Raw genomic sequence first — 72,089 nt, forward strand, 5'->3', positions numbered from 1 at the left:
GATGCAATCGATAATTTATAAAGAATTCCTTAGCCTCATTCCGGAAGACTTGAGGCAATTTTGCGAAGCGTGAAAAGAGGGATCATAAGGACTCGATCGGCGTACGAGGGTTCGATTCCCTCCCTAGGCTTATGTATGGAGAATGCTGGATTGCAAAGTGGGCAAAATGTCTAGTGGCTCCGTGCCAACTGTTGTTTCGTATCGTCCCTCTTTTCTGTACCCGAAAGCTGTAAGAAAATTTTGAAAGCCCTTGTTACGATAGACACTGACATACAATATGGAATTACAAATTGCACATGAGGAAATATATATGGCAAACAACATAGTTTAACAGATTATTAAAAGTAAATACTCATGTTTATATAATGGTTGATAAAAAAATATTTTAATCAGTAATCATTTTGATTGGCTAATACGAGGGTGTTAATATTTACTCTATTACCCTTCATGGAGACGCTTGATCAAGTGTGCGCTTTATTAAATACGGATGGTTGTTATGTACAAGACGTCATAGTTTATTACTTTGAATTTGAAATTAAATCGACAGTAATAACAGATGATTCAGTATAATAAATTAAGTAACACATATCTGAGAGGGTGATAGAGCAGATTGTTACCCTCGAAAAGACATTGTCAACCTTGGCTTCGCCTCAGTTGACAATGTTTTCTCGGGGTAACAATCTGTTCTATCACCCTTTCAGCTATGTGTTATTTATATAATGTTACCCTTTATCGCAAGAAAAGTTACTTTTGCTATTGTAACAAACTCATCAGTAATGTCACTGATCATAACATTTTGATGAAAACGTAGATAATTGTACAAAGGGACACAACTCAACAATCACTTTCTATAAATAATCTTTGCTTTTTGTCTCGCCTTGACGGAGTAAAAAAAGCGAGACATAGGTATGCTGTTTATGGCGGCGGCGGCGTCAACAATGTATTAGTTTGTGATTAGGTCTAGTTCATGGTGAACCACTAGTGGTAGGTCAATGATATTTGGTATGCAGTTGTATTAGCATTGGCACATCTCATTACCATGGAGATTATTTGGCCCCGCCCCCTTAATCAAGGTCTATTGACTTTGAAACTTTGCTTAGTTTACATGTATTAGTTTGTGATTAGGTCAGTTTATGGGAAACCACTAGTGGTAGGTCAGTGATATTTGGTATGCAGTTGTATAAGCATTGGCATATCTCATTTCCATGTATATAATTGGCCCCGCCCCCTCATTCATGGTCTATTGACTTTGAAACTTTTGCTTAGTTTTCATGTATTAGTTTGTGATTAGGTCAGTTTAATGGGAACCGTTAGTGGTAGGTCAATGATAATTGGTATGCAGGTGTATAAGCATTAGCACATCTCATTTCCGTGGAGAATATTTGGTCCTTACCCCTCAGTCATGGTCTATTGACTTTGAAATTTTTGCTTAGTTTACATGTATTAGTTTGTGATTAGGTCAGTTTAAGATGAACCACTAATGTTAAGTCAATGATATTCGGTATGCAAATGTATTGACATTTGCAAGTTTCATTTCCATGGAGATTATATAACCCCACCCCCTAATTATGGTTCATTGACTTTGAAACTTTTACATAGTTTACAAGTTACTGTGTGTGTTTAAAGGGAACGACTTATGAAAAGTCAATGGTATTTGGTTTGCAGTTGTATTAGAATTGGCACATCTTTTTTCCATGGAGATTGTTTAGCCCTGTACCTTCAGTCATGGTTCATTGACTTTGAATATTTGCATAACTTACATGTTAAATTATTGCTATTTTAAATTCAACATTTGCATTATCAAAATAAAAATAGGCGAGAGATATCTCTGTGTTAACAGTTTATTTTAAATTTTCATGATATTCAAAGGATGAAATAAACAGAAAATATTGACAATTCAATCGCATCGACAAGTTGCTTTTTGTCGAGCCTAAATTTCGCGAAAGCGTGACATAGCGATCCTAGATTCCGTCGTCGGCGTCGGCGTCGACGGCGTCAACATTTAGGTTCAGTCTGTGGTTTTTTTTTAATCAATAACTTTGTCAAACCTACATTGAATCAATTAGATAAAATTTGGACAAAAGCTTGTTTATGACCAAAATACATACAGTTTTTTTACAGTTAACATTCATATTCAGTCTAAGGTTAAAGTTGTTCAGTCATCAATAACTTTGTCAAACCTTCATGGAATTTGATGAAATTTGGACAGAAGCTTGTTTATGACCAAAAATACAGTATCCAGAGCAAAATTTTGAAAATAATTTGATTTTTCCGTATTTTACTGATAAATGGAATTAGTTTTTTTATACGACCGCAAAAATTAAAAATTTTTTGGTCGTATATTGGTATGACGTTGGCGTCGTCGTCGTCGTCGTCTGGCGTCGTCCGGCGTCGTCCGAAGACACATTGGTTTTCGCACTCTAACTTTAGTTTAAGTGAATGGATCTCCATGAAAATTTACCATAAGGTTCAATACCACGAAAGGAAGGTTGGGATTGATTTTGGGGGTTATGGTACCAACAGTTAAGGAATTCGGGGCCAAAAAGGGGCCAAAAATAAGCATTTTTGTAACTTTCAGACAATAACTTGTGTGTAAGTGTATGGATCTCTCTGACATTGTACCACAAGGTTCCATATCACAAAGGGAAGGCTGTAATTGATTTTGGGGGTCATTGCCTCAAAATTTTAGGAATTAGGGGCCAAAAAAGGGGCAAAAAACAAGCATTTTTCTAGTTTCATGACAATAACTTGTGTGTAATTGTTTGGATATTTCTGAAATTGTACTACAAGGTTTCATATCACAAAGGGAAAGCTGGAATTGAGTTCGGGGGTAATTGCCTGAAACGTTTAGGAATTAGGGGCCAAAAAGGGGCCAAAAATAAGCATTTTTCTAGTTTCAAGACAATAACATGTGTTCAAGTGTATGGATCTCTCTGAAATTGTACTGCAAGGTACCATACCACAAAGGGAAGGCTGGGATTGAGTTTGGGGGTGATGAATCATAAGGGGGTTCAAAAAATTTGGGGGGGGGGGATTTTTTTTTTTTTTCTTTTTTTTTCTTTTTTTCCTTTTTTTCTTCTTTTAAAATTTTCCATTTTAAGTTGGTTATTTCTGATTTATATTTAAAAGCAAATAATAATGATATGGTAGGAGATACACACCAAACAGGATGTGTAAATTTTTATATAACAAGTATTGTGCAATAGCAAGAAATTTTCAATTGCACAGTATTGCACAATAGCAAGAAATCTTCAATTGCACAGTATTGCGCAATAGCAAGAAATCTTCAATTGCACAGTATTGCGCAATAGCAAGAAATATCCAATAGCACAATATTGCGCAATAGCGAGAAATGGTCAATTGTACAGTATTGCGCAATAGCAAGAAATATTCAATTGCACAGTATTGTGCAAAAGAAGATACTTCTTATAAATTGCTTATTTCTTGATCAATTTCAATGGGGTTTTATTCTTGAATTCTTGGGGTTCTTTAATATGCTGAATATAACCGTGTATTCAGTTTTTGGATTTTGGGCCCCGTTTTTAAATTGGTCCACATTGAGGTCCAAAGGGTCCAAAATTTAACTTTGTTTGATTTCATCAAACATTGAATTATTGGGGTTCTTTGATATGCCAAATCTAACCGTGTATTTAGATTCTTAATTTTTGGTTCCGTTTTGAAATTGGTCTACATTAAGGTCCAAAGGGTCCAAAATTAAACTTAGTTTGATTTTAACAAAAATTGAATTTTTAGTGTTCTTTGATATGCTGAATCTAAACATGTATTTAGATTTTTGATTATGGGCCCAGTTTTCAAGTTGGTCCAAATCGGGGTCCAAAATTAAACTTTGTTTGATTTCAACAAAAATTGAATATATGGGGTTCTTTGATATGCTGAATCTAACCATGTATTTAGATTTTTGGGCCCCGTTATCAACTTTGTCCACATTGAGGTCAAAAGGGTCCAAAATTAAACTTTGTTTGATTTCATCAAAAATTGAATTCTTGGGGTTCTTTGATATGCTGAATCTAACCATGTATTTAGATTTTGGATATTGGACCATAATAGGTGAATGTCCAATTTAAAATTTTTTAGTTCTTAGACCACATTCATTCTGTGTCAGAAACCTATGCTGTGTCAAATATTTAATCACAATCCAAATTCAGAGCTGTATCAAGCTTGAATGTTGTGTCCATACTTGCCCCAACTGTTCAGGGTTCGACCTCTGCGGTCGTATCAAGCTGCGCCCTGCGGAGCATTTTATTCACACTTAACATTCAGATTCAGTCTGAGGTTAAAGTTTTTCAGTCATCAATAACTTTGTCAAACCTTCACAGAATTTTATGAAACTTTTTTTATGATTAAGAGATAATGACTGAAGCAAACTTTTGAAAATACATTTTCTTTTTCAGTATTTTTTTCATCAATAACTTTGTCAAACCTTCATTGAATTTAATGAAATTTGGACAGAAGCTTGTTTATGACCAAAATACAATCTCCAGAGCAAAATTTTGAAAATATTTATTCTCATTTTTCCGAATTTTACTGATAAATGGACTTAGTTTTTTTTTACATTTAACAAATAGATAGTCTGTGGTTAAAGTTTGTTACACATCAATTACTTTGTCAAACCTTCATAGAATTTTATGAAACTTTTTTATGATTAAGAGATAATGACTGAAGCAAACTTTTGAAAATACATTTTCTTTTTCAGTATTTTTCTGATAGATGGACTTTTTTTTACAGTAAACATTTACTAACAGTCTGGGATTAAATTTTTTTGACATGATAAGTTTGTTAACATTCATGGATTGTTATGAAACTTGGACAGAAGCTAATCTTCAAGACCAAGAAATAGCATCTAAAGAGAAAATTTGAATTTTTTTTTTAAATTCTGTATTTTACTGATAAATGGACTCATTTTTTTAGTCAACATTACACATTTACACTGACGACATCAATCGTAGGCGAGACACAGGTTTCTGCGGAACCCCTTACATTTTTTTTTTTTCAATTTTTGTATCGATATATTAGTAAATTATATATGTGTTAATCATTTTCACTTTTAAATGGATTTTATAATTTTATTATGATAAAGCTCAAGTTTTGTCTAAACTATACACATTCCAGACACTGTGTGCTTCATAACACACGTTATGGTTATTTCATATTTTTTTTATAGTTTTTGCGGTGTTTCGTTAACTATGCCATAGCTTTTGTTGAAAACCCCCGGCAATATCCTCACGAGACGAAGTCGAATTAAAAGGGTTTTCAAAACACGGTAGATAGTCCTTAGAAATTTAGCTTCGTTTAGAGTAACTAGACGCGATCTTATTTTAACGGTCCAACATTATTTTTATTACTTGTGCAACCTCGTTAAAATCGAGAAAATTACAAATTATTTTTTAAACCTATAGGTGAAGAATGGAGCCTAAGGGAATACAATGCAAAAATACATCGCAATAACCGAAAATAAAGGCTATCAAACTACCACAAGTACATGTATGATATAACCCTGAACGCATTTATAGTTTTTGGCTCAATGAAAAAAGATGTTTCATTTAATATGTATTTTTTATGTTATTTCACTTTTGTGTTCTGGAACGTACTTTTGTGCATTTTTAAATATAGGACAACTGAGTTGGCGTATGTGGGTTCGATTCCCACCCTAGGCATTCATTTATATTGGCTGGTGCAAAGCGGGCAGTTTAGCTTAGTGGCCCCGCGCCGACTCCGTTGTTCCTATGGCCGCAACCAAGTTTTGTTTTCTTTCTTTTTTTCTTTTTCCTTTCGAAGTTCAGATATAACAAAACCGTGGTATAATTGTGAAAATTATACCATAGATAGCTATGGTATAATTTTTGGTTACTGATATTTATACTCGTGTTGCATTCCCATAGGCTCCATTGTACAGTTATAGGTTTATTTTTTATTATCCTTCTTAAAGTATATATATATTCCTTTGAGTTTGACTGTCAATTATTTTTTTTGTTTCTGATGGTGGTTAATCCAGAAAAGTGTGTCGGAAGCACCAAATATAATGATAGTTTTATTTTCATTTTTAACAAACGAAACTTAGATATATTTACATGCATTGTTTTGAATTTATATTCAATAATGGAAATATATCTTTGTATGATTTATTCTGTTGAAAAATATTTTATTCCTTTCAAAATTCACACGGAGATGTTTGGCACGCTGTATCGCACCTTTTCGTTCTTCCGATAAAATCAGATAGCGGATTCAATAATATAATCAGTTTCTTTTCCGGTTGATAAAATTTAACTTTAAACAGGAGGCATAATAGTGTATGCACCTGAGAGTATCTATTTTTAGAGTGCTACATGAAACAGTTCTTCAAAATATTTTCTTACGTTTCCGTTATGTCCAGTGGCGTATCCGGGATTCAAAAAAGGGGAGAAGCGGGAAAATGAGGCTAAAATGGAGGAGTAAAAAATCAGGAAAAAATTGCCATTAAAGCACAAATTTATGGTCATAAAGAGGGGGAAAGCCACTGCATGGGTCAACCCCTGGTATCTTATACAATGTGCCTCAGCAAAGAGATAGCTCTTTTCCAAAAACGCAATCTAGCATATTAAGGTTGTTGACCATAAAAATCAATTTATACGTCAGTCACAAATTTCTTTTAAAATTCTATATGGCAAAAAATCGCCTAATTCGAAACTCAGTATCTTTTAGAACAAAGATCAGAATAAATGCATTTTCGATGTGCGAAAATCACATGAATATCAAGTTGTAGTTAAAAGTTTCTTCGTGGAGATTTTAACTATGTATCTTGGGGAAACTTTTTGTAGTTAGAAATATATATCTTTATTCTCATAAACCAAAATCCAAGGTACAGAGATATTATAAACATTAATAATATAACATATAGTCAGAATTAATACAAATGTATGATCTACAACTAGAAAAAAGAAATTCCAGCTTATATAAAAACACATTATGTATGTATACAATATGATATAAAAGTTATTAAACAATATTTCCCCTAAGAGTCCAGCTGTTTATTAATCAGTCTGATAAATTTGCACAAATGGTTCAGCATGCTGATGTTTCTAGTATTCATTAAATCATGAAATTTCAATATGTTTGGTCTATTTAGATAATAAGGTTTCAAAATTTTTTCTCTTTCATAATTAAATTTCGAACATTTAAAAATATAGTGGAATTCATCCCCAATATCTCCTGAATTGCATAGTTTACAATATCGATTTTCTCTTGGTACATTTTTCCACCTTCCAGTTTCGATAGGAAGTTTATGACTGAGGATCCTGAATCTACAAAAAGTTATAATATTTTTATCATCTAGGATCTTAAAATAGTTTTCCCTTTCAGCATTGTCTTTGAATAGACGATAATTAATAGCTTTTGGTGATTCTATTAAGATTGAGTGCCAATTTTGATTAAATTGGTCTACAACACTAACTTTAACATTTTGATATAACCATGTATTACTAACAAAGTACTGTGCATTCCAAACATATGACAATCCACAACTATCTAGAATAGATTTGATATTATTAAGCCATAGAAAAGAAGTAGAGCAAATATTTTAACTTTGTATCCAAACATATTTCGCCTATGAACCTACAGTTTAGTGGAACGACTTGGCCTTAAATAAGGAAATTAATCACATTTAGACTATTTTAAAGACCCTCTATTTTTAGTGGTAGTCAAAATATCCTGTCTTCTTCTCGCCCGACGTTTTTGCATACCCTACCTAATTTATTTGTTAAATCGCTCTGAAGATGCTTGAAATGTTTGCCATCTGACGTAAAACAATCGCCTAAGGTAGCTGTAGTGTCTTCCTCCATCTTGGATTTAGAAATAGCAGATAACAATCGCTCTAGATCTTTAATGAAATGTGCAAATTTTGAGAATAGAATGTAATTCATGTGTAAGACTTTTCTTGTCATTATAGAAGATTATTTTTCGGCTGTATTTTACAATAAAAAAGAATGTTTTTGTTTGATTCATTTTTTTTTTTCAACTTTGCCACATAAGGGGAGATAATTCTGATAAATAACTTTGTTAATAGAATATGTTATGAATTTACCTATTTTATCATGTAGCAAGAAAACGAGTCCGGTGACCCCATTTTTCTTTTTTCTTATCTGAAAGCATATCATAAAAACTATATTTTCTCATATTTTATCTCAAAATTCTATGGTTTAGTTTTCTTTTTATCACGCAAAATTGGATTTTCCATGCATAATCTATACAAAATCTGACATTTTGCACAACCTGTAGCGTGAAAAAAAGCCTGGTGACCCATACATTTTATTATATTTTTGAAAAAAAAGCATGATATAAAACTGCATTTTGAAAATTATTGAAAAAATTCTATGGATTTTGATTTAGACCCAAATTGATTGTTCAGAAAATATTATTCATGTTGACCTAGTTTAATAATTGAAAACAATGACATTTGCTTTGGCTGCCTCAAGTTCAGTTTCTGTCGCAAGTATTCAAAATCACTTTAAACTTGCACAAATATCCTAAGGGTTCATGTGCAAAGCAGATTTCCATTAGCCAGCATACGGTTCATTGCCCCAGTACACGATTTTATTCGAAATTAAAAGTTATGATGAAATATAAGATGGAAAGGAATTTCTTACACGTACTTGGCACAACACAATAGAAAATAGATTCTAAAAGCGCTTGTATTGCTGTTAATCATAACAAGACTGTCTTTAGCAGCAGGTTGAAGGAATTCTTTTCTAGATTATGATCACGAGACATTTGTGCTTTGGCTACAATACAGTACTCGATTTCAGAAATGATTTCCAGTCTTAAAAGTTTTCCTAAGAATGCATGTTGTTGACACATATGGATGTTTGAATCTTCAGAATAAAGGTTTTGGTGACAATCGCGACAAAATAAAAAAGATATATTTTGGCACATATATGCCGGATGTTGGTAACAATGTAAAAAGACATCATTCAGGTATAAATATACTAAAACTTATAAACGATATGTTTTTTTCTTCTTATTTTTGAATCGAGTTGAATGTTTCTTCATTCAAATTTTATTTAAAAGTATAGCCTTCAATACTTAGTTTCGAAACATGTGATGTTTAGTTTTTTGTTGTTGTAGATTTTATATATGATAATAATTGTGTGATGATTTAAACAAAAATAGTGGATGATAAAAAACACAATTTTCTGAAAGAGTTACGTTTGATCAAATACTTTTTTTGTACGTAGAAAAAATTGCATTTATTAGATCAAAATTTGAATTGTTTAAAAGGTCAGTTGAGTCCCTAAATTGGGATTTTTCATATTTTCTTATGTAGGTTTCTTGTGGTATCCCTGCTCATCTGGTTTCTTGTCTAGATTTATAAGAATCCACTCCTCTCTGGGAAGTGATCGTGTTTTGATCTACATTGGATGTTGAAACTGGTCATTGACTGGGTAGGTTTGGTGGAAAATCAACAATGCGTTAGTAATATTTGACTTGTATCTTTTTGTAAGAATAGTACCATTGGATTGCTATAATCCCTACGTTTTTCAATTCAAGAAGAGTTTTATTGTTTAAAATATCACTATATATTATTCTTATGAAGCTTGTCAATAAAATGTTCCCCTGCCATCAACATCAAATTTTATTATTTTTTCCTTTTTGCTTTTATTTTTATTAAATTGGAATAAAAAGAATTTTATAGCTATACGTTACACATTTCCCTAAGTGTAAAATAATAGTTTTTCTATATTCATAACTATTTCAAATTTAGAAATTTTGGATTATATCAACTCCCCCTACACACACACACACACACACACAAAATAAATCAGTTTTAAAACTTATATCTTTTTTTTATTTATTTTGAGGGAAATATTAAATTTGCAACAGGACGTTCGTATTTTTATGTATGAGTATTTAACAATGTGACAGCTCTAAGGCGGAGGGTAAAACAAAACAAACTAATTTGTCAATTTTGTTCTTATAAAACGTAGTCAGAACGATTCAGGCTCCTTGAAGCATATTTCCTCGATATACGTTGTAACTGTTTCTCCACGTTAATCTAATCAATGTAGATGTTTTGCATATAAATTTTAATTTTATAGTATATTCTTTTTGCTACTCCTTCTTGAATATTTCTAAAACTAAATAAAAACATCTCGCTTGTTCACTTCGCTTGGTGAATTAATTACAGTATATTAGCAGTACAGAAGGGTATTAACATTTCATTACGAAGCTAATAAAATATATTAGATGTGCTAGTTTTTCATCTTTATAACATCGTACTGACACAATCCAGAAAGATTCTTAACCTATCAAGTAATTTTAGAAAAATAAAAATCTAATTGAAAAAGTATACGAGGTGAAAATGATAAGTCTGGATGAGAACTGAGCATTTTACGGCAGTTAATTTGTCGTTGGCTGACAGGTATAGACTAAATTTTCCGTCTTGAAGAAATTCAGATGGTTAACTAGATGATAGGGCCGTAGGTACGTAATGGTTTTGTCTTTCGTTGTGGTCATTAGTGCTTATGATTGATAGTGGTTAATAAATACAAATTTCCATTTGATTTGTTGAATGTGCCGGTATAAAAGATGTAATTTAATGAAAGATGAAAGCGTCTGTGGTCTGACTTGTAGTATAACCAGTCGCTATATATTAACACATATCCAACATATGACACACTAATTAATGGCTATTAAAAAAGCAATGCACTTATATTATTTCGCGAAGAACACTTGAAACTGTTTACATACGATAAGAGTGATTTGATAAGACCGTTTTGGCCATGGCAAGTCAAATCTGTCCGGTCCAGTTCCGTTTGTCCATCTATGAGAGTTAAATTTTTTTGGCAACTTTATACAAATTTTATGTGATCCTTTTTGGCATGGCATTATTATAATCACTTTGATGAAATTGTCCTATTTAGAGTCTTTCATTTTAGTGGACGACCATTTGGTATTCTGGCGGGATTTTTTGAAGATTGACAATTCATTTTCATCTCATTATTTTTTGCACTCTTTTCACTTTTGTACATAGTTATTTCCTGCATTTTGTGTCGCAGAATTTTCGTTTTAATCCTGTCTTGGGCAGCCATTTATTTTCAGCTCTTACGAGGTCAAACTATCCTTTTTATAAATCCTCCTGCCCCCCCCCCCCCCCTTCTTTTTTTTGAAAATCACTTAGCCACCTAAAGAACAAATTTTAAAGATGAAAAATATTTGAAGACGGTCTTATTCTCTTCAATCGTTTCAATTTTCAAAACGTTTTGACTCGTAATTAGAAATAATTGAAATAAGTTTAATAAAATTAAGAAATGTCAAAGTCTACCGCATTTTTCGTTTAAACAGCAGGAAAGATTTATTTGTGAATAGATTTATATACACAGTAGTCCCTTTTCTCACGGTAAAAGTAAAAATCCATTACATAATTATACACAGCAATATTTCTTAATTTTGCAAGCAGAGCTTTATATTGCACTTACTGAGAAATAGAAATTTAATAAAATATGTCATGGAGATAATTTTGATAGTCTGGTTGCTTTTAAATATAGTACGAACGAGCAGTTTAAAGCATGGAAATATAAGTGAATCGAGAATCAATGTGTCAGTATATAAAATGGGACAGCGTTGAATTTAACACATATACGTTAGATTCAGTTTGGTTTCGGCGAATTAAAAAATCCAAAAAGTACACTCCATGACATAGGGTTTATCCCGACTGACATGTTCTGTTTGAAACTTTTGATCAAATAAGTGAAAACAAGGAGATTTGTAAAGTTTATTCCGGAACTCAATTTTTCGAATGTCCGAATGGTGAAGGAGAGTAACATGCAATTTTCGACATGCTAAATAAAAATAAAAAATAAAGATATTGATGTTTTCGGTTAAATCATTTACCTAATAAATTTTTTTTGTTTAAATATTTGATTTGATCCTCTACACATAATAACAGAAAGTAATAGAACAAATTGTTTCTTGTCGGAAAAAAAGAACGTTGTCCATCTCGGCTTTTCCTCGGTCGACAATGCTATTATCTGGCAATATTCTACTTTCTCACCTATCGGCTTTGTTTTTTTTTTTTAAATATATATTATTATTAACAGACGGAATCATGGGCCAGGTAACATAGGGATGACTGGAAACTTCATAACCATTTTTTTCTATATTTTCTGATAAAGAATTATATATGGTTAACCTAACTAACAAGCAAAGCTGTAATACAGTTTGGTCGTTGGTGGCTGTCTATCATATTTGTGTTTTGCTTTGTTTATGGGTATAAAACTAATAATGCATAGCCCCATTGCTTTCTATGTTAATTTCTGCAATTTTCATCGTTAATGGCTACTTTGTCTTATGTTCAATAAAGTGGCAGTCATTTCATGTCAAAACTATACCTTATCCTGACTTGGGCTGAAAAAGTCAACATACCTTTAATTGCATATAAGAGCCTACTGGTACCCGGAAGTTTGGTAGTACAAAATCAGGTACTTCTGATCTGAAGTATATTATTGTATATACTTCTTTATTATTCAAAAGAAACTTTCAACAAGGGTTCTACAGTGATCCCAAGTCCCCAAGCTTTCATTTGACAACATAACTACCCAAATATTTCACCTATTGACAAAGATACAGCTATGCGTAGGAACTATTTTGTTTAAAATATGTACTGCTTTCTTGTATGTTCTTTCTGACCGGGCCTGAATTAGTGGTTCTATACCTATTGTGTTAAATCAGGCCGTTGGTTATTTCATTATTGAAGGCCTAACGGTGACCTAGCTGCTTACTTACATCTACGTCATTATGTCAATGGTGGATAATTGTCTTATTGGCAATCATACCACATTTTCTTATTCTAATATTAAATCTTATGCAAGTACTGCACTCTCAAATAGATCAAAATGATGTACAGACGATTGAACGTTATTTCAAAGCTAAAGTTCCTCATAGAAAGATCATAATTTAGAATTTTTCTTCTTTATCTCACCTGCGGCTAACCAAATGGGTGAAATTACAATTTTAATCAAATTTTGCGCTTTTGGCTGTTACGGTAAATGGCAAAATGATCACTGAAACCAGATTTCTAAATAAGTCAGCATGGCTGAAATCGGCAGCCGACTCCTTATTGGAGTTATTGTCTTTTACTGTTGTTTTTTTTTATGAGGATGTGGTAACAAATGTAGATTTGCAATTTTACTTTTAACATTTCAGTATGCTTAGGATTCGTTTGTCATCCTATAATATTTGTACTGAATTGGACATGTAATATTGAAAATAATAGGAATGACAAATATTGTGGTTTTAATGTGATTGAGGATGAATTTCCTTTTATTTCAAAAATATAGCCGATTGGTAAATTTACATAAAATACATAAAGAAATAATAATAACTGTTTATTTAGGTTAATACAATTATTTTCTGTTGAAAACATAAACTTAGAAAACTATGTACACGAAAAAGAATTTAGAATTGAATTTAGAATTGAATTTACTCCTTTTGTAAGCAGTTTCGCTATTTTTTATTTCGAGAAGTTAGATCAAAATGGTTTCAAACATTTTCTTAAATTGACATAAATATTGTATATTGTTATTTAAAATTAAACTTATTCAAACCGGTAAGCATCAATAATTTAAACGGATTATCTTACTACGCACAGTACACATGTTTTCATTATCTTTATAGTATTGACAGAATCAGATGACCCGTCAAAACCATTTATTTTAATACGGCTTATTAATGATTATTTTATGAAAATCAAAACACCTTTAATCTTAAACATAGGCAACGATTAGTAGCTATTAGTAGGTCGTTATGGTTAATGGACGGAGCCTGGGGAGTTCAAAGTATTTCGAATGTGTTTGTACAGATAGAAGTTAATTTTCTGACACTTTTATTTCAGAAGAAGCTGACAATATATCATTTATTTATTGTGGTAAAGTGATAAGAATAAATCACCTTAAAATGAGACAAACAATAATTATAATGCGAGGTTCCAGAACTGAGACAAGAATTTCTCTGAAAGTCCTACTTTGAAAAATTTTGATTGGTTAGCGTTAGCAAATAGTAATTGTTTTATTTTTTAATCCACACTCATGTAGTAGGAGTATGTGAAAGACGTTGGAGGACAAAATGTGTGTAGTGATTTGATTCTATACTGAATAAAAAGAATATAATTTAAAACAAAACAGGTATTTAAATTGAACACTGAAATTAAATTTCAGTACCCCTCTCCAACAAAGTAAGATATGTTACGATATTAAAAAATGTACGATTTGGATAGAAATTCCGATGTTTACTTATAGAATGAGTACATTTACTGAAAGATATCAATATACTAGAACAATATACATTGAAACCAGAGATGAAAATTTAATTATTATCAAATCAATTACACATTCATTGAAGAATTTTTTCGTAATTTAATTAGATCAAGCTTACCTTCCTGTGTTGGTTTTAGAAGAAGCGTAAATATATTGTCTATAAGACTTTAAGTATTTACAATGGAGCAATTTCCCCCAAGGATTTATAAAATTATTATTGCAAACAAAAGCTGGATGAGAGAATTAGATGTAGGTGCTGTACAAGTTAGTTATCGAGTTAACGATTATTAAAATTTTAATGATATATAATTTTATGTATGAAATCCTACGGTTGATTGGTTGTTATTAGTTTAAAGACTAAAAAATTCAGATAATTCTATATACGAAATTGTTTTTAACCTTATAGCATTGTTCTATTCCAAAGAAACATTTCAAAATGAAAATCTTATTTAAATTTACGTTCGAATTGCATGAAATATTTTCCATATTTCATGCAATTCGAACGTAAATTTAAATAAGATTTTCATTTTGAAATGTTTCTTTGGAATAGAACAATGCTATAAGGTTAAAAACAATTTCGTATATAGAATTATCTGAATTTTTCGAGAAAGGTTGAGAAGCTTTAACTTCATGTTCAACATAGAGTGTTTGAAAAAAAACATCAATCAGACATTCACAAATTCTTTCGGAAGTATAGCTATTTAGTCAATAGCACACAAATTAATCTATATAAAAATAAGGAGATGTGGTATGATTGCCAACAAGACAACTATCCACCAAAGTTCAAATAAAGTGGATGTAAGCAATTATAGGCAACCGTACGGCCTTCGACTATGAAAAAAAAAACATACCGTATAGTCTGCTATAAAAGGCCCCGACATGAAAAATATGAAACAATTCAATTGAGAAAACTAAGACCTAATTTATAACAAAACAATTTACGAAAAATAAATATGACAGACGTCAACCAACGACAACCACTGAACTACAGGCTCCTTACTTGGGACAGGCACATATATAAAGAATGTGGCGGGGTTAATGTAAAAATAAGAAGATGTGGTATGATTGCCAATGGGACAACTCTCCACAAGAGACCGAATGACACAGAAGTTAACAATTATAGGTCACCATACGGCCTTCAACAATGAGTAAAACCCATGTAGCATAGTCAGCTATAAAAGGCTCTGAAACATGTATATTGGTTAACGATGTGCTTTGATGCAAAATTTTACAGAGCACATCGTTAACCAACATATTATGTTGAACAATCATAATTTAGTCTCTTTAATATTCAAATTCCAGTACATTTCAACACCTTTCCAATTCGGACCTAGTCAGTGAATCAATTACAACAAAAAATGAATCTATCCGTTATCCATCTTACTTAAAGTAAAATCAAAAAGGAAAATCCTGTGACAAGTGGCCCCATGTATCAATAATCCTTGACTTTCTATTTTTCGGCTTTGAACGTTCTTGGTGAAGGTAAATCCAGGAAAGCGCTTCGGGCGAATGAAATTTATAAAGTGCTGTTTAATTTTGTAACTCCTAATCATAAAAGTCTGAGGTAAGAACGTCTTATTTCATTTGCGTCACACAGCTAGCGTCTTGATAATTTTCATGGAAGCATCACATTTCGCCTCATGCGAATGTACGTATGATTTTCCTATTTTTGATTCCAGAAAAACATAATACCAAAAAATATATCTAGGGAAGAATTAAGTTATGCTTTTGGTATTCCTTGTCGGCAGCAAACACACACACACAAACAAATAAAACAAATAAAAGCAAATAGCCAAATAAACACGGGTGATTCAAAAACCATAAAATATCACCAAATCAATTAATAAAATATTGGAATTTTTACTTTCATTGACGATGAAGTCTCATGAAGTCTCATCATCATTTATATTCGCAAAAAAGTTAGATCATAAACTCCATGAAACGTGTAATCGGATTGCAGGTGGGATATGATCTTTACTGACCCTTGGCTTCATTCACGTGCTTTTACGTTTTATCACATCATTAGCGTCAAATGACATCTGGGCGAACTTGTCAAAATTCTTAACCGTTTTACTACCTTGATAACACTACCACTCAGAAACAATATATCTCGTTTCTAAGACATTTTTATTCAATGTTATAAGATGACCTGTAAAAAATAAACGATTAATGTTGATTAAATAAGACGCGTGAAATGAACAACTAGGTGGCCACATCACCTGTGTTTTATCGCTGTAACACGGATGCAACATTTTTATCATTTTATGAGGATGATTTCAATTTTAAATATTTTATCTTGGTCGAAATTGTACAAACAAATTATGAAATTATTTAATAAATTACTAAAATAGAAAATAGTCATCCCAAGGATTTGTAAAGTAAGAATAACTATACGTATCCTTGGTCATCCCTTCATTTAAAAATATTGGTTCTTGAGGCAAGTGCCCGTACAAAAATGTGAGGGTTGGGGATGAGGGAGTGGATTGAAAATTAAAATTATGCAAACACTTTTCGTGTTAATGTTTTCAAACCATTTAAATTCAAATTAATTGTCCTTTTGCTTCTATTTTTAAATCCTATTTATTTGTGAAATGTTTGAAATTAATAATTGATTGAAATTTGTTTGATTAATGTCCAGTGGCAACTATTTCATGCATATTTAAAACGATATATTAATTAAAAATAGTTCATAGTCCTAAATATGAAAAAAGAATCTTCTTTCAAAATATATCCCGATGAATATTTTTGAAGCAGTATTTATTTGATAAAAAGTATGAACCATATCATGATATAAATTAAATTAATCCAAAAAATTGATTATTCCTTTTATCTATATTAACATTAAACTAGTTTACTTTTATAACCTAATTCCATCTACATAATATACAAATAACATCTCTAGTCAACAGCCGAAGGAGGAGCTAACAGATTATTTATAGATGCTGAGGTTGTGATGATTTGGATACAAGTTCGTCACAAATTGAAGTCAAGTTTATTAAAGAATTCAAAAATGTATCAAGACGGGTGTTATGGATGTAACCAATCTCTGCTATGGCCCGGATATAGAACGTATCCACGGAAACCGACCTCATTCCATATTATGGATATTTTACATATTAGACAGGAACAACAAATTCCGTCAGCTTTAGGACCTTTACAGGATTTTTGTAGGACTAAAAGTGTGGAAAACATGGTTTCTCCAATAAATCAAGAACGAGTACCAACTATAGGGACACCTAAAGATCTTAAGTTTGGAATTAATCGAATTCTTTCCGAGGACTTTGGAAACAAATCACCGGTAGTCAATGGTAAGAACGACAGAAATAGTTGATATAATTCTAATTTGTTTTAATTTTCTAAAATTCAGAATTGTGTTACTGAAAGTTAATTACTGGTATAACTTTGGCGTTTAAATTCATAATTCACAACAAAAAATATTATTTTGAGAATGGATTCTTTACTTGTATTTAAAAAAAAATGTATATACAACATAAATTATAAATTAATATGACATTCTATAACATTCAAAAAGATTTTATATGCAGAGAAAGAGATCTAATTGTGAATGTTATTTTTTTCAGAAAACAGAAACAAGTTCTCGTTAACACGGACGTGTGATTGTGGTTCTCCATCGTGCAGTGTTCTTATGTTCTCACAGATGTCATCACACCCTTTCAATTCTCCACACTATACACTTTATCATTCAGAGACAGAAACTCTTCCAGGTATTTAGAATTTTTCTCTATAAATAAAATTTTACCAAATGTCAGCTAGTTAACTCAATAATGGGCTTGAATTTAAACAACAAAGAAAAGTGCTTCCAAATTTTCAAATTTTGTTCGCATATTTGAAACGGATTTGTTTTGCAATTTATATTCAGTTAAAGTAAAATTGTGCCTTTTCATCATCCTTTAAAAAAAAATACTTTATTTATTCTAATTTTTATTTTTTTAACCACATTACTCTTCTAAGAATATTTCACAAATGATGTTCTATAAAGGTGGGTTTTACTTTGGATTTATTCATTAAAAAAAAAACACCCTTCCCGCGCCAAATCAAAAGAAAAATCACACCCTGGTCATTATTTTGCTTCATGTTTTACTTGAATTTAACGTAAATTTATAATAAATGCTTTCCTGTTTAAAATAAAAATAATGAAAAAAAAAATAAAATATGCTGAAGTAATGTCTCGGGTATTTTGTGTACAGTAAAGGGACATATTAAAAGAAAAAAACATATTTTCAGCTAGAAGTCTTTATTCGTAAACTCAAGAGATTAAATTGTTCACATAAAACATTGTTTGGGCCTCTTTTTAAAGCCATAAACCTTTTTTTTTAGTGTTTTTTATAAAAAGTCTTGGTAAAATATGTTTTTCCTAGGTTGGAAAAAATCAGATCAATTCATTACTTCTGTCTTGGTTTAAAATAATTCAACTTACAAAGCTGTTAAAAATCTTTTATCTTCAATTACATAAACAAATTAAATCAGGCCCTCTCAACAAAATATGTGTGCCTCATAGGATAGAATATCATATTTATGATCTGTTGTCTCTTTATCGATTTTTAAACCTTTTTTATGATGATGTGTAATATTTAGAAAAAAAATATGACACTATAGTTTTGCTATTTCACAGTCTACACAAAGCGCATAGCTGTTATTTGTGACAATAATTATTAAAACTTTTAATTTGGTTTAAAAGTGAAAAAAATTTTGATGCCTTTAGTTGTCTCATCATATGTTTAAAATGTATTAAAGCTCTATGGTACTGTCGTGTATTTGTTCAGTTTTTATGATCTTTTGTATTTTACGTTGTTAATAGTAATCCTTTTGAGATGTCTACTTTTCAGTTTATTTTATAAATTTTATTACGATTCCGTGCTTCATTAAAAAATAAATGTGACAACGAAGTAAAAAAAAACCAATTTATCTATATATTTTATCAACATAGGTATTAAAAATGTCAATAAGAAAATAAGAAGACTACATCTGCAAACTTAACAAATGTTATTTATATTTTTGAATTATTTTGCCGGCGTTTCAAAGACCTCTGCCATCTTTATTCGAGTCTATTAATCGTTTTCAATAAAACATGGGCTTATTGAAAAGTTGACAATATAGATAATCTCGTTATTTTTATAATTTTAATGTAGTATCATTAGAAACATTGTCAACTCTACAAAATTTTCCGTTTATAAATTTAAAATCATTAAGAAACTAAGGTTCCAAGAAAAAAGTTGATCATAGATCGATTTGGCTACTATTTTTAGGCCCTTTTTGGCCATATTTCACTCCGCGTGTTTAGGTTCTCAAATTGGCTTCCAATTAATGGGTTTTGAGCGTTCCTGATGAAGGTAAATCCTGAAATTCATACAATTTATCATGTGTTATTTACATTTTTTTACAAGAAGTTCGAATGAATAATTAAATGTTCCGAATTTCTCTCTCTCCGTTATTAGGTGGCTCAGACTTGTACATGTATTCATCCATTCACAAACAAAATAATGATTTTTTTTAAAAGCTTAGTATCCTCGAATATTTGTCTAACGAATTCAATAGCAATTTATTAAAACATACAGCTTTTTAAAATACCCTCCATCAGAATTTCTTGCCAATTAAATAAAAAATATAAACATAAACGAAAGTATTGAGAAGTTTTACATTTGACTATCACAACGCTATGTTTCAATATCTCAAGAGTGTTTAAAAAAACACTACACCTGCAACTTATCAAACAATCTCATTATTTTCATTGCAACGGACAACAAAATTACAGCTTAGAATTTATAACCGTTAGCAAGATAAGATGCCTGGGGCGATTTGTCATTTTGATGTGTTAGCATGGCAATCAAATTCCCATTAATTCTTATGCATATGTGTGCAAATTTTTATGTTGATGAGTTTATTTTTAAATTTTCCATGATTCCATACCAACGAAAATTAGAAGCGTTGCAAAAAGACACACATGCTTATATTTGATAGCTTTGTCACGACATCATTCATTATATCTGTAATAATTTTTTTTTTAATGTTAAGGATGTAAAAATTTGAAATTTCTTGATTAAATGAAGCAATTTCTATATTTTTTATTTCGCAAATATTTTCTTTGATGATTGAAATGCCTAATAAAATTCAAAAGAATCTTTAAGATGATTATATAGTGGCAATTAATTACGACGATGATGATAAATAATAAATTTTATTTTACCTCAGTTATCATTTTTTATATAAAATAAGTACACACTATTTTGACTATTTTTCAAATTGCAAGCGTTGAACTATTTGACCGGTCAATAGTTTCCAACTATTGGACCTCGATGAAACTATTTGACCGCAAGCGTCATTATATTTCGCGGAATTTCAAATGCAGCTACGGGATTGGAGGATTTTGAAATCACCGCGGGTGTTACGGCGTCGCGTTTTACCTATTGTCTCTAGGGTTGACGTCAGTGCAGGACGTAGCCTTCGCATTTCAGAATATTTATGAAGTACACGTTGGGTTTCTGCATTTTATATTACGATAGTTGATTTATCCCCGCTATTTATTGTCTGTTGTCTTTTTCGATATAATAAAACACTTACTGACTAGATATTCGTGGAATAGTAAGTTTATTGTCCCCTCGGATACAACTATTGCCCTCGGCTACGTCTCAGTGCAATAAATAGTTGCACCTCGGGGGACAATAAACTTACTATTCCACTCATACCCAGTCAATAAGTATACAATGGAAATGATGACTTAATATTTAGTTCTGAATACGCATGTCGATGATGGCAAATAAAAAAAATGAATAGACATTCAATTTACTATTTGATTTTTCAATTATAGCAGTGCATATATGAGATAAGGATTCGTGTAACATCCAGTGACGAACCCAAGAGTGGAAAGATTACACAGAAATCTTTTGAATTGGAAGCGAAAAATTGCCATGACTTAATCAATGTTTTATTTTTTTTTTCTTTTTCTTTTACTAGGCCCATATTCTATTTTAAATGATGAGACTTGCACAAATGGTCAGTCAAAACGAAAAAGATCATGGTCCAGAGCCGTTTTCTCAAACTTACAGAGGAAAGGTTTAGAAAAGAGATTTGAAGTACAAAAATACGTCACAAAACCTGATAGAAGACAACTAGCAGCTATGTTAGGACTTACAGATGCACAGGTATTCATTCATTTTAATTCTTTTTAGAATAGTTATTCAAACGCTTTTTAATTGGTTAGCGTCATGGCAACCAAAACGTTTACATGTTTCAAGAAGTCACGAGTATCAAAACAAATTAGCATGTCTTGAACATGCATGAAATATATGCCACTGGACGTTGATCCATCATCAATCAATCAAAACAAAATACCTTATTTTTTGTGTTCATAAATCATTTAACGATTGATCAGATATCGTCTCGAACTTGCATGAAATATTTGCCACTGGATGTAAAGCAAATAATAATCAATCAATAATAATATTTCCAAAATATACCGCATTTGCTTAAAACCTCTGAACAGATAAAACTACAAAAATTCCCTCGTTTTTCTCATGAATATTTAGATATGACCATCCGCCTAACCCTTGAATAAATTCGTCTATAAGATGTTTTATACAATATTTTTTGGTTCGTCTAATGCACATATTTAATTTTCTCAAAATATATATATTAAAAGGTAAAATTTTAGTCAAAGTCAATTATGTTGTTGACATTAAAGCGACAGGGCAATTGACGTTTCGGCACTACAGCTTTTTACCTAGATCGTCTTAATAATCTAGGATTGAAATTAACAAGATTCTTAAAGACGAACATTGCTATATTTGCGATTTCTGGGGACCAACTAATGACTCTTAGTATACATTCTCCGTCGTTAATACAATAATTTTGAGTGCAAACAAAAACTTTGTACTTAAATCATTTTGAGAACATTAGAAAAAGACATTTTTACCTCTCTCTATATGATCGAGAGCTACTGACTAAATTTAGATAATGCAAAGTTTCAGCTGTTGTCAGATTGTTTGATTTGCTTTTTTTTGTTCATTGTTAGATTCAAAAGAATAGAAAAAATACAATTTGTTTGTAGTCGCTTCGAAACATGCAGGAGAGAAAGCAAGTTCAATGGCAGCTCTCTTTTCTGTCAGTGCAAATAAATTACACTTTTTTTCGGTAATGTACATCTAGTCTTTAAATTGTACATCTAATAGACATATATATTATCTATATTCTGCTACCTAGCCTTGGTATCTATATCGCTGCTATAATTATGAAACTAATAAATTGCATATTAAAAATCTCCAACTGAGCATTTGCACTAGTTTAGCCTCGCTTCAATTTATCTTTATTATATTTTCAATTCATGAAATAAAATTTATTTATTTATTACATAATGTATATGAACTCCATAGCATGGGGCAAATGTATATAAATTAATAAAAACATATTACAGACACATTAAATGAATTGATAACCGCATCTGTGACAGCATCTGTGCACTATACTTATCGCAGATTCGTGTAATAATGTGTATTGAAAACACCTGTAAAACACAGGTGATATGTCAAATTGGAATTAGAGAAAACAAATATTTGATTACAACATGCCAAACATGTTACACCTTTCAACTTTTTTTACCTTACGAATTTTAATTGCGTTTAGAAGCATTATATGTACGATAAAAATGTGTTTTCGCAACAAACTGCACTGAAAACAGACATCGGCATGTTAGAGTATGAACGGTTTGGATAAAATGGTGGATTTCAAATTAAAAATATTAATCACATGTTGTTCACAAGTGTTTGATTTCTTTTTTATACGCCCGTTTACGGGACGTATTATGGTATACCCTTGTCCGTCTGTCCGTCCGTCCGTCTGTCCGTCCGTCGTCAACATGTCGGACATTAACTCAAAAATGCTTTAACCAATTTGCATAAAACTTTGGTGAATTGTTTATATCTATTGACGTGAGCTCCCTTTCATTTTTTATAAATTTTAGATTTTACGTTTCCGAGTTATGGGGTTTTATTCATTAAAAAAAGGGGGGTTTTTCCAGTTTTCGGACAATAACTCAAGAATGCTTTCGCCAACTTGCAAGAAATTGTGGTGAATTGTTTATATCTATTAACATGAGCTCCCTTTCGATTTTTATATATTTTAGATTTTACGTTTTTGAGTTACAGGGTTTTATTCATAAAAAAGGGGGATTTTTGAGTTTTCGGACAAAAAAATCAAAAATGCTTTGGTGAATTGTTTATATCTATTGATGTAAGCTCTGTTTAGAATTTTATAAATTTTACAATTTACATTTCTGAGTTATGGGGTTTTATTCATTAAAAAAGGGGTGATTTTCCAGTTTTCGGACAACTACTCAAAAATGCTGTCAGCAATTCTCATGAAACTTTGGTGAATTGTTTATATCTATTGATGTAAGCTCCCTTTACATTTTCATAAATTTCTAATATGATATTGAGAATTAATTGAACTTTATTTGTTTATAGTCTGACAACAGATTTACTAAGTATTGCGCAACAGCACAGTGTATTGCACAACAGCAAGAAATCTTTACTTGAATATAAATTCAATTCATATAACCAATTTCAAGTTCTTTGACTACATTTATTCAGAAACCTATAATATGTCATAAAATATTTAATACAATCCAAATTCAGACCTGTATCAAGCTTGAATATTGTGTCAATTTTTGCCCCAACTGTTCAGGGTTGGACCTCTGCGGGCGTATCCAGCTGCGCTCAGCGAAGCAGTTTATTTATTTTTACGTTGGATTGAAGTGTTTCTCAGCAGAGAGTCGGCATTCCTATGGGACCTCATTGTGCTCTTCTTCTCGTCGACTGGGTTCTTTATTCGTATTTAGGCAGACATACTAGTAATACTAATTTATCCCTAAGAAGAATGAAAAGAACCTGAAAGCATCCTTTAATTTCAAATGCCGCAATATAGATGCAGTCCAGACTCCTACCATGATTACTTTTGGTAACGAGGTTTATCGCATCTATCCCTTGCATATAATACTCAAGAATACCGCATATACAATAAGGTCTGCTTCATATCTTTACTTATCTTACCTTCTATAGATTTCTGGGGATATGATTGGTTAATGGACTACACGTGGTGACTACATATATTTGATATAGAGTGTCCTAAAAATATGGGGTTAGTTAGCATATGGGGTTAGTAAGGAGTTACTTCCCTTTCAAAACAATAAAGAAATCTGAAAGGTTTCAACAGACGAAGAAATTGATAATGAACGATTGAAATAAAGTCATAAAACAAATTCAAAGCTAACAAGTTGTTGTTGTTGTCATTTGTTTTTTATATAGACAAATGGAAGTAGGTTCTTAATACTAAGTATTGAAGACTTAATCACTTTGGTGGCCGCTAGTCTAAATACCACATGTGAAGATAGTCGGTAAGATGAATTCGTTACACGGTGTGTTAGTGACCTAATACGATAAATATTGGGTCAGTAAATTCCATATGGGGTGAGAGCTTCATATGGAATTTACTGACCCCATATATATCGTATTAGGTCCCTAAGCTTCATATGGAATTTACTGACCCCATATATATCGTATTAGGTCACTAACACACCATGTAACTAATATAACATATAGAAATTGACCATGAGGGTCGTTTTAAAACTTAACAAAAAATGGTCAATTTTGTCATCCGTCATTGTATATTTGATTAGAAATGTTTGAAAAATATTTGATCCTTAGGTATAAGGCAGCAAGTTTTAAATTTATTTAACACTTTCTGAATTTTTACTTTACTAGTCGAAGGGAGAAGCAGTAATGAAGATTTGTATCATAAAACCAAAGCGGATTTAAGAGGTGATGCAACCGTTACTCGCCTTCTTAAGTAGAAAACTAATAATATAAGTGACGAAACACAACGAGTTAGTTAACCAACTTTTGGTGAAGATATTTTGAGGTGGCACTCCAGTCCTCCTAAATCCAGGACTCCTATATATATATTTTTTTTGCCTCGCATTACTGTAGCTATTGGTTTCATACGATATACAGGCCATCTTGAAATTATAAGATAACAAAAGTTAGTTACGATTGGTTTCCTGATGGTGTTGCTTAGATTTTTATTGGCTTATTATACGACCGCAAAAATTAAAAAATTTTTGGTCGTATATTGGTATGACGTTGGCGTCGTCGTCGTCGTCGTCGTTGTCGTCGTCGTCTGGCGTCGTCCGGCGTCGTCCGAAGACACATTGGTTTTCGCACTCTAACTTTAGTTAAAGTGAATGGATCTCCATGAAATTTTACCATAAGGTTCTATACCACGAAAGGAAGGTTGGGATTGATTTTGGGGGTTATGGTACCAACAGTTAAGGAATTAGGGGCCAAAAAGGGGCCAAAAATAAGCATTTTTGTAACTTCCAGACAATTACTTGTGTGTAAGTGTATGGATCTCTCTGACATTATACCACAAGGTTCCATATCACAAAGGGAAGGCTGTAATTGATTTTGGGGGTAATTGCCTCAAAATATTAGGAATTAGGGGCCAAAAAAGGGGCAAAAAACAAGCATTTTTCTAGTTTCATGACAATAACTTGTGTGTAAGTGTATGGATCTGTCTGAAATTGTACTACAAGGTTCCATATCACAAAGGGAAAGCTGGGTTTGAGTTTGGGGCTAATTGCCCTAAACGTTTAGGAATTTGGGGCCAAAAAGGGGCCAAAAAACGAGCATTTTTATAGTTTTCAGACAATAACTTGTGTTCAAGTGTATGGATCTCTCTGAAATTGTACTGCAAGGTACCATACCACAAAGGGAAGGCTGGGATTGAGTTTGGGGGTGATGAATCATAAGGGGGTTCAAAAAATTTGGGGGGGGGGATTTTTTTTTTTTTTCTTTTTTTTTCTTTTTTTCCTTTTTTTTTCTTTTAAAATTTTCCATTTTAAGTTGGTTATTTCTGATTTATATTTAAAAGCAAATAATAATGATATGGTAGGAGATACACACCAAACAGGATGTGTAAATTATTATATAATAAGTATTGTGCAATAGCAAGAAATTTTCAATTGCACAGTATTGCACAATCATGACAATAGCAAGAAATCTTCAATTGCACAGTATTGCGCAATAGCAAGAAATCTTCAATTGCACAGTATTGTGCAATAGCAAGAAATATCCAATAGCACAATATTGCGCAATAGCAAGAAATTGTCAATTGTACAGTATTGCGCAATAGCAAGAAATATTCAATTGCACAGTATTGTGCAAAAGAAGATACTTCGTATAAATTGCTTATTTCTTGATCAATTTCAATGGAGTTTTATTCTTGAATTCTTGGGGTTCTTTAATATACTGAATCTAACTGTGTATTAAGTTTTTGGATTTTGGGCCCCGTTTTTAAATTGGTCCACATTGAGATCCAAAGGGTCCAAAATTTAACTTTGTTTGATTTCATCAAAAATTGAATTATTGGGGTTCTTTGATATGCCGAATCTAACCGTGTATTTAGATTCTTAATTTTTGGTTCCGTTTTCAAATTGGTCTACATTAAGGTCCAAAGGGTCCAAAATTAAACTTAGTTTGATTTTAACAAAAATTGAATTTTTAGGGTTCTTTGATATGCTGAATCTAAACATGTATTTAGATTTTTGATTATGGGCCCAGTTTTCAAGTTGGTCCAAATCGGGGTCCAAAATTAAACTTTGTTTGATTTCAACAAAAATTGAATATATGGGGTTCTTTGATATGCTGAATCTAACCATGTATTTAGATTTTTGATTTTTGGGCCCCGTAATCAACTTTGTCCACATTGAGGTCAAAAGGGTCCAAAATTAAACTTTTGTTTGATTTCATCAAAAATTGAATTCTTGGGGTTCTTTGATATGCTGAATCTAACCATGTATTTAGATTTTGGATATTGGACCATAATAGGTGAATGTCCAATTTAAAATTTTTAAGTTCTTAGACCACATTCATTCTGTGTCAGAAACCTATGCTGTGTCAAATATTTAATCACAATCCAAATTCAGAGCTGTATCAAGCTTGAATGTTGTGTCCATACTTGCCCCAACTGTTCAGGGTTCGACCTCTGCGGTCGTATCAAGCTGCGCCCTGCGGAGCATTTTATTATTGGCTTAAATAGATTATAGAATTTAGAATACCATACGAAAAGGAGAAGACATTAGTCATGGAAATGTAACAATATGGGTATTTGAGACCCGTTCGACGAATTATATTTGAATGATTCGTGTCGTTAATTGCCAATTGTATGTCGGATAGCTGGGAAATATATAGATGGGCGATTATTTGCCTATATTATACTTCATGTCAAAATGCAAGATTTTGATTGGTTAATACAAGGGAGACAATTTACTCTATTCCATGGCAAATACTTACCCTAATTCACGGAGACGCTTGCTCAAGTGTGCGCTTTAATAAATAGGGATGATTGTTATGTACATAGTTTATTACTTTGAATTTGAAATTTAATAGACAGAAATAACAGAACATTCAGTATAATAAATTAAATAACACATATCTGAGAGGGTGATAGAGCAGATTGTTACCCCTCGAAAAGACATTGTCAACCTTGGCTTCGCCTCAGTTGACAATGTTTTCTCGGGGTAACAATCTGCTCATTCACCCTCTCAGCTATGTGTTATTAATATAATGACATAGATGTATGAGAAGGAATTTTAGAATAAATAGTTTTGTAAACCCCAGTTGGGCGTCTGTACACAGTCCCTCCTTTTAACACACCAAACACGAAAAAATACATTATTTTGATATTTCAAAGCACTCCGTATCTTTTTAGAAAGGTTAAACTTGTTTATGGTTAGATCACTTTCGCCTTTACCATGCAAGTAGTCACTCGGACCCTGTGTCGTCTGTTCTTCATATGAAATCACATGTATAACAATAAACATTGCCTTGTACTAACGCACACAATATGTTTAGTAAATGCAAATTTTGACTAATTTTTTTTTTATGCCCCGCCTTAGCAGAGGGGGCATTACGTTTTACCCTTGTCCGTCTGTACGTCCGTACGTCCCAAAGTTGGTTTCCGTTCTCTAACTTTAGTTTGCCTCTACCAAATATTATGAAACTTATACACAATGCTTATTACCACAAAACACAGATCAAGTATTAACTTTGGTGGCGTCACTTAAACCGTTCTAGAGTTATGCCCCTTTATAAATGGGAAAAATGCCAAATTAATAGTTTCCGTTCTCTAACTTTAGTTTGCCTCAACCAAATGTTATGAAACTTATACACAATGCTTATTATAACATAATACAGCTCAAGTTTGAATTTTGGTGGTGTCACTTTAACAGTTCCAAAGTTATGCCGGTTTACAAATGGAAAAAATGCTGAATTTTTCGTTTCCGTTCTCGTACTTAAGTTTACCTGAACCAAATGTTATGAAACTTATACACAATGCTTATTATCACAAAATACAGATCAAGTTTGAATTTTGGTGGCGTCATTTTACTGTTCTAGAGTTATGCCCTTTTACAAATGGAAAAATTGCTGAATTTTTCGTATCCGTTCTCTAACTTAAGTTTGCCTCAACCAAATGTTATGAAACTTAAACACAATGCTTATTACCACAAAACTCAGATCAATTACAAATTTGGGTAGCGTCACTTTTACCGTTCTTCGGTTATGTCCCTTTAAAACGTTATATGATATGCAAGCGGGGGCATCATTTGTGTCCCATGGACACGTTCCCCATTTATTTCATTTACAAATGAATAATGCCATAGTTGGTTATGAAGGTTTTTTAATGGCCGTAGTATTATTGTAACAGAGAACTAAGCCTCTAGAAATAACGATAATATGATGCTTCCTTGTCGATATTTTGAATGTTAGTTGATAAGTTAGTGGAGCAAAAAAACTCTGTATGGTGTATAAGGGAGGCGTAATATACCAAAATGGGACACCCAAATTTAAAAGTCGAAAACAAACTGAGCCCGTATGGTGACCTATAGTAAGTTGTTAACTTCTATATCATTTGGTCTCTGGTGGAGTATTGTCTCATTGGCAATTATACCACATCTTATTTTTATATTGACAATGCATTGGCAAAAAACGAAAAACGACGAAATGACAATCAACAGTACACAAAACATAACATAGAAAACGAAACTACTGAGCAACACAATTCTCAACAAAAACCGGTGTATGTCATTATGTGTCGAACAAATCTCTGACTGATGTTGTCAAATAAAAGAGTTATATTACTCATCCGATTCTAATGGAAAATAAAAAAAAGGTGTACCGATTATCTTTAGAAATGAAAATAAAAATGTAGATATATAGTATATATATAAAAATTGCGGTTTTTATCCAACGCAATCATAGGTTTGAACGTTGTTTTCAATTTAGACTTGTTTATATTTTTTCGTTTGGGCTTGTATTATATTTGCCTTCGGGTTTATATGATCCGTTCATCCTTTTTTGACTCCTCAAAATTCAAGAGTCTATCCTAAATTGAGGTAAATTGTATGGATTTCCAAATACCGTTTCGATTCCTAACATCACTGAAGAGACATTAATTGTCGAAATCCGGATATGGTGTACAAAAACCTTTGCACCCTTTGTTTGCGGTAAACCATCTTTTCCGCAAGTTTATTATTTTCTGTTTAGTATTAAATTTATAATTAAGATCCATTTATTACATCGGTGATCCGTTTATTTGGCAATCGCCAATGGCAGTTAGCAGGGTTTAAGAACATTTGTTGTTCGACCTGTTAGTCAAATGCGTTTTGTTAAAATATACTTTTTCACTTTTTTGGTCTTTTGGAAAATGTTGTTTGTGCTGTATTTAGACACCTCTAACAAGAAATTTGTTTTGCATGCACAAGTATAAAAATTGCGGTTTTTATCCAACACAATCATAGGTTTAAACGTTGTTTTCAATTTAGACTTGTTTATATTTTCTCGTTTGAGCTTGTATTCAGTATATTTGCCTTCAGGTTTATATGATCCTTTCATCCTATTTTGACTCCTCAAAATTCAAGAGTCTATCCTAAATTGAGGTAAATTGTATGGATTTCCAAATACCGTTTCGATTCCAAACATCACTGAAGAGACATTAATTTTCGAAATCCGGATATGGTGTACAAAAACCTTTGCGCCTTTTGTTTGCGGTATACCATCTTTTCCGCAAGTTTATTGTTTTCTGTTTAGTATTAAATTTATAATTAAGATCCATTTATTACATCGGTGATCCGTTTATTTGGCAATCGCCAATGGCAGTCAGCAGGGTTTAAGAACATTTGTTGTTCGACCTGTTAGTCAAATGCGTTATGTTAAAATATACTTTTTCACTTTTTTGGTCTTTTGGAAAATGTTGTTTGTGCTGTATTTAGACACCTCTAACAAGAAATTTGTTTTGCATGCACAAGTATAAAAATTGCGGTTTTTATCCAACACAATCATAGGTTTAAACGTTGTTTTCAATTTAGACTTGTTTATATTTTCTCGTTTGAGCTTGTATTCAGTATATTTGCCTTCAGGTTTATATGATCCTTTCATCCTATTTTGACTCCTCAAAATTCAAGAGTCTATCCTAAATTGAGGTAAATTGTATGGATTTCCAAATACCGTTTCGATTCCAAACATCACTGAAGAGACATTAATTTTCGAAATCCGGATATGGTGTACAAAAACCTTTGCGCCTTTTGTTTGCGGTATACCATCTTTTCCGCAAGTTTATTGTTTTCTGTTTAGTATTAAATTTATAATTAAGATCCATTTATTACATCGGTGATCCGTTTATTTGGCAATCGCCAATGGCAGTCAGCAGGGTTTAAGAACATTTGTTGTTCGACCTGTTAGTCAAATGCGTTATGTTAAAATATACTTTTTCACTTTTTTGGTCTTTTGGAAAATGTTGTTTGTGCTGTATTTAGACACCTCTAACAAGAAATTTGTTTTGCATGCACAAGTATAAAAATTGCGGTTTTTATCCAACGTAATCATAGGTTTGAACGTTGTTTTCAATTTAGACTTGTTTATATTTTTTCGTTTGGGCTTGTATTATATTTGCCTTCGGGTTTATAAGATCCGTTCATCCTATTTGGACTCCTCAAAATTCAAGAGTCTATCCTAAATTGAAGTAAATTGTATGGATTTCCAAATACCGTTTCGATTCCAAACATCACTGAAGAGACATTAATTGTCGAAATACGGATATGGTGTACAAAAACCTTTGCACCTTTTGTTTGCGGTATACATCTTTTCCGCAAGTTTATTGTTTTCTGTTTAGTATTAAATTTATAATTAAGATCCATTTATTACATCGCTGATCCGTTTATTTGGCAATCGCCAATGGCAGTCAGCAAGGTTTAAGAACATTTGTTGTTCGACCTGTTAGTCAAATGCGTTATGTTAAAATATACTTTTTCACTTTTTTGGTCTTTTGGAAAATGTTGTTTGTGCTGTATTTAGACACCTCTAACAAGAAATTTGTTTTGCATGCACAAGTATAAAAATTGCGGTTTTTATCCAACACAATCATAGGTTTGAACGTTGTTTTCAATTTAGACTTGTTTATATTTTCTCTTTTGGGCTTGTATTATATTTGCCTTCGGGTTTATATGATCCTTTCATCCTATTTTGACTCCTCAAAATTCAAGAGTCTATCCTAAATTGAGGTAAATTGTATGGATTTCCAAATACCGTTTCGATTCCAAACATCACTGAAGAGACATTAATTTTCGAAATCCGGATATGGTGTACAGAAACCTTTGCACCTTTTGTTTGCGGTATACCATCTTTTCCGCAAGTTTATTGTTTTCTGTTTAGTATTAAATTTATAATTAAGATCCATTTATTACATCGGTGATCCGTTTATTTGGCAATCGCCAATGGCAGTCAGCAGGGTTTAAGAACATTTGTTGTTCGACCTGTTAGTCAAATGCGTTATGTTAAAATATACTTTTTCACTTTTTTGGTCTTTTGGAAAATGTTGTTTGTGCTGTATTTAGACACCTCTAACAAGAAATTTGTTTTGCATGCACAAGTATAAAAATTGCGGTTTTTATCCAACGCAATCATAGGTTTGAACGTTGTTTTCAATTTAGACTTGTTTATATAAAACGTGGATTTTATACTCCAAATGTTATCGTTATGTTAAAGGAAATGATACAGCATAAACATCTCTACTTAACTTGATATTTGACATTTAATGAACATTTTTGGTCTTTTCCTGTAGGTAAAAGTTTGGTTTCAAAACAGAAGAATGAAATGGAGGCACATGCAACAAATGAAAGAGAAAGAACTTAGTGATCAAAAGAGAGACAATACCGACAAACATTGTAGTTCAAAAGAGAAACATGGTGACATGGAGTCAGACAGCGAGCAATCAACCTAACGTGAAAAACACTGAGAGAGAATCTCATTCGCTGAAGTGTATTATCGAAGTTATCCATGGAAAAGTCAACATCCGTTGCACAATTTATACAATCAAGCGCTTCCGAGCTGCTACTGAATTGAGGAAGTGTTGGAATGTGTTTGATATTTATATAACGTGATATACAAATTCATATCAATGGATATTATCAGAAGGTTCAAAGCTTTTAATTAACAATAGCTGTAGCCTATAGATTTTAAAACTGTTTTGTACATAAATATTAAATGTTACCTAAATATCTTTACATATTTTTGTCGGACCCTTTGGGCCTTACGTCTTGATGTTCTAGAGGTATGGTTGGAGTTTGCTCATCCATCATCGTTCAGTATGAAGCAACTTTTCTGCACAGATATTTGTCGTGAAAAACATGAGATTTGAAAACAATGGCGAATTTTGTGTACGCCCTCTACGACCCCTGGATCCACCACTGTAATGACCAAGAAAACATTTAAAGTCTACTTTCAGCTTTTAAAATTAGAACAAACCTATTTGTGAATTTATTATGGCTGCAGTAGATGACATGTTGATAATGCAGAAACTTTATTATTATGATTGTCGAGTATCCAATTACATTTCAATTTAAAGTTATGTCTTTATACAAGAATTATTTGGCGTCATGTTACGAATAAACTGCAAAATGCATCTCTCACACGTGTCCTCTGTCACAACGAGTAAAGATCCTTTCACAGAAAATGTGGCACAGTTCTTTATTGTATTACCGGAAACAAGTCTGGTTTTCTTTCCACTGACCGTAACATCAGCTACATATTCTCCGTCAATGTTGATACCAGTTTTGATCATGTACTGACACTGCGTTGTGAACTGATTTGAGTAGGCACAGTTGCCAGTCAGCATGATTTCAGTACCACAAGAATCGTGACGGACAACTACACTGCATTTTGGTTCTGAAAAATAATGCGTATTCAATTCTTTTATTATTTAAAGCGCTACTACTAAGAATTTGATAAAAACCTAATATTTTGAAAACATTGTATTTTATGTTCTACATGTAATGTCCACTTGTGGTTAAAAATACTTCTTTGTTTTAGTGCTTAAATATTTTGTTGGTAGATTGATTGATTGAGAGTTCAGCAAAAAAAACATGTTTTTTAGTAAAATTGCAGAATTTAATATAAAGTCTATTCAAAGCATTTATCCTTTTCGCAACCGAACAAATAGAAAATCTAGGATTGAAATAGTTAAAAGCAACTGATTGTCATCAGAATTAAGTAACATACAACCGTTTACCGAAACATGTGACCAACATTAAGCTCTGTTGTATCTAGTTCAATCTGCTTTGACAGAAAAATTAAATGTCTTTTACTCATGCTACATGTCTTCCAAATAACTTGTATTGCTTAAATTTCATGAACAAAAGTTGTGATAGTAGTATATAAAATGAATTTATTAAAGAATTAATAAGAATATGATTTTCAAATTTATGAAATTATTTTCGTCATGGTATGATGATATCGTCAACTTCATTATAATCAAATAATTCGCCCTATCAGAATCTGACGCATTTCCAAGACGCTGTGATGTGCTAACAATATCATTTACTATATATAATTCAACCAATGACCTGTCATTATCCGTTATATTAAACTTGGATTCCTAAAATAGAAATTTGGTTTATATATTTAGGAATATATACACTATTATTACCAGGATGATTGCAAGACGGAGGTTTTGGTGTTGTAATTTCATCCTCTCCATCATTCTGTTCAATCTCGTCAACAATTCTCTTAGGAGATGGTGCCTGCGTTGTGGGTGTTCTTGTTGGTCTCGGCGTAGGCTCTGTAAAATTATTAACATACATTTGTTTGGGTAAAAGGAGCTACTAGTATATGAAATATAAAATTTAAAAAGTCTTGCAGCAACTAATTTTATGTTATCAGAAAGAAAGAAGTTACATACAACTGTTACCAGAAAACAAAACTAAAATCGATTATGATATTCCCTGTAGAATAATATAGTTAGCACCTTTAAAGAACGATGCTGATGGACTATTTTTGTGGTAGATGATTTTGTTAGCTTAACATTAATCATTTAAATTACACCAATACCGAGGCACTTTCCACTAGGCAGATCGTATCCTTGATGCTGGTAGCGATACCGAAATGGTAGTAAACCGATTACGGTACGCACGACACATGATTATGTACTTCCCATCATCAGCTATTCAGAGAGTTGAGTACAAACGCAAATTTAAACGTTTATACAAAATATATCATTTCAATCATGAAAGCCATACCAAAATATTGGAAACTTGTCATCTAAGCATCTGAGATACCTCGGATTTTTTTGTGGGGTTCGTGTTGCTCAGATTTCAGTTTTTTATTGAGTCTATTGTAAATAGTTCGTTTTTTGCAACGATTTTGTCAGTCTCTCTTCGACTTATAAGCTTTAATTCTGCCTTTTTGTGTTTTCGCATCCTTTTTTGTCTTCCTTGAGTCATATATAAAAATATTCATTCTCAAATATTCAAACACTCCGAAAGCCACATATTCTAAGATCTGTATTAGAAATACAAAATAAATACTATGTTGTCCTTGCTACATTTGTGGAATATAAAGGTCCCAACTTACTTCTGCATTGTCGAATACCATCTCCTTCAAACCCTTCTGCACAAACACATTTACGGATTCCTTTCTCAAGTCCACACATTCCATTCGGATGGCACTTCATGTTAACTGAAGATGTAACGAATATGGATTCACCGTTTCTTGATGCACATTGTGTTCTTCTAGTACAGTCTTTAGACACGAGTATAGTGTTCAGCTAAAAGAATATATATTTATAATACTTATATTGAATGTTCAATATCTGCATACAGATCAGAATGCGTAGTATTTTTAGCCACTTGTCTTCAAAGGTTTGCTTGTACCAAGTGACGAATGTTTCATGCATATTCAGGACGAAAACATATTAACAATTAATATATATACCACAATAGGCAGGTTTTGCAAGGTAGGTCGACCGTAATGAAGGACGGGAAATTAGAGTGCTACTGGGAAATGTGGGTATGGTGGAAATGGAAAAAAGTTACAGTGTTACAGACCACGTACGGACCCCTCAGATAGCTGTTCCCAAACGAGTTTCTTAGTCCGTTTTATAAAAAGAAAATGTTTATAGAATTTCTATAAAGCCCAGTTTATGGAACATATGTAAACCAATTATATATATAGGCAGTACAAACTCGTACACGCGTATCTTGAGTACAGAAAACCGAAAGTACAGATAATGAACATGCAATGGTATATTCAAACGCGGTGTAAAATGAAATAAGAAATAATGTTTACATTGCAAAAGTAATAATCTCTTGCACACTTCAAGTCTTATAATATTTTCATTTATTTTCATTCTGATAATAACTATTAAACATAATCTTTTTTTAAAATGGAAAATTATAACACAGTACTCTAGGCAACAAAACAGACTAGTAAATGGTGTGAGTTTTGCTCATTACTGAAGGCCGAACGATGACATGTAATTGCACAAATCTTTGTCATTTGGTCTATGTATAGTTGTATCTTTGTTATTATACCACATATCCTTATTTCATCATTACTAATTTTAGTTATGCCGTGAAACCTTAGAAAGTTACGGTTCTAAATATTGATAGTTTAAACATATAGTGTTGAAAATAAATCTCGAAAACAACGGAGTATTGGTATACCAAGGTCACATATAAGCGAAATTTTCGAAGCTTACCGGGAAATAATTTCCGTTTCTGATGCATCCACATTCCTTTTGAGGTACACACTTTTTGTCACTCAGTAGATAGCCAGGTATACACTCACATCCTTCAGCCGGTTCATCCTTACATTTATTTGGAGCCTTTGGATCTACACACGTTGCTGGACAACCACTAGCAGCGTCACTATATCTCATATTTTCCTTACATTTAATTGCTGTAAGAATTTAGTGCATTTATACTGAATCTAGGTTCAAACGTAATTGATACTAAACGAGCAGTCCTTTCGCCATAAAATATTTCAATTCATTCATTTTAATAAATATAGCTTCCGTTATTTATATTAAGACATACTGTTGTAAGCGTTAGAAATATAACATTATTTGTGATAATATCCAAAATAAGGGAAAAGAGAACAAGTCAGAAACCAAAAGATTACCAGAGATTACAAGTCAAGAGAGGACGGATGTGTCTCCAAAATGCTTGCCCAACTGGAACTACAAGATCTCCAGACAAGACGAACAAGCCAGAAGTTAATATTTATGTACAAAGTGGTTGAGGGACTGGTTCCCGCTATTGAACCAGACGAATTCCTCAAAAAAGCACGTCCGAAGAGAACCATAACTGCCAAGAAATTCGAAGAATACCACGCAACAAATATTGTGGAAAAGCAAGTATAAAATCACTCTAAGTCTTTTGACATTCCACCAAGCAAAACACCACAATATTCAAACTTATTTTTTGTAAAGACAGTGATCGCGTGGAATCAGCTAGACGACACTGTAGTGCGCGCATCAAGCGTAGAGAGCTTCAAATCTGCTCTCACGCCCCGTCAATAAATCGACGGCGCTCTCTCAAACCGTTGTATTAAAGCCAGTATTGGTATCGACAACGTATTCATACAGATACAGACAGATACAGAGATACAAAACCACCCACGTAATTTGAAGAAAGAAAAGAAAAACAATACGTTAGACAGAAAACTGATTTGTGTTCGTCCTGCACATGTTTTAATTCTTTTATATCTAAATTTCCCAATCAGGACAACAATGTAAGTAAATGATTAAACCAATTTACTGGTTCGAACAATTAATCTTTTATATCCTCTAAATACTCTTTTGAACTAGGTGTAGCATTTTAAAAGTAATTCTTTTTCTAAGTGTCGAAATGAGAGGCAAAAATATCAAATATAATCACCTGTTCTTTGCTAATATACAAACCTTAAAATTATCTTATAGGTGTTTTTAATTCCTAAAGCTTTTTTTATTTTTTGTTGCTGAACCTGCTTCACTTTTGAAGAAAAAAAAATGGAAAACCTTTTTCTATTATACCATTAAATACTTTACATACGACAAAGGTCAGGTCTCCTCCATTTGATTGTGAAACCATGTGTTAGGCATTCTTCAGCAAACGCATTAAGGTTCATACAAACTACTTGGTTTAGTTTATCTGCGTTTTTGGAATATGCACAACCGTCCATAACACATGATTCCAAATATTCTTTGGCTGTAGTCGCTAGCTTTTGTATACACTCTTTAAACGGCGAGTCTTGGTTTCCATATTTCAAAAGACCACATTTGTCATTTTCCAGTACTAGTCTTGAGGCATCTGCTGAACATTCAGGCAAATCGTCTGTTGTACTGCAACTTTCCCTGAAAAAGATTGATTTCTTCAATATTTGTTATTTTCCAAAATCTGATTTTTGCTTATTATTAATGACACTTCTAATTCAAATTTGTTATTCGGTTTATTGAGCATAACTAGAACAAATCAGTTAATCTCGTTTTAAAAAGGTTAAAACGTATGAGTCCTTTTTTTTATCTACATGTATATTTATTACACCCATTTCAATAATAAAGCCTTATTTACAAAGGTTTCCTAAATTTTTTTCAGTTGCTACCGAAAGATAAATGTATCAAGATACTACTATAACCAATGAGGTTGTAACCTCCTCTCTATAACACAGTGGTCTCAGATGTACGAATATAAATAAACTCATTATAGATACCAGGATTAAAATTTTGTACGCCAGACACATTTAAGACTCATCAGTGACGCTCGAATAAAAGAAGTCAAAAAGGCCAAATAAAGTACAAATGACAAAAAATTCAGAGAGGTTTTGGAAAATAGAGCTAAGGTAATCTATTCCTGGGGTCGAAAATCTTTAGTTTTTTTTTCAAATAAGATTGTTTACTCCGCAGTTAAAAAATATCGAAAAGAAACAAAATTGCATCAGAATGCAGTAACTCCAAAACTAGAAATATAAATTTCGATTTCTCACGAACGCTATTTTGTTAGACATGTAATCAATTAATATAAAGAAAATTACATTGACATGTTGAAATCAATTTTTTTTGTATAAATTTTCTCCCAACACTATCTTATTACTAAATCAACTAACGTATTTTTCCACTGAAAGCATAGAAAATAATGTAAACTTATAAACTGGTCAAAAGTACGATAAAACGAACGAAAAGTGTCTACATGGAAGATCATGTATCTTACTTGTACAAAAATAAGATTGCCAATGAGTCAATTATCGACCAACGACAACACGTAGTAAAATTGTAACACATCTTTATTTCAGCAACATCAAACGAATTAATTTTAAAATTGAAATTTTGATGAAAATTTAGTGATTGAAAGCGGAATAACTCTATTATTACTGCCGATCTAGAAAAATTATTTTCATATTTCTGCACTATGGTTATCAAATATATTCATTATTTACTTTGAAACGAGAAAATGTACAGAAATAATTGCAATTAGATAACTATATATTAAAATTTCTGACCTATGTATGTTTAAATTTTAATATACGAGTAAACTACGTTTTTGGTTTTAAATTGATTTAAAAGGAAATGATATTTTTCTATAACATAAAAAATAAAGTTTTGTCAAAATTGCCATAAAAGTAAGCCAAAACAAAACCACTGGGAGTGCATTTTAAAAATTACTCAAAAACATGCCTCCGATAATTCTTTATAAAGATCGAATTAAACTTATATTCTAATACTTTGCAAAGTATATAGTGTTTTCAGTCTGTATGCGACTTATAAACAATACTGCGTTATGACAACTCTTTAAGATAAATAAACTGGAACAATATAGTTTCAGAAAATATTACCTTTCTAAACCATTAATGGACTTTGAAACTTCAAAACTGCTTCCAATAAGCGAGTATTTGTTCTGTTTATTAGAAACGTCAATGCCCTCTCTCGTATGCAAGTCATCTTTCTGACCGTTACAGCTACCACATATACCTGTTACCATTGTACCATACTTTTTGGGAATCACTACTCGTACTACTGATATTCCATCCCATAATACACTAATACCACATCTAGAAGATACTTTAAGATAAGCACCACTTATCGACACCGTCCATTCGTCATTGTTGTTGAATGGAAGATATTTTACCTCGCCATTTATCTGAAGTATAAAAAATACACATTACACCGTATACAGTAAATCAACTAATTTTCGCGAGCGATTAATTTTCGCGACTTTCGCGAGTAGAAAAATAACGCCAATATAAATCGTCGCAAATATGTAAAACTTGGATTTTTCCATATTTAACTACATCAAGTAAATTTGAGAATCGCGATATTAAATCGCCGAGAAATGGGCTAGAAAGGGCTAATCGCGAAATAAAGTATCCGCGAAAATAAGTTGGTTTACATATTTTAAAAATGACCAATTAGATAAAACCTATATACTCATTGTCAAACGGACAAAATTATACCATTTAAACAATCTGTGACTCTTAAATTTATAAATAGAATTTCTTTACGTATTAAAAAACGACTCTCTTTAAACAAAACTTCCACTAATTTTCAGTGCTAGTAACACTGAAGAAACATTTATCTTGTATACCATAGAAATATAAGACTATATTATCTTAAAATCAAGTGTATAACTTACAAATAAAGTTTTCCCTTGATCAAGTTTGATGACTGATTTTCCTAAATGAATCTCAACATATCTGGTAAAAGAAACGGTATCTGACTCCCTCTTTTTATAGTTCTTGACTTCAACATCAAAGTTACATTCACCAATATCTTTAGTGCTTTTTGTAAGTGTATATTTACAATCTCCCATGAAATGTATCATCTGTCCATCATAGGTTCGGTAATGGGGATCACCGGAAGCAGAACATGTACAAACACCTGAAATAAGGAATGTAAGGGAGCTACCATTTGATTTTTATGGGGGGGGGGGGGGGGGGGGGGGGGCTAGGATAAAAAAATTTGTCCTGCATCTTTTTTTAGTTGTAATCTCTGTCCTGCCTTTTTATTTTTCAATCTATTCGGTCCTGCCTTTATTTTCAAAGTTTATCCTGACTTTTTTTTACCTAAATTGTCATCCTGACTTTTTTTTTTTGCAAGTGTCTCATCCTGCTTTTTTTTACTCAAAACTCCTGTCTTGCCTATTTTTTTCAAATTTCATCCTCTCTGGCCAATAACGATGTTATAATGAGGGGAAGCATTGGATATTTTGTTAAATAGCTATCAGAAACTGCGAGTACTCTCAAATTGATATCTTGTATTTTATGTCTTTTTGTCATGTTTTTGTATATGCTTAGTACCAATCGGATGAGTCAAGTCTCTGCCAAATGAATTTTATAGGTTGATCTTATGTTGTGCTGTTACACAACTATCTCAAATAATGGAAAGGGTTGAGCGCTCAAAAACACGTTTTCATCCCGCCATTTATGTGTCTGTCAGGAGGCTGTAATTCAGTGGTTGCTGTCTGCTATATTTGTTTTTCGGTTTATTTTTTGTTTGCATAAATCAAGCTGTTTGTTTCTCGTTTGATTTTTTTCTCATTTTGTTATAATGACGGGGCCTTTAATATGTTACTAAATGGGATTTGCTCATTGTTGAAGGCTGTACAGTGTTTTTTATTGTTTCGTTGTCTCCGCCTTTGGTCTCTGGTGGATTGTCGTTGTGAAAAGTGTGAATATGGATGATTTTAGAAACAACAATGATTTTTGAAGACAAGCTGTGATCTAATAGAGGTATTAACTTGCTTGAAACACACTGCAGGAACCTACCTTCACAGGAATTAATTCCGTCGCCGTATAGTCCATTGTTACATACACACTTGCCATTTACGCACCTTGCTCGTTTATTACACTTATATTGCATGCCACAAAGAGCTAAATAAATAATAAATATAGTTTAAACAACATAATACCAAATCTGTACTTAAATAACATAAAGATTTGAAGAACAACAACACACATTGCTAATTTATTCTTTTCCGAATATTTTGAAATTATTTTTTGTTAGAATAGCTCGAAAAAGTGATTACCGGTAAATGGGAAATAATCAAAGTGGGTCTCATTGGGGTCTAAGCGTGACCCGGGATTGCCGATTTTTTGTAAGCGTGACACGTGAAAGTAAAATATTGTGCCGTGAAAACGGGAAATGAAGTCTAGCGGGACACGGGAAATTACAAAAAAATGAGAATTGCTTACGTACACAGTGTAAGCGGGATACGAGAATGTGACAAAACAGTAAGCGGGATCCGGGATCAGAACCCCCCAATGAGACCCCCATCAAAATATACAAAACATATAAAAGATAAGCACGAAGGAATGATAAATAATTTTAGTTGTCAGTCTTTTAATACAACAAACGACAACTACTGAACATCAGATTCCTCTATTTATTTATACATAGGTATACAGAATAAACCAAAAAAACACCTTTGATGTGGTTCATAAGTGTTTCTCGTTTCTCGTTTTTTATATAGATTAGACCGTTGGTTTTCCCGTTTGAATGGTTTTACACTAGTAATTTTTGGGGCCCTTTATAGCTTGCCGTTCGGTGTGAGCCAAGGCTCCGTGTTGAAGACCGTACTTTGACCTATAATGGTTTACTTCTATAAATTTTGACTTGGATGGAGAGTTGTCTCATTGGCACTCATACCACATCTTCTTATATCTATATACGAATTAAGAATTGATCCAAAGATTAATGAAAATCTTTTTCAAGCAAAGGTCCACAATAACAAAATATTTTACAAGTACCTTCACATTTCCTGTACCCGTCGCCAACAAATCCTTTCTTGCACTGACATGACCTGACTCCATTATTGTCGTAGGTACATAAAGCATTACGATGACACCTTTTACCCGTAGTAACTTTCACAAAGCGTCTTCCTCTCCCTATCTTTCTACAAACGTATTCTTTTGAACAATCATTACTTCCTTTCTTGGACCCGATCTGTTTAAAAGAAATCGACATAACAGAAAACATTTTGCTAAATTCACATGTTCTAACAGACCACAAAACTAAATGGAATTCTTATGTATTCTAAATCTTTATTTCAGTTGAAAAAAAGAAAGGCATTTTTCTCATCTTTAGAATCTTTGGGGACGAAATGCATATCCTGGCCTGGTAACAGCTAAAAATGAATAACCTTGCATAAGACCGAATGGAAACGAATATTCTGCAACACAAAATGCAGGAAACAATTGTGTACAAAAGTAAAAATAAATTTTCGTGCGGCATACGTAGCAACACATGAAAATGAATAGGAAATCCGCCAAAATTCCTCATACCTCCTCCCCAGAATATCAAATGGTCGTCCCCTAAACTATTTTACACTCTTAAACTTCAGTAATGAAAGACTGTTTCAGAAAAAGATTAAAAATCCGGCTATCACAGTGTGATTCTTCTCAAACTGCTTCTCCAGTTACAAAATTGTATATGTGTTTTTATCATGATCATGTTCAGGAAAATTTTTAGGATTTTTATAAAACATTATGGCGAAATCTTAGCGTAAATTTCAATGATTAACTGGTATTATGACTTACCGGAAAGTAATCTCCCTTCCTGTCTTTACAGCCACACTCACTTTGTTTTATACACTTATCATCACTTAAAACAAATCCTTGCTTACAAAAACAACCCTCCCTTTCTTCTAATGTACACTTAGACGGTGCTTTAAGATCGATACAAGTAGAGGGACAGCCTGGACCAGAGGACTTATAAACCATATTTGGGTCTTCACACTTCAATGCTGAAATTGAAAGAGAAATTCTCAACTTACAAAACGTAATTAGTCTGTAAAATGAGTGTTTAACACCGGTCTCTGCTTTCCAGACATGTTTTATGATCCGTTAAACTAAAAGCAATCGATAGTCAACGTCTTTTACTTCATGGTGACTTTTGTGAGGATGCAGGCTTGCTTGTGTGTTAGTGTTTCCTGGAAAACCCGAAAAAGATTGCAGCCTGCAAGGGGTTTAAAATCAGAATGAGAGATAGAATTTGAAATTTTGATTAAAGTAACGCGTTACGCTCGACAAAAAATATGACGAACCTTGAACATCAAAAACAGTGTAAGCAATTTCGTTAAATATATATGATATTTTGCTTGAATCCTTTTCAGTACTAAAATCAGTCGAAAATAAATCAGTAAAAAACTTGTTTTCAAACATTGATATCAAATTAAACAAATTTTGAAAGTCAGAGTTATATTGTTCTATGGATAGGACTTACGACAAAACTTATCTGTTCTCCATTTCGTAACTATTCCATTTTCAGCACATTCCTCAACAAAAGACTCTAAAGATGAACATTTTACAGTGTTAAGAAGCTTAGGCTCTCCTTCATACGAACACATGTCCATTACACATGATCGATAGTAATCCTTGGCAGTCAATGGTATAGCCTTTACACATGTAGAGAATCGTCCGTTCACGTTTTGAAGATCTCCACAGATATGGGGTTCATTAACTAAGTTGTTCATTCTTGGTTCACACTGAACGGGCACATCTTCTGTTTCACACCTTCAATAAGCAAACAGTGTGCGAAATAGTTTTATTCATTCATGTTCATAAATTTTTATTTTTCAACTTTCGAATCCAAGGCCTGGTGTTAGTTCATGCCAGTTTACTTCAAATTAAAGAAACGTCACATGTATAACGTTTGAAACAATTGTGAGCAAAACATTCAGAAACCCTCAACGGTCAACTTTATAACTGAACTAATTTCAAAATTATAATCGGATATTTCATGTACTGAAATTTTATATCTAAATATTGCCAGTACCTAAACATTGCCTAATGTGTGGATGGTATTATCGGGATCTTAGAGACTACGAACAGACCAAGTGTTGGTATAAGTAAGAGAAAAGAATGGCATACTGATGTTCAAAACTCGTAAATTTAACTTTTATATATACCTTCTTATTTATCAAGACAAAGAAAAAGAGGAAATCGCATGAAATGCGGAGCGAGACCGGTTGCAGCAACAGGGTAAGAGTTTCCTGTTATGCATTCAATATTCGACATGCAAATCCACATTCAGTTAAAATTTAACATTAGGAATAGGATACAATCGGTAAATCTTCAGATCGGACTGTGTAAAAAAATGCAATTCTGCGTTATAGCGTATGATCTTTGTGAGATTTAACTTGCTTTCACAATATAAATACACAATTATATGATAATAGCAACAAGACGTTCAGCAAAAATAATTAATAAATTGCTTTGATCATTTACAGTTTAAGATCATTTTGTAAAACATTTGATATGATTCATTTATTAATTTACCAATGTCAAAATAATGTTATTTGTTTTAGTTTGACTGAAAGCTCTTTTTAAAAATGTGATAAAGTGTTTTTTTTTAATCCATAATTAAAGTCAAACCTTGTCAGTGGGTCTTCAGAATCATCTGACATTGAATAGCTATCACCAATCAAGGCGAATTTGGTTTTCTCTTTGGACACATCTTTCCCCTCTCTAGTTTTGAAATCATCTTTGCGTCCGTTACAGTCCCCACATATACCTTCCAGTTTGCTCTTGAACTCTGGAGGCGTCACCACGTATACAGCGTGTAAACCATCAAAATTGACTTTGATTCCACATTCAGTCCAAACCTGTACGAATCTTCCACTACGGAATACTTTGAGTTTATTGTTATTTTCTTGCACTGGTAGGAACTTTTTCTGACCATTTATCTGAAGTAAATGAAAAAAGTTTAGTTTGCGTACATTTTCCAATTACCAACTTTGTTTCAAATTTGAGTGTTTTTGCGAAGGGAACCAATCCCTCATTTAGGACAAACTGCAGCCCTGCCTATACAAAGCAAGTAGAACGACCATGATGTATTCTGCTTGATCTATAAAAAAAACTAACCATGTACTGTATAAGCTTAAGATTGTGAAATAAGTAATTACGTAATAAATTCATACCCGACTACGTACATCAATGTTTCCACAACGTTTGTTACTAAATGTGTGGCAGTATAGACTGGTACAAGGGAAAATAATTTACTAAATACTTAATTTTCATATTATGAAAACATGGTACTTCGAATTGACCAATTGGCATCGTTGATCTTAGCTGGGTTTGGTTTCTTATATCTATCTTTGTTTCTATCGGGTGTCTTTGACTATAAGTGATCGGACAAAAAGTTTACTATCCTCTTTCCTGGTTTAATATTAATTAATGTGTTCATTAATGAACGATCGAGGAAGCAAAAATTATTATAAATTATCTTAAAAGCGAAATATTAACATAGGAATATATATTAAACCTACTAAGACTTTCCCTCCTTTCATAATTCGTACTGTCTTCTTGTAGATTTTAACGTCAACAGTTCTAGTGTATGCCACTTTCACATTTCTTCCTCGTCGTTCGTTTTTCACTTCGACACTAAACGAACATTCGTTGTTTTCTTTCGATTTAGTCAGTAGATATTTACATGTTCCCATAAAATGGATCATTTGTCCATCATATGTCTTGTAATGTGGATCACCAGAAGCCATACACGTACACGATTCTGGAACGTAAATTGTATTTAAATGTTTACTTATGAATGTCTGATGTAAAAACTAGTTCAATTCAAAAATACATTTGATGTTTGTAATTTCACATTTAAAAAAAATATTTGGTATTATAACAAATTTAGAAGAATATTATATTTTAAAAAATAATTTTGACCTCAAAGTTTTGTTTGATCTATAGTATAGGATATTGCTTTACAAATATTCCATTTTGAGCGTATTTAGTTAGTTTTGTTACATTGACTATTAGAAATGAAGTTTAAGAATTATATGGTTTTTCAAAATATCTCTAATTTAAGTACATAAGCATGGATGATTTTACAAATTGATCATTGAATAATGTAATTGTGCAACTTCTCTTAGGTTATTGACTCTAGGTTTTGACTGTTCTGCTTAGCAATCGGTTATTTTTTTTATTTTTGGATTTTAAATGTTTTTTGTAATGAGCATAAGTTGTTGTATATTTTTCGCAGTTATTTCCAAAGAAAGATGGAAAAAGTTTTGTTGTCCACAATTGTTTGACAGACTTATATCTGTTAATCTATTCTAGACAATAAACACTCGTTCAGGCTTACAACGAGAATGAGTAACTTAGAATACAATATCGGTATGCCAATTTTTACAAAATTAAATGATATTTTTCAATACCATTTTTCAGCGAGTTATATGCCTCTAAGTGGCCATGCATACGCAATTTGTTAAAACTAATGGAGCAGTAGCATAATTTATATAAACAGTATACATACTATCACAAGCATTGATCCCATCGCCATAATAACCACGTTTACAGACACATTTACCGTTCCTTAACCGAGCTCTCTCATGGCATTTTGGTTTCGAAGACCTCACTGCAGATCCAACTGAAAAAGCCAAATAAGTTCATAATATCAGATCTTTCTTCAAGCAATATTGATTGTATGACGGATGTTTCAATTCTATTATTATACAACCCTAATAAGTAGATATTTTTTTCTTTCGCCTGACAGCAAAACTGTAGCAATATTTCGGGATTACTTCTGTTCTCTTGTTTCAAGGACCGCTTTGTCCTCATCTGTATATCACAAGTTATGCTTTTCCGCAATTAACTGAAATCGGCATGACAGATTTCAATTAAACTTTCAAAATATTCTTCTACAGGACGTTCACATGCTATTTTAAAATTTTTTACCTAAATGAATTTTGGAATTTCTCATACTAAAACATGCACTCAGCATTTCGGCTTGTAACACTTTGTAAATTTTACCAGATGGTAAGTCACATAAGGCACCGGGTAAAAAAACAACAAAAAAACAAAAGTAACCAACGACCTTGCTTAAGAATTTAGTTTCCAACAATATATAACCCGCAGAATACGGCAGCCTAACTGTAAATTTCTGGAATTGGGACGGGTACATTAAATATGTACTCATTCAATATATCTATACGCTTATTTGAAGAAGAAGAAGAAAACAGAAATTTTATTAACTTTTATTATCAAAAGATAAGATACCAAGGGAACAATCGAGAATCCTTCCTTAGTTTCAGAAGCGCATACAAATTTAATGGCCAGAAAAACAATAAATGTCAATAGAAACTAAAGATTGGGAAAAACACAAGCTCGATAAAACCTTGTCATGCACGCGGATGTTTTTTTTATGGAGAGCAATTTCTGATTAACCTATATGTTGTTCATGACTTAAGAAATTGCTAGTTGTCAAAAAATATGATGGGTAAAAAGAATGACAGGATTCTGACTACTATACAAAGACCATATCCACCAACCGAGTCATGTTATGATGGTGTCTTTAATTGTTTCAAATATAGATGTTAATAAAAGGAGGTAAAGGATGTGGTAATCCAACAAAACTATAAAAGACATCTATATATATATATAACTATTTGTATTTGCTTATATATTGCAAATATACATTGTTCGTGATCCTGAATCCAATACAATATAAATGTCAACAAGAATGAACCAGATGTTGTCAACAAGAGGTTGGTGCTTACACTACAATACAGCCCTTATATTTACCTTTATACACAGAAATCCTCCAGACACCACCACATTTTTGTTGTCCATTGCCTACACATGGCATACCACATTCACTCTCTTTTCTTTTTCTTTCCTTTTTAATATTATTACCACAAAAGCACTGGTATTTAAACTAAAAAAGATAATGCGTTCCCCTGATTAAACAATTGGTTATTTTTTATTCGTTGAAAAAACTCTTATTTTTTTTTTGGATTTTGCACGTTTGCGTACATTCTTCATTGCGGTTTTCCCCTCGGACTTGCGCTGCGCGGTGGCCGAAGTTTTAACGAAATGTCTCGTAGTTTAGGTCACTGTCTACGGGAAATTATCGGCGAGTTAATGTACGGGAAAACAATAATTCAATAGCAGTACATTTATGAAGATTTTGGTAATATAAAGCATTACGTTCACGTAAACTTGTTTTATAGTAAAACTTACCCATTCAAGTATATAAATGATATTCAACTTTTTTTTTAGATTCGAAGTTTCATATGACTTTAAACGAAAACTTTTAACGTATCAATTTGAAAAAATCTCATCCATGAACATTGATTATAAGTTAATAGCATGAATGATCAAAAACGCTGGCTACCGTAAACCTAGATTTATTTGAAGTATGTTTTTAATGAACTGTCCGATTGTACAAAATAGAACAAATAGAACACATTTTTCATGTTCTTTCAATTTCATTTCTTTTTAAACGTTTACCTCAAGACCAGCAAATCTAGTTCCTTTTTTGGCACAAAACTGTAGACATCTTTCTATGGTCATTTTACTGTGTTGCAGAAATGCTTTAAACATCATTCTCGGTTTACGGTCGTCATAGCATCCGACATATCTTGCACCTAAAAATAAAATAAAAAATTGAAAGTTAAGTTAAATTGATTTTATTTCTTTTTAATACTTACTACTGTATTTCATCTAATGAGCTCAACAAACATTTTTTTGGTAGGCAAACAAATAGAAAGTAGCTACTAAATGAGACACCAGTAATCTTCAATGATGCTTTTTTCAAAAATGTCAAAAAACTTTGGAAAATAAAGGAGGAAATTACAAGAAAAACATCAATTGCAATTTTCTCCTTTTTTCTTGTTCATTATTGTTTTTTTTTCTTCTTTATTTGTCTTTTGTGACTATTGTTTGTTTGTAACTTTGGGGTGTTTGTTTTACACTCGAATGAAAAAGGTAACAAATGAACTTTTTGGCTACTTAGTGGCATTACTTCGTAAATTGATATTGAGGTAGATTACTTCAGTTCAAAGCGGCATAATCATTTTGATTTAAACATATATTTGAATCGTACCTTTTTTGTTTTTATTTATTGGTTTCTTCTTTGGCTTTATTTCTGGAAAAGAGATAAAGATTTCAAACGCCAATTCAAACAATTCTCAACAAATATTTTAAGAAAATAGTTCAGATATCTTATTCCATTTTAGTATTCCTGTAGCGAATTGTTAAAATTTATAAAGTTTTATAAAATTTTAATAACAAGACACTTACATTGTTATGAATACAAAATCATAGATTTGGATTAAAAAACTTAATAACATACGAAAACATTACAAAGGGTCCAACTCCCCAATTTTTCTTTGCCGTTTTCCTGTAGAGCAAAACCTGACTATAAAGAGGTGATAACAATATTAACAACAACAAATCAATATAATCCCCCCTTTTTCTAAGAGCAGTCAAAATTTTCTTTCCCTTTTCAAAAGTCATATGATCGATGATTAAAATTACAAGTCATAAAAACTGTTTTTAGGGAAAATAGAAATAAAAAGTTTTTGCAATGTTAGAATCATGAATCACCCTTTATTCTAACAAATAAGTGATTTAGGCAAACAAATGAAAAACCATAAAGAAGGATGAATTTTGCTCGATTAAGCTTGGATTAGAGACGAAGGTGATTTTTTCAATAGTTGACATAATCTTTTCGATTTTATCAGATATTTGTATCGTACCTTTTCTGTTCTTCTTTATTGGTTTCTTCTTCGGCTTAATTTCTGGAAAAGAGACAAATATTTCAAACGACAAATTAAATGATTCTCAAAAGATTTTTGAAATTGTTTTTCAATTTCAGTATTTTAGCAGTTCATTCAATTATAGTTTGATATTATTTTTGGGTGGCTTTTTTTCTTATAAGAGACAGGACTGTTCCATTTTCCTGCATATCAAAACCTCTTATAAGTTATTTGAAAAATGACTGAATACAAATGTGTTACAAAAATATTTACTGAAACAAATCAATATTCACTGCCTTTACTAAATCCCGTAAAAATCCCCATTCCCCTTTCAAAACGCACAAGATTAAGACTACATTTACGAAGGACTACAAATTATGTCACTGTTGTGAAAAGTAGATTGCAATTCCTTTAAATAAAAATAAGTGTATGTTGTTAAACAGTCGTATCTTTTAATTCTATGGTTGTAAGCGTTTGTTATTAGGGTAAATATAGAAAAGCGCTTCGGGCTAAACCAATTGATAAAAGTTTTTTTTCTAGCACTTGGTCGATACCGCTGCTGTTGGCCCCTAGAGTTCCATCGGTTTATTAGTCAGTGCTTTGGCACTGACATGATTTATAACATACTTCTCCGGTGACAAATTGCAAACTTATTATGAAAACCATGGTTCCGACTCTATCAATTAGAATGACCAAGTAGATTGAGGTGGTTATTCCTTTACGACTCTTTTGATTATCATGTTCTTTGTGTGTTTAGGCAGTTATACCATTTGTCTTTACTATTTTAGGGTTATGAGCGCACCTGATGAAAGTAAACCAAGAATAGCGTTTCGGGTAGAACAAATTTAAAGTTTTTTCTTCAGACAAGAGTTGACACAAAGACGCATCAATTGTACAATATTATTTAGAAAGTTTTAGTTATTCTAGAAACACATTTAGTTTTTTTGAAATTGGTATCATTGTTATTTTTTTTTCATTTTCAAATGCATTTATCTATCTCAATTCTAGAAAACTAAAAAAAAATGATTTCGCCAAACAAAACAAAGCATGAAGAAGGATTACATTCGCTCGTTAATTTGGATTCTAGACGAAGGTGTTTTATCGAAAGTTGAATAATCTTTTCGATTTTATCAGATATTTGTATCGTACCTTTTTTGTTCTTCTTTCTTGGTTTCTTCTTTGGCTTGATTTCTAGAAATGAGATGTATATTTCAAACGACAAATTAAGCAATTCTCAAACAGATTTTTCAAATTGTTTTTCAATTTCAGTATTTCTGCAGCTAGTTGTTTTAATTTCTAGTTTAGCAATTTTTTTGGTTGACTTTTGTTCTTTTTAGAGACGGACTGTGCCATTTCCCTGTAAGCCCCTTAAGGTTATTTGAAAAATGACTGACTACAAATGGATTAAAACAATATTTACTGAAACAAATCAATATTCACTACCTTTACTAAACACCGTCAAAATTCCCTTTTCTCTTTCAAAAAGTCATAAGATAGAGACTGCATTTTCAAAGGATTACAAATTATGTAACTAAGATTGCAACTCTTTCAAAAAAATGTGTTTAGGTATAGTTATACATCCTTTGCTTTTAATGTTTTGGGTGTAAACATTCATTATCGAGGTAAATCCCAAAATCGCAAATTTACAAAGTGTTCTATTTTAAAAAAAATTTCTAACAATGGGTCGATACCGCTGCTGGTGAACTGTTAGCACTTTAGAGTATCATCGGTTAATTAGACCGGTGCTTTGGTTCTGACAAGATTTATACCACATTTCTTCAATGATAAATTGCAAAATTATCAAAACACTGAGGTTCCGACTACCTCAGTCAAAAAGACCTTAGATGGAGGATGTTATTCTTTTAAGGGGGCCACGGTGGCCGAGAGGTCTAAGTAATCGAACTACAGTATCAGTAGCCAGTCAACACTGAGGTTGTGAGTTCGAATCCCGCACGTGGCAGTTGCACTCGACTCCAATCTTAATAAACTAGGATTGTCAGTTTTCCTACCGAATGTCGGTTATTCTCTCCGGGCACTCCGGCTTTCTCCACCAATAACAACTGACCGCCACGAAATAGCACGATAAAGTTGAAAGTGGCGTTAAACACCAATCAATCAAATCAAATTGTTCTTTTAAGCCTCTTTTGATCATATTGTTCTCTGTGTGTTTATATATATATATAATATGCATTTGCAAGAAGACCTTAGATGGAGGATGTTATTCTTTTAAGGGGGCCACGGTGGCCGAGAGGTCTAAGTAATCAAACTACTGTATCACTAGCCAGTCAACACTAAGATTATCATGTTCTGTGTGTGTTTAGGCAGTTATACCATTTGTCTTTACTATTTTGGAGTTATGAGCGCACCTGATGAAAGTAAACCAAGAATAGCGTTTCGGGTAGAACAAATTTTAAAGTTTTTTCTTCGAACAAGAGTTGACACAAAGACGCATCAATGTTCAATATTATATAGAAAGTTTTAGGACTCTAACTACTCTAAGCGAAGGTGTTTTTTTTTCAACAGTTGACACATTTTCTCGATTTTATCAGATATTTGTATCGTACCTTTCCTGTTCTTCTTTCTTGGCTTCTTCTTTGGCTTGATTTCTAGAAAAGAGCTGTATGTTTCAAACGACAAATTAATTAGTTCTCAAACAGATTTTTAAAATGATTCTCATTTCAGTATTTCTGCAGCAATTGATATTCACTACCTTCTTACTCTTCTAAAACTGTCCAATATTACCTTTCCACTTTCAAAACTCACAAAATAGAGAATACATTTTCACAGGTTTACAAAGTATGTAACTGTTTTAAAACTATTTTAAAATTGCAACTCATTTTAACAAAATTGTGTTTAGGTAGTTATACATCCGTGGATTTAATTTGTTTGGATTTGAGCGTTCATGGATAGGGTAAATCTAAAAAAGCGCTTCGAGTGCAACAAATTTAAAAAAAAAGTTATTTTCAATTTTCTAGCACCTGGTCGATACCGCCGATGATCGATTGATATTCCCCTTGGGTGGCAACAGCTCATTTGTCAGTGCTTTGGTACTTACATGATTTATACGTTGATTAATTGCGAATTTATCAACAACAAAAAACAAGGTTCTGACTCCCTCAGTCAAAATGATCTTAGATGGAATTTGTTATTCCTTTAGGCCTCTTTTGATCACAAAGCTTTTCGTGTGTTTAGCTAGTTATACATAATTTGTCTTCATTTTTTGGGGTATGAGAATTCCTGATGAAGGTAAAGCTAGAAAAACGTTTCGGACACAACACATTTTAAAGTGTTTTCCCCCCATTTTTCTTAGACAAAGGTGATATTAGAACATTTTGATTGTACAATGATATGAAGAAAGTCCTGGTTATGCTAGAAACACGTGTCATTCTCTTAGAAATAGGTATAATAAGCATTCGTTCGCTTTTAAATTTATAAATTTATCTCTCTTCTATAAAACAAAACAATATAATTGATTTCGGTATACAATAAAAAGCACGAAGAAGGATTACGTATGCTCGTTAATTTGGCTTCAAGACGAAGGTGGATTATCGACAGTTGACATAATCTTTCTGATTTTATCAGATATTTGTATCGTACCTTTCCTGTTCTTCTTTTTTGTTTTTTTCTTTGGCTTGATTTTTGGAAAAGAGCTGTATATTTCAAACGACAAATTAAAAAATTCTCAAACCAAGTTTTCAAATTGTTTTTCAGTTTCAGTACTTCAGCAGCTAGTTGTTTTAATTTATAGTTTAACAATTCTTTTGGTTGGCTTTTGTTCTTATAAGAGACAGACTGCAATTTCCCTGCAGTACAAAACCCCTTAAAGATATCTGAAAAATGACTACAAATTGGTTACACAAATATTTACTTAACCAGAACAATTTTTTGAATGATTTCAAATTATGCAACTGTTGTAAAACTAAGATTGCAACTCCTTCAAACAAAAATGTGTTTATGTAGTTATACATTCGTAGCTTTTAATTGTATGTGTGTAAGCATTCATTATAAAGGTAGATCAAGAAAAGCGCGTCGGGCCGAACTAATTTATAAAAAGCTTTTTAAAAATATATCTAGCACTGGGTCGATACCGCTGCTGATGGACTGTTAGTCCCTACAGTATCATCGGTTCATGAGTCGTCGCATTGGTACCAACATGTTTTACAACAAATTTCTGCAGTGATAAATTGCAAACTAATTGAAATACTTTTAAATGTGTTTACTGCATTTATCCCTCTCAATTCTAAAAAAAAAACTAAAAAAAATCAATTGATTTCGGCTTACAATAAAAAGAATGAAGATGGACTACGTTTGCTCATTAAGATGGATTCTACATGAAGGTGTTTTTTTAACAGTTGACATAATCTTCTCATATTTATCATATGTATGTGTTTTTCGCCTTTAAATGCATTTATATCTCTCAATTCTAGAAATCTAAAACATTGATTGATTTCGGCTTGCAATAAAAAGGATAAAGAAGGACCACGTATGCTGGTTAATTTGGATTATGGACTATGGTGGCTTTTCAACAGTTGACATAATCTTCTCGATTTTATCAGATATTTGTATCGTACCTTTTCTGTTCTTCTTTATTGGTTTCTTCTTTGGCTTGATTTCTGGAAAAGAACTGTATATTTTAAACGGCACATTAAACAATTCTTTTAAACAGAAACAGAATTTTAAATTGTTTTTCAATTCCAGTATTTCTGCAGCTGGTTGTTTCACTATATAATTTAACAATTTTTGGTTGACTTTTGTTCTTATGAGAGACAGGACTGTGCCATTTCCCTGCATTACAAAATCACTTAAAGATATTTGAAAAATGACTGACTACAAATGGGTTACAAAAATATTTACTAAACAAATCAATATTCACCACCTTTTCAAAACACAGTCACAATTCTCTTTCCTCTTTCAAATTGCACAAGATCAAGAACACAATTTCGAATCATTTCAAATTATGCATCCGTTGTAAAACTAAGATTACAACTCCTTCAATTAAAAATGTGTTTATATAATTATACATCCGTAGCTTTTAATTGTATGTGTTTAAGCGATAATTATTTGGGTACATCGATAAATGAGCATCGGGCGCAACAAATTTATAAAGTGTTTTTTTTTTTTACATTTTATAGAACTGGGTCGATACCACTGTTGGTTTACTCTTACCCCACTCACCCGAGAGTAGCATTGGCTCAATAGTCGGTGTTTGTGGTACTGACATGTTTATCACATACTTCTTCAGTGATAGATCGCAAACTTATTGAAAAACTAAGGTTCTGACTCCCTCAATTAAAATGACCTTTGATGGAGATGATTGATTTTTTATGCCTCTTTTTATCACATAACTCTTCGTATCGTGTGTTATCATTTGACTTCATTGTTTGGGTATGAGCGTTTTTATGCATGTAAACCAAGAAAAGATTTTCGGACACAACACAATTTAGAGTGTTTTTTTCTCATTTTTCCTCAGACAAAGTTGATACTAGGACGTATTGATTGTACAATAATATTTAGAAAGAACTGGTTATTCGAGAAACATGGGTCGTTCTCTTAAAAATTGGTATCATAAGCATTTGTTCACTTTTAAATGCATTTATCTCTCTCAATTTTAGCAAACAAACAAAAAATAGATTGATTTCGGCTAACAATAAAAAGGATGAAGAAGGACTATGTTTGCTCGTTAATTTGGATCCTATATAGACGAAGGTGGTTTATCGACAGTTGACATAATTTTTTTTTTTTTTCGATTTTATAAGATATATTTAGCATACCTTTTCTGTTCTTCTTTATTTGTTTCTTCTTTGGCTTGATTTCTGGAAAAGAACTGTATAATTCAAAGGACAAAATAAACGATTTTCAAACAGATTTTATAAAATTGTTTTTAACTTTCAGTATTTCTGCAGCTAGTTGTTTCATTTATATTTTTTTATGTATATGGGCGTTCTTGATGAAGGTAAATATTTTCAATTTTATCAGATATTTGTATAATTCCTTTTCTGTTCTTCTTTATTTGTTTTATCTTTGGTTTGATTTCTGGAAAAAAGCTGTATACATTTAAAAGCAAATGATGTATAACTAGCTAAACGCAGCAAATTCATATATATTTTTTCTTTTTCTTTTCATACACATTTGATAATAAGACGTACAGATTGTACAAGAATGTTTATCTAGTTCTAATTATGCTAGAAACATGTTTCTCTTTGAAATTGGTATTATAAGTTTGTATTGGTGAATTGTTGAATCTACTTTCGTTCTGAATTTGCGTAAAGATAATTTCAGGAAAAACAAAATCGAAAGAGTGTTCACTTTTAAATGCATTTATATCTCAATTAAAAAAAAACAAAAAAAACAATAGAGATTGGTTTTTTTTTTCATGTGCTCATTTATTTATGACAGAATTGTTATTTCTCTGCTGTATTATGTTGTTTTTGTTTAGTCACAAATTAAATATGTTTTTATGACAATAAAGATATTAATATCAATTATATCTACAAGCGATATTTTGTGTAGCGTTTGTGTCATGAAAAAATTGATCAGAGGGGGAAAAACTAAACAAGAAGTGTGAGTTTTGCTCGGAAATTTGGATTTTAGACAAAGGTTATACTTTTGCAATAGATGACAGGATTTTATTGATCTTATCAGCTATTTGTATCGTACCTTTTCTGTTCTTCTCTATTGGTTTATTCTTTGGCTTGATTTCTGGAATAGAAATGTTTATTTCCAGCCAAAAATCAAATGATTTTCAACAATTTGTAAAATTATGTTTAAGATGTTTTGTTCAATATGAGTTCCTCCGCTAGTTGTATCAATTTGTCATTTCACAATTTGAATTAATTCATATTTGTTTAGAAATACAAAGATATATATTTGGTTTCGTACGATCAAATTATTTATTTTCGAACTCACCTTTTTTCTTATTTATTTGTTTAGGATTAATGTTCTTCTTTAATGTTTTTCTTTTCTCCGGTGTATCTGCTGCAAAGTGATAAATAAAGTCGATCACCAGAAATGGAAGCAGAGAATTAATATACTAATCATATGGCGGATTCTTGTCCCTCGATATGGTCAGTACGGTAATCACTATATGTTTATTAATCTTTGTTGGCTTTTGTTCTTTTACCATCTTTTGCCAACGTTTGTTCCTTATATAAACGCGACACAATATATCGTTTATAGATATTAATAATATTCGAATTGTATGATTGTTTTCCATGTTGTGTAATAATTCGATACCCAGTTTAAATTGTAAATTTTGTAGTACTATTCTTGTATTATTTATGTGGATGTTTTTGTTATTCATTTCTTATCTCATATCATTTTAGAAAAGGATGTGTCTGAATTTTGATTTGCAGGTTCTTATCGTCTGTTGGTAATTTTTGATGTAAAACGGTCTGCCCAAGGTTTCTATTTTTGATACTATTCAGTTACAATCGTTTTAAAAGTACCATTGATAGTTTGCTTCATTTTACCACTTATTTCTTCAGTAAGTTTCTCAAGTTCGTCATTGACAGATGTTCCTGTCGATGTCGATTTCAGGTTGAGGCCTTGGTGGCCTAATAGTCTTAGTAGTTCGTCTTAAGGATGTTTGCTCCTATGTTTCAAAATAACAAGCTTTTTAAAAGACTGTTAAAAATTGACAGTATATAAAAAACAAAACTAAAAAAGCAGAAAGAAAAATGTATGGTCCGTGTGCTTGATTTCGAGATATAAGCCATTGAAAATTTGGCGGGAAATGATTCTCTCTAGATTTTTCATACATTTAACATTGGCACCTTTTTCTTTCAAAAACTATGAAAAAATAACAAGGATTTTACAACATTTTCAAGTATGGCTTTTTAAACTATATGTAATAAAATTATAAAAAGTAGAGGTTAGCAGGCAAATTTGTTTAATGGCTATACATAGATAAAACCAGAGGATTCCGAATATCTGGCAAAAACTAAAAAACAAATGGAACGAACATCCTTAAGTGATCACTAGCCTGTCAACACTGAGGCTGTGAGTTCGGAACTCGATTGTTCAAATGCGCTCTCGACTCTGATCTTAACACTTCGGCTACTTCCACCTATAAAAAAATGGCCACCATGATATACCCAAGTGTGCTGAAAATGGCATTAAACCCAACAGTCACCAAAATTAGTCGATTTCCAATGAATTGCCAAAAACAAAAATAATCTTACTTAAAAAACGAGTATCCAAGCATTGTCTCATTGGGAATCATACCTCATCTCCTTATTTTTATATCAAATATAGACCTGTTCATCTTTCATCAGATAAAACCTTTGACTGCATTTTAAAACGCGGTGTTATGGTGATTTTTTTTTTATATATTATTATAGCGTATAAAGCTTGCAAACCACCAGTGTATTCTGATGATATCCCTATAATTACTTCTTTAGTCTAATAAAGAAGTGTGTAAAAGATAATTGGATTAATAAGTATTCCGAAATAGAAGTTTTAATGCGTTCTTATAGATATTGTAATTACTATAATATAAAGTCACAAAAATATCTAAGATACGTACATAGTTCCTTATATGTTTTTTCCTTTGAATGATGTTTCTTCGGATATTTTTTTTCTTTTGATGTTCGTTTTTTGGAAGGACGTTTTTTTGGTGCGTATTCCTTTGAATGGCGTTCTTTTGAATGCTGCTTTTTAGAGTACTTTCCTTTCTGAGAATTTTTTTCTTTCGAGTATTGTTTCTTGGAAGGTTTTTTGTGAGAAATCCTTTCTATTAAATTGCGTTCTTTTGGAGTTTTATCGCTCTTTTGAACAATATTTTTCTTTCGAATGGTGTTCCTACGTTTGGTTTCTTTTCCTTTCCGAGATTTTTTTTCTTTATAGCTACGTTCCTTCGAATGTCTATCTTTTGAATGACCTCTCTGCTTTGAATGTCCTTTCGCGATCAAATTTTTATCTTTTGATTTATTTTGCTTTGAAACATATTTCTTTTTGGAACCGTACTTCTTTGCCTTGCTTTCTACCAAAACAAAAAAGAAAGAACATAATTTATCCTTATTTCAATTGCTGTAATAAAAAAGGAATGTCCTTTCGACATTGTTATACACAGAAAAACAAATGAGTGAGGTGTCAAGATAAACTATTCAGGAACATAAAGAACCTCTAATAATCGAATAATAAACAATCACAACTTAATTATGCATCTACTTTTCAGCCTTTACACCATAAAACAGCTAAAATAACATATAATCCCAAATGGGTTTCGCTCATTATTGAAGGACATACGGTTATCTATGATAGCTGCATTCTTGGTCATATGGTCTTTGATGCATAGTTGTCTGATATGCAATCCTACCACATCTCCTTATTTTTATACACATGTTACCCAATTTTATTGCAATTTCAGCTATCAAGGGCGAATTAAAATATCATATATAGAAAAAAATAATTTCAAAGTTGCACTTGTAAAATTCATGTAAAGCTCCTAGAATTCTAAATTAAAAAGTTTTCCTAGAAATGATTAAAACAATTATTGTCAAGAGGGCAACATACAATCTTTAATTCTAGACAGATGTCCTGTATAATGTGTCAAGCTCTAAATCATACCGATTCTATAAAAATTGTAAATAAATTATACATAAGCAATCAAATTTCTGCCATAAACACTCCAATCCTATTTATAACAAAAACTATCAAGATATGACAAGTTAAAATAAACCACATGTACCATTAGTTCTATAAACTTGCCTTTTTAAGTTACTGTGACGTGACTGTAAGTGTTGTTCTTCACTTATTGCAGTTTCTTAAAAATTCTGACCAAATTGCAATTTTTTTTTTAAACAAAACTGTTAAACTGGTCAGAAATTTTAACGAATTGCTCAGTCAAGTCATGAAAGTGCAAGGTGATAAAATAACTCCTAAATGACTTTATTTTCCCTTCATTGATATAACCACAATCATTCTGAGAATTTCTACATATATTTTTATTGTAATTGTCATACGAAAGGTGATAGGAAGTAACTTTTGAATTGCTATAAAAATGTCCAAACTAAGCTTTCATACAATTGTCTTTAAAAAAAAGTCTTCTATATTCATCAGAATCAGGCAGTTGGTTAAAATTTTTGACCATTTGAACAGTTTGGTTTGATTAAACATATTGCAATTTGGTCAGTATTTTGAAGATTCTTTGAATAAACTGCAATATTCGGAGAGCAACACTTACAGTCAAACAACCGTAAATTAAACCACACATTTCATTAGTTCCGTTAACTAAACTTCTACAATTCTAAGCACTAAGAACATCAGTATTAGTATCAGTACATTTACCATCAGCAAACTGATTTAAATCATTTAGACCCTTACCTTCTAAAAATTGATTAAATCCACAAAGAAAATCAGTACCAATCACTTACCTTCTTCACATTACTTAGATCATGCAGAACATTAAAAACGTACACTTACAATCTTAAAAATTTCATAAAACAATTCAAAACATTAGCACCATATACTTACCTTCTGCGTGCAGCAAAACAAGACAAAAAATTAGCACCATATTCCTATCTTCTGCGTGCAGCAGAAACAAGACAAAACATTAGTCCCATATACCTATCTTCTGCGTGCAGCAAAACAAGACAAAACATTAGCACCATAAACTTACCTCAGAAATGATTAAAACAATTATTGTCAAGAGAGCAACATACAATCTTGAATTCTAGACAGATGTACTGTACAATGTGCCAAGCTCTAAATCATACCGATTCTCTAAAAATTGTGAATAAATTATACATAAACAATCAAATTTCTGCCATAAACACTCCAATCCTTTTTATAACAAAAACTATCAAGATATGACAAGTTAAAATAAACCACATGTACCATTAGTTCTATAAACTTGCCTTTTTAAGTTACTGTGATTTGACTGTAAGTGTTGTTCTTCACTTATTGCAGTTTATTCAAAGTTCTGACCAAATTGCAATTTGTTTTTTTAAACTAAACTGTTCAACTGGTCAGAAATTTTAACGAATTGCTCATTCAAGTCATGAAAGTGCAAGGTGATAAAAATATCTCCTAACAGACTGTAATTTCCCTTCATTGAGAATTTCTATACATATTTTAATTGTAATTGTCATGCGAAAGGTGATAGGTAGTAACTTCTGAATTGCTATAAAAATGTCCAAACTAAGTTTTCATACAATTTTTCTTTAAAAAAAAGTCTTCTATATTCATCAGAATCAGGCAGTTGGTTAAAATTTTTGACCATTTGAACAGTTTGGTTTGGTTAAACAAATTGCAATTTGGTCAGTATTTTGAAGATTCTTTGAATAAACTGCAATATTCGGAGATCAACACTTACAGTCAAATCACAGTAAATTAAACCACACATTCCATTAGTTCCGTTAACTAAACTTCTAGAATTCTAAGCACTAAGAACATCAGTATTAGTATCAGTACATTTACCATCAGCAAACTGATTTAAATCATTTAGACTCTGACCTTGTAAAAATTGATTAAATCCACAAAGAAAATCAGTACCATACACTTACCTTCTTCACATTACTTAGATCATGCAGAACATTAAAAACGTACAGTCACTTACAATCTTAAAAATTTCATAAAACATTAGCACCATATACTTACCTTCTGCGTGCAGCAAAACAAGACAAAAAATTAGCACCATATACCTATCTTCTGCATGCAGCAGAAACAAGACAAAACATTAGCCCCATATACCTATCTTCTGCGTGCAGCAAAACAAGACAAAACATTAGCACCATATACTTACCATCTGCGTGCAACAAAACAAGACAAAACATTTGCACCATACACCTACTTTCTGCTTGCAGCAAAACAAGGCAAAACATTAGCACCATATACTTACCATCTGCGTGCAACAAAACAAGACAAAACATTTGCACCATACATCAACTTTCTGCGTGCAGCAAAACAAAACAAAACATTAGCACCATATACTAACCATCTGCGTGCAACAAAACAAAACAAAACATTTGCACCATACACCTACTTTCTGCGTGCAGCAAAACAAGACAAAACATTAGCACCATATACTTACCATCTGCGTGCAATAAAACAAGACAAAACATTTGCACCATACACCTACTTTCTGCTTGCAGCAAAACAAGACAAAACATTAGCACCATATACCTACCTTCTGTGTACAGCAAAACAAGCCAAAACATAAGAACCATATACCTACCTTCTGCGTGCAGCAAAACAAGACAAAAAATTATCAGAAAAATGACAGTGAGTCTCATCGTGTGACTTGAATAGACTGTGGAGTATTTGATAATTAGTAGTTTTATATATGAAGCTGCTGTTCAGAATATTAATAGATGTTTAATTATAATATAAAATAACAGAAAAGAATGTTTCTCTTATCTAGTGAAAGTAAATATTGGATATGTAACATTTGTCCTTATGCAAACAATGGAATAAAGAATATTGGGGATAAATGACATGGACAATAATGAAATTTAATTGATTTATAAAAACAAACAGGAAAATGTAGCAACTGTTCCCCACTTTTACTTACTTGTTACCATAAATATTGTAGTTAATACGTCCATTTTGCGTACTTCTTAAGGTACATTGTAATTATTTTTTTTCATTTTTACATTGTTGTCATTTCCTTGAAAAATGGTGACAGTATGAGTTTCTTGGTAATATGAAAGATAGGTTGCTAAATTTTCCGTAATGATCCTAATTGATTTTTATACTAGTTACGGAAAATCTTTTTAAAAAATCATGTTTATCTGTTTTGAAGCAAAGGTGTAAAGTTAAGATAGTAAATGATGGGATATATGTTAAACGTCCATTGGCAAATATTACAAACATATTCAGGACGAGATTATATGACGGTGTAATATAAAATGAATTTAAATATAATGATGAGAGATATGGTTTGATTGCAAATGAGATAACTATCCACTCGAGTCCAAATGACGTTGACGGAAGACCCTATAGTTATCGTACGACCAACAATAGATAAAACCAATACCACAATGTCATTTTGTACACGAAAGAAAGGCGAAAGATACCACAGGAACATTCAAACTCATAAGTCGAAAATAAACTGACAACGCCATGAAAAAAATGAAAAGACCAAAAGACAAACAACAGTGCACAAACCACAACATAGAAAACTAAAGACTGAGCAACACGTATCTCACACAAAAAAAACAGGGGTGATCTCAGGTGCTTCGGAAGGGTAAACAGATCCTGCTCCACGTGCTGCCCCCCGTATTGGTTCCAAATGCTGTGTGCTTAGAAGAGAAAGAAGGTTAAAATTTTCAAAGTATATCGATTAAGCCAGCCGAGGATTAAACATATGCCCTCTTGAACTCATTTCGCAACATCATTGAGGTGGTCAGATATTAGAAAACGGAAATAAATACAAAGCATACGAAATGATATATTTATTAAGAGTTGCAATGTTTGTTGATGGATCAAATCCACAAATGATGTTAACAAACTAAATGGGCCATGGAACATAAGTTAAAAAAGTCATTTTGTTTCATATATCTAGTTTCATCTTTTACCTATTCTAACATCGGACTCGTCTTTTACCTATTCTAACATCGGACTCGGACTTCTTTTGAACTGAGTTTTACTTTGCGTTTTGCTGTGTGTTTGTTTATTCCACATTAGGCGGATGGTTGAGATCTCACACAACATGTTTAACCCCGCCCCATTTTTACGCCTGTCCCAAGTAATGAACCTCTAGCTTTTGTTATTCTTGTGTGTTTTTTTTTATTTCGGTTCATTTGTATGTTTCGGAGTTTAGTGTGGTGTCCATTTCGCTGAACTAGCATGCTAAGTGGTCAGCTGAAGCCCGCCTCCTGGTGCGTGGTTTTCTTGCTGCGTTGAAGATCCGTTGATGGCCTTGAGCTGTTTTCTGCTCTTTGGTTGGGTTGTTGTCTCTTTGACATATTCCTTGTTTCCATTCATTGAAGGCCGTACTTTGACCTTTAATTGTTTACTTTTACACATTGTGACTTGGATAGATAGTTGTCTCATTGGCACTCATACCACATCTTCTTATTTATATCTATTCTAATGATTTGCTGAAACTAAAGTTAATAGCACTGTCATAAGATGTTCAAGTCTCAAATTTATCACGTGATTCATCTGGGTATTTTTAGTCACATTAACATATATCCCCATCTATTTTATTCATATGAAAACTTCAATTTCAGGACAAAACTATAAAAAAAAATTCAAAGTAAGTCAAAAACTTTTCAGCAGAGAGTATCTAAAGTTTAGATATTGCTGTCATTTTATAGTGCATGATCAAAACTCATTATCCATATCCATTTCATTTGATGGAATGTTTTAATCAAGACAGGCAATTCCATAATTACTACCACTGTATCAAAATGTTATAGCACATACACTTTTAATCTAGGCTGTTCTAAGTCAATACCGAGATGAAGCTTACACGCTGCACCTCCGTTCTAACCTTATTGTTATTTGCAGAAATGGTCATCGGATCATGTGACACAAAATTAGGTAAATAAAATTATATTACTTTTATCTTAAAGATAACAAAAATATAGAATTTTCATAAGAAACTACTAAAACAACTTGAGAACCCAATTGTTCTTAAACGCTGGCCTAGGTAATGTATAAGGGCGTAGTGGGCCAATATTTGCACAACATAATGGCTCAACGTTGACCCAACGTTGTATGGTTGTATGCAACACATAGGTCAAACGTTGGCCCATTGTTGGAATAACACAGCCTTTGATGGATCAATGTTGGTCCAATGTAGTACAATTATACGTTGGTACCGCCTTGGTACCGCCTAGGTCCAATGTATAAATCGTACGAATCATCGAATGAAGAGTGCTACATGAGAAACAGGATGTCAAACGCTTAATTTAAAGCAACAACTAACCACATTCCTGGTTTTTTTGGGTGCTAATTGAAATTGCCTTTCTGTATAGTATCCTTTGTATTGTTGATCTTACACCCTGCCCTGAAATTAACATTTTTTTGTATTTTTGTATTATGTGTCTTTATTTTCGTGCGCATCCAATTGATGCCAAATATTTTTATTTTAAATATTCAGCCAGAATTTGATCATCACCTTAATACCCTACTTTTTATTTTCCTACAATGATAGACAAGTTTAGCTATAAATAATTTATGATAAGTCAAAATAAAAGCAAAACTTTAAGCAGAATCCGAAAAATTTAGAATTTTATTGTTATTATTCACTTGTATAGATCTCCAGATCTAGAAAGAAAAATATTCTCATCTGTATGAGAAAAAAAGTTTACAGTGTGTCTTGAATAAACAAGAGAGTAAATACAAGGAATATAACAACACATTTGATACAACAAAAAAGCACAGTAGAGACTACACTGTCGTAAAGACATAGATTAGAAGATAAGAAGTATATCCCTGTCTGACACCAATGTTTATAATCCACTCAACTATATTATTTTACTGTATGTTTCCTGCGTTCTCACGAGGGTATTAACCAACAGCGTCGTTTGTCTAGATAAATGCGTTTGCTTCAAATTCTAATTTCGTTTCATTAAAAAATAAAGGCATTCTTATTCTGTTACAGTAAAATCATACTTTGGAAAATATCCGAGACAAGAAAATGCATTTAGCAAACTTCAGTAAATATGCTAGTATATATAAGGTTTACGACATATTGCTTTTTCAGAGTGTTCTCTTCTTGGTGATCTCCTTGAAATGACAATGAAGCATAAAGAACCAGGCAAGTTTCATACTTAAAAAGTTTTCATATAAAAATAAGGAGATGTGGTATGATTACCAATGAGACAACTATCCATCAAAGTTCAAATGAATGAATGTAAGCAATCATAGGCAACCGTACGGCCTTCGACAATGAGAAAAACCCATACCGTATGGTCGGCTATAAAAGGCCCCGAAATTAACAATATGAAACAATTTAATTGAGAAAACTTACGGCCTAATTTATACCAAAACAATTTACGAAAAACAAATATGACAGACATGAACCAACGACAACCACTGAACTACAGGCTCCGGACTTGGAACAGGCACAAAAAAAGAATGTGACGGGGTTAAACATGTTTGTGAGCGCTCAAACCTCCCGCTAACATGAGACAGTGGTGTAACAGTACAACATAAGAACAAACTATAAAAAAGTTGAAAAAGGTCATAGTTTATTTTTTACTACAAGTGTGCTATTTGCGCAGTCAAAATGCATAAACTTTGGCTTTATATATTCACTAACCGTATAAAGCCTTGTGTGTGAAGTTGAAACTAATTTTTCCGTACAGTTCTATTAATGATAGTAGTGAAAGTATGAAGGTTGACGGAATTTTAACGTCATCTACTTCATGTTCATAATTGCTAATTTTTACCTAAAATATTTCATTTGTAACAGTTTTCACAGTGGAATTATAAAGAGAACAACCAAGCATTGTCTCCAAACATCATTTTTGTTTTGTACTCAGCTTGCAACAGGACAGAAAAGCTTGGCACAATCTCACATTCTACCTGGTTCAATGCCGTGTGCGAATAAATGTTATATGTCAAGACAGTGTATATATATAATGATTCTAAATACTAGTATATGATTTCTTTTTTACTTAACCAGTTAACACAAATTAATAAAAAATAACACTCAAAACAAACCGTTAATAATTGTCTTTGGAATTGAACCTTTAAATCATATTTATTGATAAATGAATGCATACATCATATGTCAATGAAATAGCAACCCAATGACACAAACAATCATGTAAACTGTTAAAGATGTTCGCTGATCTTGTTTGTGACTTTTTGACAGATATTCGGAATCCTCTGATTTTATCCCTGTAGTTCCGTTATGTCCGCTAACTCCTACTTTTTTCATATTTTTATTACATTTAATTTAATAAGACATTTCAAAAAATCTCATAAAATCCTCGTTATTTGTTCTTTTTTTTTTAGAGAAAAATGTGTTAATGTTAAATGAATGCAAAATCTAGAGAGAATCACTTCCCACAAAATTTTCAAAGGCAAATATCTCAAAAACAAGTACATGGACCTGTTATTCATATACTTTCAATTTATCACAGTCCTTTATAAGCTTGTTAATTTGAAACAGAGCCGCGAACATCCTTAAAATACTACGTGATTTATGAAGCTTCCTCATTTTGTTGAATGCATACAATAAATCTCATTAATCAATTCATAGCACTTTTGATTTTACATTCTTCCACCATATTATCCCTCTTCATTCTCTATATTTTGTCGCTAATATTATTTTTTTTACTAGCAATAAATAGTTGACACATAGAAATGGAAAGTCTAAATTGACAAAAAAAATATTCTTATTAAAAAGGTTAACAATTTAATTAATGTTGATAATTTTGCCATTGGTGACTGTTGATTTCTTTTATTCTTATTGTCATTTTAGATAATATCTGTCAGTGTCTGAGAAGCACAAACATCCCAGCCTTTACATCAATACTGACAAAAATTCAAGTCCTTGGAGCCAATGATGCTATCAAGTTTGACAAAATTGTCACCAATATACGAAATGGCTACAATCCAACCACTGGTACTTTCACTGCACCTGTTGCTGGAGTTTACCAGTTTTCTTATACAGTCATGTCTCGTGATGGAAAAAGGCTGGTTGTCTATCTTTCTCACAATAATATCAAACAACACAGTACATGGCTGCTAGGTTCTACACATGACACAGGAACAACCAATATTATATTAAATCTGAAGAAAGGAGACCAAGTTGCAGTTAAGTCCCATGGCAGTTATACTGTTCACAGCAACAGTGACTTATATAGCTCATTTTCTGGCTATCTCATAGCAAAATAAAAGAAACTATATTGTCAGTGTTTTGCTCTTTTATATTTTCTATTTAAAAAAGAGGGGCGAAGGATACCAAAGGGATGTTCAAAATCAGAAGTCGAAAATAAATGTGAAAAAAATAGGCAGGACAGAAGTTATGAGTAAAAAAAGGCAGGATGAGATACTTTGCCAAAAAAAAGGCAGGATGACAATTTAGTTAAAAAAGTCAGGATAAACTAATAAAAAAAGGCAGGACCGAATAGAGTGAAAAATAAAAAGGCATGACAGAGATTACAACTAAAAAAAAATGCAGGACAAAATTTTTTATCCTAGCTCCCCCCTATAAAAATCAAATGGTAGCTCCCTTACACAAAACATAGAAAACTGAGCAACACGAACCCACATTGAATTCAGATTTGATGAAAGTCTATGTTTTACTGTGCTTATTGGAAAGGTTCAGTCCTATCAAAATACTAATTCATTGTTTAAATGCTTAACCAAATTTACAGTTTGAATTCACTTCTACAAACTGATCAACAAGTGAGGGAGTTTAGCTCATTGTTTCAGTGAAAAGTTATAAGTATCAAGCAAGTGCAGTGAAGAAAATAAATTTTACCACCCTAATCCTGTGATCGACATGTGTGATGAAAAAAGCTTCCATCATAATAATATTTTGTCAGTAAACATCTAATTGTTATTTTCATGGTTAACAAACTATTATCGTGTGTTCAGGACGTTGGTTTTCTCATTTAAATTGCTTAACTTATTTTGTCATGTCGGGGCTTTTTATGGCTTGTTGTTCGGTCATCGTTTTGCTCATTGATGAAGGTTATATGGTGATTAATAGTTGTTTACTTCTCCGTCATTTGGTCACTGGTGGAAAGCTGTTTCATTGACAATACTAGCACATCTTCTTTAAAATGTGTATTAAAACTTATTTGCTAGATGAGTGAAATGTTTGGAAAAAAGGTTGAACACATTATATCAAACGGACATAGACAAAACATAATCAAAGTTTTATATATCATAAAGATTCTGCTGTTAATTATATACAGTGTAAATTAGTTCCCTTTAATATTAACAGATCAGTAATGGGGTAAACTCAGTTAATAGATATATGCCATGGTGAATTCCCTTTTTGGGGAGAGCTTTCTGGATAACACTGAAGACCTGTGCTCGACTGATTGGTGGATGATGTTTGTTACGAAAAAATTTCCAAGCTACGGTTAAAAAATGAAGAACAAGAATGTGTCCATAATACACGGATGCCCCACTCGCACTTTCATTTTCTATATTCAGTGGACAGTGAAATTGGGATCAAAACTCTAATTTGGCATAACAATTAGAAAGATCATATCATAGGGAACATGTGTACTAAGTTTCAAGTTGATTGGACTTCAACTTCATCAAAAACTAACTTGACCAAAAACTTTAACCTGGAGCAGGACAGACGGATTGGACGAACGGAAGGACGAACGAACGGACGAACGGACGCACAGACCGAAAAAATAATGCCCCTCTACTATCGTAGGTGGGGCATAAAAAAAGAATCCTGAATACTGAATGCAGTTATGTTAATTACTACAGGTTTGAAAAGAAATGGAAGTCAGTATAGGAATTAAATACGAATCTACAGTGTTTGTTAAATAGGCCTTCACTTGACCCAAAAAGTGCCGAGAGATATTTTACTAAATTAACCCATAATTACTACAGAAAAGCATATCCTGATTGAAGTACACAGTATCTTCCTGTTAGAAAACAAAGCAATACTTTATTGGTAAAAAAAAAAAACAAAAAAAAAAACAATGTTTATAAGTTATTACTTATAGATTTCATAATGACTGAAATTTTCATATCCAAGTCACAATTTTTCATTAGTGTTCTTTATATTAAAGTTTATGTTCAAATTCTTCAAATTTCACGACACCATTATAATTTTTATTACACTGCACTTGATTTATAATATACTACTGTGCATATTCATAGACTTTGTCCTTTCACAGTACCAATTGCCAAATGGTTTTACTCAATATTCAGTTTGAAGTATCCTCCACAATCTTTATCAATAGGTGACACATGTTGATAGTATATCTTCAATTTAAAATTTTCTTAACAAAAGAACTCTCATCGGACTAATATACGTTGCTTCCTTATTGCAATGAGATCAGCGAATTCCTGTTCAGATAACCGAAAGAAGGGGTGATTATAGTGTCATATTCAAATTCATTCAAATTCAAATTCTTTATTTTATTAACTTTGAGACTTAATGCTAATCAGTGTATTCAAATACAGTGTATACATATGGCATATTACAAACAATATTAACAATATGTATAAATAACAATAGGTGACGTCAGAAGTTTCGTGATTACAAAATAACTTTACAATAAACTGTACAATCAATCGATGCTGGTTACTCTTGGAATCTACCTAGCTTGTTACGGACAATACAAGACATTCAAATATAAATTAGTTATTAAACCATGCAACAGCTGCAGATATAGCATTTAATTAGCAGCATAGAAATTGATTTTGTTTTGAAGAAAAAAATTGTCATATGTATTCATTCATTATCGAACTATATTTAAATTTTGAAATAGATTGGACGCTTGATTTAAAAGAAAAAAATCTTTGCATCTAAAATAGTTGAGCTTTTCCCATATGAAGAAATAGCCACCATCATTTAAATTTCCATGTATAGTTTTATTCACGGCGGTATCATAATATCTCAAAATGTGTATCCGCTCTAAAAGATGGATGAATGGGTGTTAATCGGCAAATATGAACTGTCATCTTTTGCTCTATCAACTTAAAAATTAAAAAGATTAACTGACATATTTAGCTGTAACAACTTAAAAATTAAAACAAAAAGCAGACTTTAATTCCTTAAATGAAAAACATTTTTTTTTTCAATTCTAAAATGCATCTTAAAGGTAAATTGAAGGAAAATTGGTTATGTTCATCCATGTACTATTACCATGAAAAAGGTATTTTTTTAAATGCCGGGTGGATCAATTTTGGGTCAAACCCTTTTATTGAACAATACTTTGGATAAACAGAACCATATTGCAAATTAAGATTAACATCTCTTCAAACAGCGTAATGGTTAAATACAAATAAGTATTGTTCAGAAACAAGCTGCCACAGTGAGCATATATTGTTATTTTCATAATAGCATCAGTGTTACCAAATAGAGGCGTGGTAATGAAAGAACCTACTTTTCTCTGATATTTAACAAATTCCGTAATTTTGTTGTTTGCGGGAAATAGATTTTAGAATTGAATTAATTTGTTTTGTTATTTATTTATTTTTTATTTAAAGTACAGATAGTACAGACTGCACATATGTACTGTCATTTACTGATGTTTATTTCAAAAGTGTCTATTTGAGTGTATTAAAAAACTCATAAGCAACATATTCAAATGTTAAAGATGGCAAATGTGATATAATCTCATCTTTTTAATCACCATTATAGATATTTGAATCTGCTATCAAAATAATATTTCCTTGTTCAAGTTACTGGTCATACCTGGGCTGTGAAGGTTTTCTGTTGTGTATATGAAATGTTGTCTAAAAATGGCATATAAAACTGGTTTATTCAAAAACCAGGCTATCTGGACACTTTGTTGTTCGCTGTTGATTGTCTTTGTTTGTACGTCTGTGTTTTTGCGAAGGTGTCTGTGTTGGTTAACCCGAATAATTCTGTCCCTCCCCGTAACCGATCTCTTCTACTTGCGAGGTAATGTTGCAATTGCAGAGCAGAGACATATAGCAAACTGAATTATTCGGGTTAGGTGTTTCTGGCTGGTCTGGTCTATTGTACTTTTCAATATTTTTTTGTTCATTTAATGAATATTAGCCTTTTGGTGAATTGTTCTATCTTTTTATATCTAAATACTTCTTGTGCTTATTCTCAGCAATTTATTTATTGTAGTCAGACCTCCAAAGAATGATGATGGTGTTGTAAATCAAATTAAATGAGATGTATTAATATAACATTCTTTTTAGCATAAATGAGGTCGTTTGTTTTTCTCTTTTGAATTGTTTCAAAATTTTGCCAGGGACTTTTATACTGTACCGTATGGATTTTGCTTGTTGTTGAATGCCGTACAGTGAACTGTAATTGTTTACATCCGCCATCTTTAGTCACTGGTGAATAG

The 72,089-nt window shown here is 32.0% G+C and overlaps 2 protein-coding genes across 2 annotated transcripts; both read left to right on the forward strand.

Annotated features, from left to right (window-relative positions):
* Positions 1-17,255: 17,255 nt before the first annotated feature.
* LOC127698823 (H2.0-like homeobox protein) lies at positions 17,256-32,927 on the forward strand. Its single transcript, XM_052202517.1, has 4 exons — positions 17,256-17,611; positions 17,885-18,028; positions 21,276-21,463; positions 32,490-32,927. The coding sequence occupies exons 1-4, from the start codon at positions 17,257-17,259 to the stop codon at positions 32,646-32,648; spliced, it is 846 nt and encodes a 281-aa protein (XP_052058477.1). The 5' UTR covers position 17,256; the 3' UTR covers positions 32,649-32,927.
* Positions 32,928-64,513: 31,586 nt separating this feature from the next.
* On the forward strand, positions 64,514-67,973 carry LOC127698830 (complement C1q-like protein 3). The gene is made up of 3 exons (XM_052202524.1): positions 64,514-64,644; positions 65,813-65,866; positions 67,541-67,973. Exons 1-3 carry the CDS (start codon positions 64,563-64,565, stop codon positions 67,954-67,956), a joined length of 552 nt encoding a protein of 183 aa, XP_052058484.1. The 5' UTR covers positions 64,514-64,562; the 3' UTR covers positions 67,957-67,973.
* The last annotated feature ends 4,116 nt before the right edge of the window (positions 67,974-72,089 follow it).

This window comes from Mytilus californianus, unplaced genomic scaffold (assembly GCF_021869535.1).
Source record: "Mytilus californianus isolate M0D057914Y unplaced genomic scaffold, xbMytCali1.0.p SCAF_4, whole genome shotgun sequence".
NCBI lineage: Eukaryota > Metazoa > Mollusca > Bivalvia > Mytilida > Mytilidae > Mytilus > Mytilus californianus.

Coding starts and splice junctions, on each gene's coding strand:
- LOC127698823 (XM_052202517.1), top strand. CDS start 17,257: ATGATTTGGATACAAGTTCGTCACAAATTGAAGTCAAGTTTATTAAAG. Junction 18,029..21,275: donor AGAGACAGAAACTCTTCCAG/GTATTTAGAATT, acceptor TTCTTTTACTAG/GCCCATATTCTATTTTAAAT. Junction 21,464..32,489: donor TAGGACTTACAGATGCACAG/GTATTCATTCAT, acceptor CTTTTCCTGTAG/GTAAAAGTTTGGTTTCAAAA.
- LOC127698830 (XM_052202524.1), top strand. CDS start 64,563: ATGAAGCTTACACGCTGCACCTCCGTTCTAACCTTATTGTTATTTGCA. Junction 64,645..65,812: donor ATCATGTGACACAAAATTAG/GTAAATAAAATT, acceptor TTGCTTTTTCAG/AGTGTTCTCTTCTTGGTGAT. Junction 65,867..67,540: donor AATGAAGCATAAAGAACCAG/GCAAGTTTCATA, acceptor TTGTCATTTTAG/ATAATATCTGTCAGTGTCTG.